The following is a 72,089-nucleotide window of genomic DNA, read 5'->3' as shown; positions in this document are numbered from 1 at the left end:
GCTGAGGCAGGATAATCCCTTGAACCCAGGAGGCAGAGGTTGCAGTGAGCCGAGATCGCGCCATTGCACTCCAACCTGGGTGACAACAGTGAAACTCTGTCTCAAAAAAAAAAAAAAAAAAAAAAAAAAGGAACGAAGGAGGTTTATCTTAGTGTGTGTGTTTCTAGGGTCCAATCATCCATCTGTTCATCCATCCATCTCTCCATCTATCCATCCATGTCTCCATCCATTCATCTATCCACACATGCACTCCACCAAACCATTTGTTCATCTGCTCATCCATCTGTCCATCCACACATCTGTCTGTGCATCCAATCTGCCAAACATGCATGTAAGCATCCATCCATCCATGCATCCATCCATCCACCCATCCGTGTCTCCATTGTTTCATTACTTTATTCATTCATTTTATCATGTACACAACTTATTCTGAAATCCAGCATCCTTACTGTGCCCTATGGGGCCCCACATAGCTGCCCTCTACCTATCCCTCATTATTCTTCCACCTCACTCCACTCCAATCACCCTGACTTTGCTGCTGCTCAGACTTACCTCAGGCCCTTTGCACCTGCTGTCTCCTCTACCAGAAATGCTCTTTCTCCTGCACCCACATGGCTTCCTCCCTTCTTTTGCTAGGTCTCTGCTCAAATTTCACCACTTCCCCAAGGCCTTCTCTAATTACTTTTGATGTAAATTGGCAACTCCCCTATCACTCTTTATCCTTTTCCCCCCTTTTAACTTTTTCAGAGAGCTCCCTGCACTCTGACATTGTATCACACATTTATTTGTCTTGTAGTCCATTGTCTTCTGCTAGAATCAAGTTCCATGATGATAAGAGCTGTGCCAGTTTCATTTGCTGCCACATCCCCAGGCCCTAGGACAGTGCCTGGCATGGAATTGGCACTCGGTGAGGTTGATTTATTGAATGGATTATTTAATTAGCTAATAACATGCTCTGTCATGTCTGTCACCTAGTACAAGGCACAGTCTTTCCCAACACAGGATGCCAGGTCCCTGGAAACACAGGTTAGTTGGGGGCTGTGGGGACTAAGAGTTGAACCAAATAGCCACACAGGTGATTGTAAAATTTCATTTGGGCTAAGAGCCTCGAAGAAGGCTCCATGGGTCTGGAAACATATTTAAGTTGTTTGAGTTGTGTTTTTGTGACTCACATCCAAGGTATCCTATCTGGCCCCATCAACTGCATAGATGCCAGCTGAAGCTAGACTGGGTTTCTCAATTCTTTGCTGCCTCTCTCAAGGCTTCTAGCCCCCCTTCTACTGCCTATCTATGCCCCATGCCTTCCCTTGGCATGGAGAGAGGAGACACAGGGGGCAGGCAATCTTTGCCTCTCTGAGCTGGGCTTGGGCCTGGTTCATAGCATAAATATCTCTGAGTTGATTCTCCTACATTTTCCCATTCTTCCATTTGGAACCCTGACCTATGATCCTTCCTTGCCTAGAGGAAAAGGTGCAGACATAAGCCAGGGGCCCTTCCTGTGTTTTGTTAAATGTCTTCCTGCCTGAAAATATGGCCCTAGATGCTCACAAGAGGAGAAAGGAAACAGCACACTTTTGGGACAAGAGGAATGCAGATGGAGCACCTGGGAACCAAAATGAGGTTGATGGATGGAAGATGGGGAAGGTACCTGAGTATATTGGGGAGGTGATCAGATCTTGGAAGGAACAATTGTGGGTGAACCTAGGGAGGTGTAATCCTGGCTACAGGGGTTCCCTGAGACCCTCTTCCCCAAATTCCCAATGCTCGCTGCTTGAATATAGCCAATCATGGCTGCTGCAGATGAAATTTCCCTAAACAGTCACAGCAATATTTCCAATCCTACCTTATTCGAATGCTGTACCATATTCCATCAAGAGGTAAAATCTTTTCCCCCTCCTCTTGAACGTGGGAGGGTTTGTAGACTGCTCTGACAAATTTATATTAATAGTGATACTATGTGACTTCTGAGGCTAGGTTGTAAAGATGGATCTTCCACCTGGCCTTCTTTGTCTTGGGATGCTCAGTCTTGAAACCAACTGCCATGTTGTGAGGAAGCCCAAGATCCATGGAGAAGCCACATGTAGGTGGATGTTCTGGGCTCTAGTCCCAGATAAAGTCTTAGCTTATAAACCACCACAAATATCAAATATGTGAGTGTACGAGATTTCAGAGATTCCAGCTTCCAAACTTCAAGAATTCCAGTTGAAATCCTAGAGAACATGAAGCAAGGACTTCATGTTCAGCTTCATGTGGCCTGCCTGAACTCCTAACCCACAGATTCCATGAGCATAATAAATAACTTGTGGTTGCTTTACACCACTGAATTTTGGAGTAATTTCTTTACACAGCCAGAGTAATTGGGACAACAGCTATATATATGAGTACCCAGTGCTAGGCACTGTCCTAAGCATCTTACAAATATTCATTGATTTGATATTCAAAACGTATGTTAGAAGGCCTATCAATATCTCAATTTAATAGTTGAGGAACTGAGACACAGGGAGGAGAAGTAACTTGCCCAAGTGGAATTTGTACCCAGGAAGTCTGGCTCCAGAGCCCACACTGTTAACCACTGGGAATGGTGGCAATTTGCATCCTGATGGTAGTGGTAGGACCATAAAGTTGGCCATTGGTGTCCCAGCTTGACATTTTCAGATACACGACTTTGAGGTCTTGCTGCTGCTTGTGATCAAAATTAGAGGTCTTTCCAATGCTATAGGATGAGATTTCACTGTCGAATTTAAGTTGATAAATTGATAGATAGATGGATGGATAGATAATAGATATAGATAGATAGATAGATGATAGATAGATAGATAGATAGATAGATAGATAGATAGATAGATAGATAGATTAGAATGGATGACCAGATAGGTAGATAGGGAGGGAGACAGATTTGGATGGACGGAAAATAAATAGATGGACAAGTGGGGTAGATAGATAGATTTGAATGGATGGATGGGTGGATGAATGGACTGATAGTAGGCAGATAGATAAGTAGATAGATAGATTGTTGTTGGTGTTTTTTTTTTTTTTTATGTCAGAGTTATGGCCAAATGGTAAACATCTGTGATGTATGCAGGATCTAAGAAAGACAAATTAGAAATTGAGTCCCAGCTCCATTTTTCACCGACTTTCTCAAAACCTCAGTTTTCTCATCTGTAAAATGGGCATGATCCTAACCACTGCAGGGAATGTGACAAAGATTCACTGAAAGATAACACTTGCAGAGCACTTAGCATGGTGCCAGCACCTTGTAAATGCCTGGCTCATTCTTACCTCATCCTCTTGTGCATGCCCTTAGCTTGTCCTTTCTCAGGCCCCCACTCCCTGCCCCCAGCTGGTCTGTGCTCCCAGGAGCTGTCTCACGCAGCAGGGATGCCCCATCACCCACTGCCTGAGAGCGGGAGGTCACAGAAGTGCATCTCCCTCTCCTGTGCGACGCCACTTTCACTGGCAGCCTCCCGGCGCCCAGCACAGCTGCCAGGCCGGCACGCCTCCTTCCTCACAGCTGCTGGGATGCGACCTTGTCTATCAGGAGGCCCCGGGAAGCCTGCTGAGTATGCTCCCAGCCTGGTAGGTGACATAAATATTTTCCAACATGCAGGCAACAATCTGATTGGTGCCTTCCCTAGAGTACCAAGCTCCAGGCTTGGGGCTGCAAAGGCAGAAAGAAAGAAAAAAAAAATTCCTTTTGCCAGTGAAGTCTGGCTCCTTCCTCCTGTGAAGAGTTTAACTCTTCCTGTCCCCGATCTTCTTGTGTAGTCCACGTTCCCATTCAAACTGCTGACATTCAGCAGGATATTGGCGAGTGTCTGTGGTGATGAGGAAGCCCTGGCCTCTGCCCCCCAGAGCACACAGAATATCCACAGCAGCATCTCAGACTTGACACATGTTAGAATGACCCAAGGGGATAATGACATAGTGGTTAGAATGTAAAATGTATTCTTAAACAGTCCATATCTCTTAGAGATGCATACAGCAATATCCAAGGATGAAATGACACAATGTCTAGATTTGCTCCAAAATAAGACAAGAGGCAGTAAATTGAGGGAGGAGTGGTGTAGCTAGAACAAGATGGGCTAGGAGTAGATAGCTGTGGGAGTCTTGAGTGGGCAGCAAAACCTCCTCCAGGGCTCTTTGAATGCAGATTTCTGGAACCTACTCCAGATACTCACATCCAATAGGTCTGGGATTGGGGGCAGATGCTGCAGGTCTAACAATGCCAGGGGGTTCTGCTGTTGCTGCTACTAGACTACACATTGCTTTAGACTATCCTTTCTACTTTTGTGTATGTTTGAGAATGTCCATCGTAAAAAATTGTTTTAAAAATGTAAAGAATCCATTTTCAAGAGATGCTGAGGCAGGAGGCCTGGTGTGGGGTTTGGGAATCTGCATTTTAATGGGCTCGCTGGTGCTTTTGATACAGATGTTCCATGGCGCACACTTTGAGAAATGCAGGGCTAGGGCAACCAGACAATTCTCTTACCATGTAATATGCACCATCCTGATGGCAGCCCCAGAAGGCTTCTGGTGAGTCCTAAACTGAAGCTCCATGGAAGAGCTGAAGTTAGTTAGGTGATCATGAGGAAGGGGAGGATGCAGAGGGAATCACACCTGCTAAGGCTCAGAGGCAAGAGTCAGCAGAATATCTTTTGGAAATGGAAAGAATGATGCAGCTCAAGGAAGTGGGGGTAAGAAGGGGAAGGTTTCCAGAGATGAGGCTGGAGAGGTCAGCAGGAGTCAGGTCATGCAGGACCTTGTGGACCATGCCAAGGAGTTTTGACTTCATCCCAGGGACAATGGGAGCCATGGAGGGTGTTAGGGACCTAATATGATCATATGTGTGATTTGAAATTATGTTTCTGGCTGTGATGTTGATCATAGATGGGAAGGAGTAGAAGCTGGGAGACCCAATGAGGGGGCCTCAGTAGCATCTTGGCTTGAGATGAGTGAGAGAGAGATGTACAGATCCAAGTGCTCTCTAGAAGGGAGAATGAACAGTACTTGGAGGCTAGATTCTCAAAGGATTTAAAGGCGTTTGTGTAAATTGCCCAATCACAGACTGTGATAACAGAGAGAAGGAAGGCAGGATAATCTGGGGAAAATGACTGCAGGGTCTGAGGCGCATATCCTACATTTGTCATTTAAAACCCTCCCACCCTAACCTTGGCATCTACACAAGGTCTAAGGTAGCTCTAGAATAAGACATTGGCTCTAAAAGTTCACCAACTGAGCACAGTCTTCATCATTTTTATCTGTGTGACCAAGGAAGAGTCTTGTAACCTCCCGGGACTTCAGACTTCCTGGTTATAAAATGGGAAGACACTACTCAAGGTTGAATAAGGCTCAGAACTATGGGAGCTCATGTATGTGCTGAGAACATGTGTCTCCACCCAGCAAACTCCTACCTGGATTCAGAATCCACCTTAGGCATCACCCGTTCCTGCTAGCTCAGATGGGACCAATACCGCCCTTACAATCCTTTCAAATGTTAGGCATGTCTCTTTTGTGACACTGACAACCCTAAAATGTTTTGTTTTGCTTTGTTTTGTTTTGTTTTGTGTCTGTCTTTCCTGCTATATCCTGAGCTCCGAGTATCTGTGGCGATTAGCCTAGAACTTGACTCATGATAATGCTCTACAAATTCATTTATTTAAGAATTATTCAGTTGAGCACCTACTATGTACCAAGTGTTGGGAAATACAGAGGTGAAAAATAATAAATGAATGAATAAATGAATGGAAATTTTGAAGCTTTGTGAAATGGAATAGGGGGTCTTTCTATCTGGCAGCCAATGGGATAAGCATTTTTTAAATGGACTATCTTATTTAATCCTTGAAACTTTCAGAAGGAGAGTGTCTAGTTTCTAATTTTCAGATGAGAAAAACTGAGGCTTGAAGAGGCTAGGCAGGACAAGATGCCTCAGCCAGGGAGCACTGCTAGTGGAGGTAAGCCCAGGGACTCTACATTCAGAGCCCATACTCTTAACCTCTTCACCCACTGCCTCCTTAGGTAACACTTTCCTGGAAGCCAACACAGAAAATAGAGCCTGGAGAGTTATATAATTCTCCCTAGCTCATAAACAGAAGCAAACCAAACCCTTGAGTGAGACAAGAATGTTCTTGCTTTGAAAGTGGAAAATAGTTGCATAATTTTTGTAGTTCTATTTCTTGAGCAGATACCCACTGTGATGTTGGCGTTTTCTTTTCTTTTTTTGTTTTTTTTTTTTTTAATTTTATGTTTTTTTTTTTTTTTTCTTTGAGACAGGGTCTTGCTCTGTTGCCCAGGCTAGAGTGCAGTGGTGCAATCATAGCTTACTGCAGCCTCGAACTTTTGGGCTCAAGCAATCTCTCTGCCTCAGCTCCCCAAGTAACTGGGACCACAGGTGAGCACCACCACACCTGGCCAGGTTTTCTATCTTTTATAGAGATGGGGGTCTTACTATGTTGCCCAGGCTGGTCTCAAACTCCTGGGCTCAAGCATTCTGCCCGCCTTGGTCTCCCAAAGAGCTGGGATTAGAGGTATGAGCCACCTTGTCCAGCCCCATTGTGTTTTCATCATGGTAGAAAGCAATCCGCATGTGTTAACTTCCTATGGGTAGACAGGGCAGTTCCCATTTAACGTACAAAATATGCAGCACTTAGTGAGGTAGAGAGAGAGCCTTGCTTAATGTCCTGCAGCAGAGATTTTAGGGGTCAGTGGAGTCTGCCTGCCACCCAGGTCCAGTCTGTTCCCCCTCCATCCACCAGGCTGCTCCGACACCCCTCACCCTGGGGACACAGGACACTATAATAAAGAACGTGGTCAGGGCAGTTTTTACAGCAAACACAGGAGGCATCTGACCATGGTGGCTTCTGCTTCCAATTTGAATTAACTTCAAGGGCAAAACATAAAGTAAATAGATTCAGGCAGGTTGCAGCAGACCTACATGACAGGCAATGCTAGGCATATGGAGGGCCTAACTGCTGTAAGGTAGTCTCAGAATCCCCTGCAGAAGGGAGGCCAGCATATCCCTCATCTTCTGGGCTCCAGTGGTGCTGGGCCCACCCCAGCCTCTGAGATGACCAAGGAGTGGTCTGGGATGCAGCTCCCACAGCGGAGCTCTGGCTATGCTGAGATAGCTGGAGAGTCCAGCCCTGCTACTTCTCCCAGGCTGGCGCAGGGGAGGTGGGTGTACTAGACGTCACGTTGCAAATCCTCCCCTGGGAATACTGGGCTTTGTGGGGGAAAGTGAGGAAGGAAATCAACATAGATTCTCACTTCATTCAACAAAATAAATTCCAGATGGATTTTGTAAACTCAGAGTCAAATGTAGATTTAATAAAAAAATTGCAGACAAAAATGGGGAGTTAATGATACCAGGGAGAGGAAGGCATTTCTTCAAAAGAAAAACAAAGAAATGAATCACAAAGAAGGGGAAAATTGGATAGATTTTTGTACCTGAAATTAAACTGGAAAAAAAAATTGCTGTGACTAAAGCCATCATAAATGAAATGAAAATCCAGCTGGTGAACTGATGAAAAATATTTGCAACGCTTGTGATAAACAAATGCTTAGTGCCCTCAATATTTTTTTTTACAAAGCTCTTGCATATCTAATAGAAAACATTAAAACCCTTGGAGGAAAAGAGTCAACAGAAATGGACAGCTCCCAGAAGAAGAAATGCAAATGACTGAATGAACAGATGAAAAAAATGCACATAGCCAATTTCACTAGGAGCAAATGGTGGGTCAGGAACACATTTTTAATGAGTTTATTTCATGTTGGCAAGAGGAAGTCAAGATAGATCCCTTGACCATGGCAGGAGGAAGAGTCACTTTTCTGGAAGGCATCTGGCTGCCCATCATGTACCTTAGAAATTCGTGGTTTCTGACCCAGTGATCCCATGTCCAGGAACTCATCTTCAGAGACGATCGTAGCTACAGAGATTGGAATCGTCTTACATATTCATAGGATGTTACGGATGGTACATAAGATGGAATTCTGTATGGCCATTTAGAAAAGTTGTGAAAGACTAATGATTAAGATGTAATATGGTGAAAATGTACAGAAAACCATATTTTTAAAATGACTTTGAGATGTGTGTGAGCATGTGTCTGGATGGGGCTACATCAATTCAGAAATATTAGTAGAAGGATGTTCACCATAAAATTAACAGTGAGTTGGGGAATTGGTGACCATGTTTCATTTTCTTCCTTCTATTTTTGTGTATTTTTTACATTTTTTAATTATAAACACATTTTTATAATAAGGGAAAATTTCCAGTCAATTCAGTAAAATTAGAAAAGCCTCCCTCAATTTGGGGCCATCTGTGTTGGCAGGTGCCTCAGAAGGTGGGTATTGGTAAGGCAGCATTTCCCAGCCTTTGCAATCTCAGTGACTGGACACTCTGGGGCAAATAATTCTCTGCTCTGGGGGTTGTAGGATGTTTCATAGCACCCTGGGCAGTAGGGTCACCAGATGCCAGTAGCATACCCCCCACCAAATATCAAACAACCAAAAATATCTCAAGAAGTTGCCAAAATGTCTCCTCACGGGGTAGGGAGAGCAAAAATCACCCAGTTGAGCACCACTGAGCCAGGGATAAGGAAGAAGGTGCTTTTCATCTGCTGTCTCTGGGGGTGCCATTCATCTATCCATATTTTGTTCACTTATTCATCCAGTAGACATTTTCAGATCCTTGTTCTGGGAGGTGGGAGACCTGAATTCTAGTTCCATGTCAGAATTTCACTGTGTGGCCTCAAAAAGTCATCTAAGGCTCACTTATTTATTTGCCAAACACTCCCTGAGCCCTTCTTTGGTCCATGGCCCCGTGAAGGTGTTGTACATCGAGGAGCAGTGTTGCATAACCTCATGCTTTGCCCTCAAGGAGGTCACTGCCCAGTAGAGGCAGCCTCTGTACAAACTGGTATTTTTAGATTTAGTGGGATGAGTGCTCACAGAGGGATGTTAGAGGGAGATGGATGGATGAATGAAAGAGAGAGACATTCATTGACGAGAGCAACACAGATGGCAACGATTTTTAGTATAGTCTTTTGCCTCTGTACCACAGTTTACAAAGTGGAACATTAGACAAGAGATGGTATATTCGGTGGGATAACCGAGGAGAGTTTAAGAATAGGATACTAATGACAGCGTCGGAGGAAGACAGAAAGAGCTATAGGGACGATGAAGCACCTTTGCAGGCAGCAGTAGCAGGGAGCCCTTCCAGCCCCAGGCTGAAGTGTGCTGGAGGAGGTGAGTGATACTGAATCCTGGAGACAGCTGTGGCTGCCTCTCTGAGAGACACTGGGTAGAGCGACCTAACCACAGCTGACCCAGAGCCAGGCAGGAAGGGAGCAGAGGGGAGAAATATCCCAACCTCACTCCTCCCACCCGCCAATTTCCTGACATCACCTCCCATTGGCTGAGCCATACTGGAAGCCAGAGAGCAAGGGATCCCGCTGAAATGGCCCACAGTCAGCTGTCTGAGTCGAATAGCAGTGGGGTGGGGAGAAGAAAGAGGATTGAGAGGGGCACACAGAAGATGTCCAACACAGAAAGCACCACGCCTCGCCTACTCATTTCATCCCCATAACAGTCTAGTAAGGTAGATTTTATTATCCACCTTTTTAAAGAGAGGAAGGAAGCTGAGGTTCAGAGAGGTATGGTGATTTTCCCAAAGTCACACAGAAAAGATGGAGATAGAAGAGATGCAGCTGGGATTAAAACCACAGTTTGCTTGAGCCTCTAAGCACCAGGCTCTGTAGTTACGAGGACCTGGGTTCAAATCCCAGCCCTCACACTTAGTGGCTTTCAGCCTTGGACAATACCAGTGTGTCTCTGAATGTGCTTGTCCATAAAATGGAGTTAGCGATTCCTTCTCCAATGGGACTGTTGAGGGCTGGATCTGGAGTGTAAAATGCGGGAGCCTTCCTGGATGGTGAGAGAGCTGACTCAGGCAGGCCACCCCCTGTCTGTTCCCCACCAGGCAGTTATTAACCAGAACATCAGATTCTGCATTATGCATGGGGCAATTTGTCCGCCTCCTCCTCCACCTGCAGAATCGATCTTCACGCTCAGCTGCCTCATTGAGATTCAGGTCTGCAGCTCTGGGACTCCATCCCGGAGTCTGGTCAATAGCTTATATTTTTAATTTGTCAATAATCAGTCCGGACCTTGGCCGGAGCCCTGTGGAGGGCTCAGCAAGATTGCTCTGCCAGAGAGGGGGAGGCAGCACTGCGCATGGAGGGGAAAGGACTCTGAGTCAGGCTGGCAAGCCCAGGTGGGGATGGGGGACGTGTGGGTACCCACCGCAACCTGCCTCTCAGACCATGTCTCAGGTGTCAGGAGGCCTAAGGAGTCATGGAATCTGAGTTTCAATCTCAGCTCTGCCACTTTAAGGGTGAGTGCACTTGGCTAGGCATGGTGGCTCACTTTTGTAATCCCAGCATTTTGAGAGGCTGAGGCTGGAGGATCTCTTGAACACAGGAGCTTGAGACCAGCGTAAGCAACATAGCAAGGTCTCTATCTCTATAACAAATTAAAAAGAGGCCAGGCCTGGTGGAGAACACCTGTAATCCCAGCTACTTGAAAGCTGAGGTGGGAAGATTGCTTCAACCCAGGAGTTTGAGGCTGCAGTGAGCTATGATTGCACCATTGCACTCCCAGCCTGGCAGGCAGAGCAAGACCCTGTCTCTCAAAATAATAATAATAATAATAATAATAATAATAATAGGTGGACTCGACCAACAGACTAAACCACTCAGAGCCCCCATTTCCCCATTTGTCCAGTAGTTGCTATAGTAATAGCACACAACTCACAGGTCTGTAGAACAATCAAGTGAGTTAATTAATACACGTGACATGCCCAGAACAGTGTCTGGCATGCAGTGAGCACATTACTGTATACATTAGCTATTATTGTGATTGCTTTCAGGAAGCCACCCAAGAGAGAAATTGGTAAGTAGACAGTGATTATCAGCATACTTACAAATTCCCAATGCAGATGGGAAACCTGATACTCACAGAGGGGAAGTGATTGTCCCCATTTTACAGATGAAGAAGCTGAGGCTCAGAGAAGTGAACTCACTTGCCCAAGGTCACACAGCTGGGGTGCAGTGGAGCTGGCACTGCAAGCCCACAGAGTCTAACTCCAGGCTGTATGCTTCTAATCACCATGTGAATAAAGATTCTACATTATAAATGTCAAAAACAAACCTTGCTGTCTTCATTCTTGGCATTTTTGGGGAATAAGTGCATTTCCTTCTTTTCTCCCTGACAAGCAGGCACCAAGTGCCCACAGGATGGCAGGGGAGGTGAGGAGAAGAGCAAGAAACTGTTTCTCCTTGTGGGTTCTTACCCATCCTGTCACTAAAGAAAACCTGAGCTCTTACCTGTTCTGTGCTCCTCCCTAAAGAAAAAGCCCAGGGGAGGGCATGGGAGCTGAAAAAGATGAGCTTCAAGAAGGTAGTGTTGGTCAAGGAGGAAGCAGAGTTCTGTCCATGGTGAGCAGACAACCTACAAAAGGGGAGAAAATGTTTGCAAACTATGCATCTGACAAAGTCTAATATCCAGCATCTATAAGGAACATAAACACATTTACAAGAAAAAAAACCATTAAAAAATTTGGTGAAAGACATATGCAGATATGTTCTTTTGTTCTTTTCAAAAGAAGACATACATGCAGCCAAGAAGCATATGATAAAGAAGCTCAACGTCACTGATGATTAAAGAAATACAAAGCAAAACCACAGTGAGATACCATCTCACACCAGTCAGAGTGGCTATTCCTAAAAAGTCAAAAAAATAAGATGCTGGTGAGGATGTGGAGAAAAAGGAATGCTTATACACAGTTGGTGGGAGTGTAAATTAGTTCCACCATTGTGGAAAGCAGTGTGGTAATTCCTCAAAGAACGAAAACATAAATACCATTCAACCAAGCAATCTTATTACTGGGTAGATACCCAAAGAAATATAAATCATTCTATCATAAAGACACACGCATGCATATTTTCACTGCAGCACTATTCATAATAGCAAAGGCATGGAATCATCCTAAATGTCCATCGATGGTAGAGTGGATAAAGAAAACGTGGTACATAGACATCATGGAATACTATGCAGGTGTGAAGAAGAACAAGATCATGTCGTTTGCAGGAACATGGATGGAGCTGGAGGCCACTATCCTTAGCAAACTAACGCAGGAATAGAAAACCAAACGTCACATTCTCACTTATAAATGGGAGTTAAATGATGAAAACACATGGACACAGAGGGGAACCACACACGCTGGGGCCTACCAAAGGGTGGAAGTTTGGAGGAGGGAGAGGATCAGGAAAAATAACTAATGGGTACTAGGCTTATTACTTGGGTCATGGAAAAATCATGTACGACAGACACCCATGACACAAGTTTACCTATATACCAAACCTGAACTTAAAATAAAAGTTAAAAAAATATAGTTAGTGTTTGAGCCAGGACTTGAACACAGGACATCGAAGGCTAGTCCAGGTCTTTTTGGTCTGTTCGTGGCTTCTTGCCTCGACCTTTGCCTCTAACATCACATCTGCTTGATTCTTGATCTGCTGTCACTGCCTGTGCCTACCTGTCTCTTCTTGTGGACTTCACTGTCGGCTCCACGGGACAGGGTCAGCCCCTGACATTCTTCTACAGCCCTGCCCAGAGAACCCAGTCCAAGGCTGGGCTCCCACCCATGAGAAACAGACATGGCCGAGCAGTGAGCACTGGACTGTAAGTCAAAACACCTGATGTCATCACCTCCTAGACATGGAGTCCAAGGTGAGTCCACCCAGCTTTAGTTCACTCACGTGCTACCTGAGAGCCATGACACCTGCGTGGTTTGGTGGATTGGAGGATTCTCTTGAGACAACACACATAAATGCCCCTGACACTATGTTGGTTAAAAAGCAGGCTCACAAGAAACATGCACTTCTACGGCTTTTCCTCCTGCAGCCTTTGGGACCCAGGAAGCCTTGGAGATTTTCTCCTATCTTCATCCTGCCATGCTCTGCTGTCTCCAGAGAAACTACCTCCTGAGTCTATGTCTATTGAAATACACTTTTCCACCAGAGAACTCCCCAGACATCAGTGGAATCCCCCATACATAGAATTCGGAAGCTGTTAAATGGCCCCAGAGAATCACAGAACCTCCTGGGGCTGATTGTGAAGTGTGGATCACAGCAGGATGTCAGAGAGCCCCAGAAATAAGTGCTTCTGGAGCCTCAGCAGCCACCTAGTCTGACCCCTTTCCCAATGATCAGAAGGGAAACCGAGGCTTGGGGAGGGGGAGTGGCTTGTTCAAAGACCCAGAGCCACCGGCTGGTGCAGAGCTGGAATTCTGTTCTCTATGCATTGCACTATTCACCTTCTCACAAAGACCCTGGGGGCAGTGGGTGGCCAGGAGGAAACCCATCCATGGGGCTTTAGACAACTCCAAGAGAAACAGGATCTCTCCCAAGTCTCCTAATGCAATCATCTTCACAGACTTTATTGAATGTTCAGTGAGGAAAGATGAGTTCTGGTCTATGCTTTGCTCTCAGCTTTCTGGATGAACCCAGACAAGTCATGTATCATCTGTACATCCTAGTTACTCCATCTACCATGGGTCATAACTATTCACTGAAGTAATAAACAGAATAGTTCCATCATCACCAACATCATTATCATCTCCTCCTCCTCCTCCAACTCCTCTTCTTCCTCCTTTTCTTCTTCCTTTTCCTTCTTTCTTTTTTTCTTCTTCCTTTCCTCCTCCATCTTCTTCTCCCTCCTCTCCTCAGTTCACGTTTATTAAGTATTTTTACCATACCCAAGACACACTTCAAAAACGTTTATAGGAAACCTAGGTGGAAGGTACTATTACCCTATTTTCCAGATGATAAAACATAAGACTGGAAATATTATTTGTTTGCATTGGGTCACCATAAGATCCCCAGAGAAGCAACCAGCATTTGGACCAGGCGGCCAGTCAGAGAGCAGAGCCGGCACCCTTCCTTTGCCCTGATCCTCCTCCCATGTGGAAGGGATTTGCCACTGACAAAACTCTGCAAAGCTTGGCAATGATTCTTTTCATTGATGCTCTTTCTGGTATTACAGTCCAGAGAAGTCACGTTTGAACCTAAGCATGACACATTGTACCTAAGCTGGAGGGCCAGCTTTAATTCTTCCTGCCTCTCCCTCGGCAGGGGCTGAACACAGCAGGTGGGTTTGCTGAGTGGCACTCAGACGGGAAATGGGTCAAAGAACAAATGAGGAAGGAGAATTTAACATGTTTGGGTTCCTTTGTGGCTGGAGTGTAGCCGTGCAAGAAGTGAATTGAGCCTACAGATTTCCCATGGGGCTGGGGGTGACAGAGAAGCCCTCGAGCAGGGAGGCGGGGGAGCTGCTGCTCAACTTTTGTACTAGCCCAGGGTCCCTCCAGGTTTTCTAGACATTGAAGGTGTGGTCCCACCTGCTGTGTGGCCCAGGCAGGTCTCCTCCCTCTCTGGGTTCCAATTACTCTATCAGTGAAGCAAGTACATTGGAGATGAGAAAGAACAGTGCTAACTTCCTTGAGTTTCCTGTGGACGAAGCCTTTATGCTGACTAGCACCTCTTGGTACTATGTCAGGGTGTTTCTTAAAAATACCAGTACCAGGCTCTGTCCCAAAACAACTGCATAAAAACATCTGGAGATTTGAGCCCAGGCATCAAAATTATTTAAAATTCCACAGATGAATCCAGCTGGTAGTTACTCCAGATTATCCTTCGAGCAAGGTTTCTGGGTGGCACATGTAAATAGGCCCATTTAACTGCTAAGAAACTGAGGCTCAGACAGGAAATGACCTATCCAAGGTCACAAGGTTGACTTATCCAAGGTCACAAGGGTGGCAGGGTCAATGTGAAGACGTAGCAGAGGCTCTGTCCAATGTGCTGAAATGGGAGGGTGGCAGCTCAGCAGATGTCTCTGAACTCTGACTGGAGGCTGGTGCACACATGTCCTGACTCCCACCCTCTCACCCACACACTCAGATTATTTCCCCACAAAAGATGTTTTTCTCATTTCCTTTCTACCTTTCCCTCTCTCCATCATTCTATTCCTCTTCCATATCTCTCTCTTTTTGTAGATTCCTTCCTTCCTTCCTTCCTCACTCCCTCCTTCTCTCCCTCTTCCTTTCTCTCTTGATTTATTGTTCTCCTCCTCTCTCTTCCTACCCCCTGTCTCTCTCTGTCTCTGCCTCTCTCCATTTATCTCAGTCTCCATCTATCTCTCACCTCTTTCTATCTCTTCCTCTACCTCTCTCTTTGTCCCAATCTCTGTCTTCCCAGCTGCTCCCTCATAACTCTTGACTGAAGTCTCTTCCCCACCCAGCACCTCTCCCTCTGGCTTTCTTGCTGAGGCCAAACACCAACCTCCAGTCCAAGTTCTCCTTCCCTTTCCTCTCCTAGCCCTTAGGAGAAGTCCAGTTTCTCCCTATGACTCCAGACAGAGATTTAGAACCAGGGATGTACCTTCCTTTCAATCACTCATTGTAGAGATACCCTAAATCTTCAGAGAGAAATGACTGGGGAAGGTGGCTTACATAATTCAGTGTGGCAATGGCTCTGCAGCCACACTCGCTACCCTAAACAGGGACACACTTCTTTAATCAAAAAACTTGATGCTGAGCACCTACTGTGTGCTAGATTCTGGGATCACAACAGTAATGAAGGTAGCCCTATCTCTTCCTTCCTCTTCCTGGTGGATGAAACAGAAAACAAGACAAGAATATAGGAACTCAATTAGATTCTGTGTTATGAAGATTATAAAGAAGGTGTTGGGATACAGGGTGACTCAAAGTGTGGTAAGGCTGGTTTAGACTGAAAGATCACGGAAGGTCTCTCTAAGAAGCTTACATTTAAACTAAGACTTGAAGATGAGAAGGAATCTGCCATGCAAATGGCCAGTAGAAGAGAATTTCAAGCCTAAGGCACAGCAAGTGCAAAGGCCCTGTGGCTGGGAAAAGTTTGATAGTGTCAAATAACAGAACGAAGGCTGGGTAGCTGGAATGGGGAGGGCAAGGGAGAGTGAAGCAGGAGATGAGGGTGGAGATAGCAGGGCCAGACCCTGAACACCCTTGAGGGCTGCAGAACAGAGCTTGTCTTGGATCTTTATTGTGGTGGGTTTGGGGCTAAGGCATGCCTGTCATCTGGTTTGCATGGTCATTGGTTCCTTGGAATAGTGAGGTGGGGAGAAGTGGACACAAGGGCAGAGATCTTTTCAGAGATGTGGCTAGGATTTAGAGGTTCATTAAAAGGTGGGATCCTCCCCCTTCTTATGCTTGCACCACCTCGCTAGAGCTTCAGCAATTCTAACTCAACTAACCCCCGTCACAGAACCCAGAATCTAAGGCTCTGCTAGGGGAATCATGGTATAGCTGTCATCATTATCATCACCACCACCACCACCATCATCATCATCATATCCTCACCGTCATCATTACTGTCGTTATTTTGGAATGGCTGTAATTGACATAGGAATAAAAGCAAGGGATGGACCAAAGTATCCCTAATGGTCTAGTTCAAGATTTTTGTCAGAGAAGGCAGAACAAATGAATTAATTCCATAAGCACATACAGAATGCCTACTGTATGAAGTACAGGGAAACAGACCCTCAGAGGGGCTGATATGTATAGTCATATCAAGAACCACTAATGTTTATTGGGCCTTTGCTAATTACTAAGGGCTTTACAGGGATTGTCTTCTTAAATCCTTACAATAATCCTATGAGGCACATACTACGAGCTTTTCTACTTTTCAAATGAGAAAATTGAGGCACAGGGAGTTAAAGCAATCAATTTAGCAAATTAAAATCTTTCTACCCCATCCCCAGCCTTGAGACAATTGTTAGCTGCTCGTCTCCTTCCTCCCAGTCCCCTAAAACCCTGTGTTAATAGGTTCATATGTTACAAAAAAAACTCAGAGACCAAAGTTTGTCCAAGTGGGTTCTAATCCTAGCACCTATAGTCTATTAAATGGTTGGTTTCTCCGCATTTGCTTCTTTGTGTAAAAAAAAAAAAAAAAAAAAAAAAAAAAGAAAGAAAGAAAAAGATAACTGGTCAACAAATGGTGACTAGTGTGGTTGTAATAGTAGTTTTAGAATTCATATTCATGTTAGCAGGGCCTTTTATGGGTAACTTCTTAAACCCAAGGAATGACCTAATGGTGGAATTTCTGGCATGTTGTCAAAAATAGGAGATGGTACATTTTTAAGTGAAAGACTGGGAGTGGAGGCTGACCCAGGGATAGAAGGTTTCAATAGGGATAACCTGTTCCTCTGACCCAAGATAAGAGTCTGCCCTTCTCAGTAGGGAGAACCAAAGAGAAACCCTCATCTCACCCCTAGAACTGCCCAGCCCTCCCTCAGTGCTACAAGCTATTTCACTTCTCCAGCGCATGACTAATAAACGCTTCATCGAAGGCAGTATTCAATCGTGCTGCAGAATTAAAGGAGTGGACTAGCGCACCGTATATCACCCCAGCTGCTCATACAAGCAGGAGATCAATAGTCCAGCAATAGACATTTCATAATTAAAAGAAGAAGAAGAAGAAAGGCAAAGACCCTGGCAGATGGTCTTGCATTTTCCTGTGCTTTTCAGTTCCCAAAGCTTTGGGGGATTTGCCAGAACAATAAGCCCTGGTTGGAGCTATCCCAAAAGGCTGGCTGGGAAGGGACTTCAGTAAAGTCACGTGGTCTGTCCCCCTGCCTGGAGGCTGGCTGGGGACAAATGCTGCCATTTTTAGACTCGCCGAAGTTCCTTTTAAGACCTCTCTGATGCCTTTCTGTGTAATCCAAAGCTGGCTGGAGTGGACTTCCGTTCCTATTCTCTTCCCAGCAGCCAAGTCTCCATTTTTAAGTTAAGCACCCAGAGTTCCCTCTGGGAAAATCTCCACCTCAGGGTCGTTTGGTTCAGCGTGGAATGAATGTGACCTCCACAATCCGGAGGTGGCCACGTGGATCGGATCTGGTCAATAAGAGCATCCCATTCGTTCTCACTAATTGGCTTATGGATGCACACGTGACCCAAGTCAGGCCAATTGGGGCTGATTCTGGGACTTTGGCTGGGGCTGCTCCTCTCTTAGCAGTGGTTACCAGGCTTGGAGGATGGAACCTGAAGCTACTGGGGGGCGTCTTGTCATCATGAGGATAAGAATGAAGCCGGCACACTGGGAAAAAAAACTGAGATAGAAGTGGAAAGATGGACTGACCAAGTCCTAAGGAAATTGTTAGATTCATTCAGCCACTCGCGAATCCAAGTTAAAGTTTATTTATGAGAACCCATAAATTCTCCTTTTGACTAAACTGTCAAATGGAGTTACCGTTAGGGTTTTTTGGTCCATCTATCTAACAAATGAGTTAATATAGAGAAAAATGCATAAACATTGAAGTTAGATCCAAAGTCTAACCCCTCACTGAACTATCCACTAGCTGCATGATCTTGGGAAAATTGCCTAAGCTTTTTGAAACTCAGTTTCCTCACCTGTAAAATAGATATGGTGCCGCCCTCAAAGAGTTGCTGTGAGGATGAAATAAGACTGTCTAGTTCTTAAGAAGCATGAAATACAGTCAGTCCTTCCTCTTACCTTGCAGTCTCACTCTGCTATGGGAAAGAATAAAACTATCACTCAAAGATTCTACCACCACTATCACCATCATTTGCAGCAACAAACTGGATGTGCTAGAATGCACCATCGTGTAGAAAAGATGTGTGGCAGCACCACCTGGACCGAAGCTGAAAAACAAGAGTAAAATTTTTTTTTTTTTTTTTTTTTTGAGACGGAGTCTCGCTCTGTCGCCCAGGCTGGAGTGCAGTGGCGCAATCTCGGCTCACTGCAAGCTCCGCCTCCCGGGTTCACGCCATTCTCCTGCCTCAGCCTCTCCGAGTAGCTGGGACTACAGGCGCCTGCCACCATGCCCCGCTAATTTTCTGTATCTTTTAGTAGAGACGGGGTTTCTCCGTGGTCTCGATCTCCTGACCTCGTGATCCGCCCACCTCGGCCTCCCAAAGTGCTGGAATTACAAGCGTGAGCCACCGCGCCCGGCCACAGGAGTAAATCTTAATCGAGGTAACAGGTTTTGTTCAAGTACAGAATTAGCAAATGGCACCCCCCCACATTTTTTGTATTATTTTAATGAGAAAACAGAGGCTCAGAGAGGTGCAGTAACTGGACTAAAGTCACACAGCCGGCAAATCTGTCCAGAGCCTGTGCCTTTAACCACGGAGTCGTGCCAATTCCCACTAATAATTCCGGGTCTTGGATTCTGACCGTGTATCAGGCACTCAGGCAGGCCCTGTCTGCGCATGTCTTCGCATCAAATCCTCTTATCACCCGTTGAGAACGGTTGGTTCCCATTGTACAAATGAGAAGCAGCCATGCTAGGCACCAAGTATGCTTAAAGGGGGAAACTAGGATCTTACTTCTCATTCTACTACAAACTGCACATTTATGTTACATACATATAATATGTAACCACAATTTTTAAAATGATGAAAAATAAACACTTTCGGGGTTTTTTTGTTTGTTTAGTTGGTTGGTTGGTTGGTTGTTTTGTTTGTTTTTGAGTTGGAGTCTCTCTCTGTCACCTAGGTTGGAGTGCAGCGGTGCAATCTTGGCTCACTGCAACTTCTGCCTTCTGGGTTCAAGCGATTCTCCTGCCTCAGCCCCCTGAGTAGCTGGGATTACAGGCACCTGCCACCACGCCCAGCTAATTTTCGTATTTTTAGCAGAGACGGCATTTCACCATGTTGTCCAGGCTGGTCTCAAACTCGTGACCTCAAGTGATCCACCCCCGTCGGCCTCAAAGTTCAGAGATCGTAGGAGTGAGCCATCATGCCCGGCCAAAAGAAAATATTTTCAAAGAGCATGTTTATTATAAAAAGTTATCCAAATATATTAGTAACCGAAACAAGAAGCCAAACAACAACAAATTAAAACAAAACAAAAAAATCTCCGAAGGAAAACCTCTCCATGGTCCATCCCTTCAACCCTTTCAGTCTGAACCCTGCTCCTCTCCCTCATGCTCCCAGCCCTGGGAGCCTTAATCTTGCCCCGGCTCCCTGATCTTCTCTGCTGGCAATGCTTTCCTTTTCCACCTTCGTTGGTGAGATCCTACTTGGTTTTCAAGCCCATCCTGCACAGCAAAGTGTCTCTCATCGGGCCATGATGAGTTTCCCAAGGACAGGAAACTGTTTGTCCAGCACCCAGCCCCAGCCTGGCCTAGAGGAGGAGGGCAGTGGATAGGGTGAATGTCCAAGGGTGTGACCAGTGGGGAACAGATGACTCGGGGTCTGTGACCAGGGTCAGTCCCTGACCTTGAGTCTTTACCTCGGTCGTCTCCGCTGGCCCTTGTGAATTCATGTAGGGTGTGAGTTGAGAGGATAGAAGTGACATTTCTCACACACCTCCTTGGTTCCAGGTTCTGTGATGGGTATGTACATAGATAAGTTTCATTTGAGTCTTTAGTTTTGTATTTTTATTCTTCGATTTTACGTGTAAGAAAACCGAGGTCATGGGACAGGGAAACTGACTCAGTCAAGGCTACTGGCTGCTTATTGAGGGGCGTAAGGTAGAAGCCTAGGTTGAAGGTGCAGAGGAGTGAAGCAGCTGCCTCGCCCTGCGCCACATCACACCCTGCAGCATTTAGACCTAGTGCTGTGGCGGATTTCCTGCATCTGATCTATAACGTGTCATTTAGGCTACACCAATAAACAAGAGCTGGCCACTGGCAAATTGACCCATGTATGACTCTTTGTTCACCGTGGAAAGGGATGCTGATCTGTGAGCTTAGGAAGATGCTGGGCTGTCCCGAGAGCTGTCACCCTGCGACAATATTGACAGAGCCTGTGCCCCCACCTCTTAAAACCCCAGTGTACACATGTGGGGGAAGAAAGCCCATCCTCTCTCACTGAGAGAATAAGTGTAAGGAATTAAGGAGACTCTGATTAAACAAACAGATGTTTTTCGTCGGCAATAGAAGTGTCAACATGATCCTAATTAATGAATGTGTTAATGGCTGTTCTCTGTTTGAAGACAATAGTCACCACCTTCTAGATGCCTCTGCAATGACTTTAGGGCACCTATCTAATGTGTGCATACAAGGAGCATGCATGAAGGGTGAGGGGTGCAAGCCCATATGCCCTTAGGTATCAAAGGGTCATGCTCTGGATTCATAAAAGGGACACAGGATGGCATGAGTCACACACAGGGAGCGAGCTCTGAGCCTTCAGGGAATAGGTGGAATACTCAGGGCATACAGAGTGCTGGAACACACATGGTTACAATTCCTAACACACACATACAACACACACACCACCCCACAACCCTCTATAATACAATACAACTGACAATAATTACATCACCCACATCACCCCCACAAAAACACACAATGCACACAGAGCACCCATATCACCCATGCGACATCACATCCAAACGAAACACATGTGCAAGGCTCACACAATACCCTTACATCACCCATACAAAATTCATGCAACAAACACAATATACCCAACACAATACAACACGATGCACACACAACACACATATATACAACATACACTCAATACACAACACACATACTCAACATACATGTATCATATACATAGTACATCATAACACACATACACACTACATGTAAATCCAGTGTAGAGTTCATGGTTTCCAGGGCACTAGCCTGACACACTTAGCACACACTCACACACATATTTAATAACGGCAGTAATAATATTCGCTATGTGTTTCCACCATGTAACAAGCTCTATACTGAACTATAAAAATACAGGAAAGAAGATGGTGGAGTCTCTTCCTTCAAGAGTATCTCAGGCCTACGGAGATCCCAAGTACCTGCCAGTGAGGTACATTAAAAGAGTTCCTCGACATCATTAATATACTTATATGTACACATATTTTCATGTATTTAAAGAAGACAAGGCATGGAAAAAACTTTGCTATGCAGAGAAAGTCCCCAGCAATACTAAAGAGTTGTGCTGTTACCACTCAATGAGCTTTTTCATGAAAATGTCAGGTAGAAAAAAATCTCACTTTTCGTATGTCAGATAGAAAAAAATCTCATATTTCATTGTATTTATTCTGTAACTGTGTTTTCATTTATCTCAAAGACTCCGAGAAGTGTATAATTAAACAGGTCTCCCTTTTTCCCCTGGCTACCAGGAAGCTCAGAGCTATATTTTTGGTCCACACATAGCAGGGGTGTTGATTTGAATCAAATACATTTCTGAGTGTTATTTCTGGTCCTATTTTATGTTCCTACAAGTATTTTTCTAATTTTCTTTCACTACATTTAAAATATATGTTTGTAAATGACTTCAACTTTTTTTCTGGAACATTAGAGGGACAGAAAGAAAGACAGATTTTAGATAGATAGATGTATTAGGGCAGTTTTACTGCCATAACAATCTCCAGTTCTCAATGTTTCAACACAACAAAGGTTTATTTCTTGCTCATGGCACAGTCCAATGTGGGTTGGTGGGAGGTAAGGCATTGCTGCATACAGCCACTCAGGGGTCAGAGTTCCTTCAGTCTCTGGTTTCAGTGACTCTTAGGGCCTCAGGTTCCTCTGAAGGGATCCTCAAAGAGAGGGTATGTAGCGTTGCTCAAGAGGTACGAAAGTGGCTGACATCACTTTCACCTTTATTTCATTGGCCAGAACTCAGTCATATGGCCACATCACAATGCAAAGGAGGCCGAAAAATGTAGTCTTCCTGTGTGCCCGAGAGGAAAACAAAAGAGGCCAGGTGAACCCACGGCATTATCTCAACCACAGCAGCTGAACCCAAGTGCGGTAGGTTTACAGTGAAATAATCTGTAATTCAACCACCATTTATAGAGAGCCTACTAAATTTAAGGCTTTGTGCTGGGCACTTTGGAATAGGGCTATCAAGATAAAAGGGACACTGTTCCTGGACTCCTTCACTTTGTGCCTGGAAAATCTACTGATTAAACCAAAATGTGAACAGAAGACATCCTTGAGATATGGAGTTGTGCATAATTTTCATTTTCCTGTGTTTTCTTAGAGTTCTAAGTATTCCTCAATGAATACATACTGCGTTTTTAATTGAAATGTGACACATATCCATGAGTGGACACAGAGCATAAATGTACAGTTCATAGACAAATCTCAGTCAAGTCTACGAATAGAATGTTGCCAGTACCCAAGACCCTTCCTTGTGCCTCTCTCAATCTCTGCTTCCCCAGTCCTTGCTAGAGGTAAAAACTGCCCTGACTTCCAAGACTAGAGCTTGGCTTCATCAGTTTTGTTTTCTGTCATGTCTTGTCCTGTGTGGGTTGGCAGGAGGTGGGGTCTTGTTTCATACAGTCATTCAGAGACCGAGGGTTTCTTCCATCTAGTGGCATTTAAAGGGCAAGGAAAAGAAGAAAAAAAAAAAAAGGTGGGATCATGTCCTCAAGGTGTAGCTAAATCTTTATCCTGGCACACAGTAGGACATCAGGACTAAAAGACACTGGAACTCAGGGCCATGTCCAGAGGAGGTGGAGGTAATTTCCTATGGACAAATAATGGGGGGACACCAAGTAGGAACCAGTCTCTGAGCTGGGCATGGAGGACAAGCTGACTCGGGGTCTGCAGAGAGAGTGCAAGGCCGATGGGCAGAGGGACCCATTTGGACTAATCAACAGAGGTTAGAAATGGTGGGCACTTTGGGGAGACCAGTGAGAGGCTCCTTCTGGCCAAAGGCTGGGATGCAAGATAGCCCTGGTGAGCATTATTGATGGAAAGAAAGGCGGGGCTCCACCTGAAAGAACCTTGAGCATCAGACACACACACAAAAAGTCATCTATTTATTTTACAATAGTTTCATTATCCCACATTTATTGGGCACTGAGAATGGTACAGGGTGCTTCCTTTGCAATGATTTTATCAGTTTCCATAGCAACACTGTGGGTCTAGGTACAACTGTGATCCACATTTCTCAAGAGTGGACACAGGCTCAGAGAGCTTAAATGACATGCCCAAGTTCACCTAGACAGAAATGACACCATCAGAGGTTGAAATGGTGCACTTTCTTAACTGCTACATCCTGGGGCCTCTGAAACAAGGGCTGTCCACTGTGTCATGGCCAGCGGCTGGGATAGATGGGATTATCGAGGGGGCAGCCTATGACATGAGCTACCGGCACAAGTCTCAAAGTCAACCACAGTTCCACACCTCAACCCCGAGCCCTGCATAATGCACTTAAACTTGAAGCCTCATTTTTCTCACCTGTAAAATGGAGCTAATAATGCTTCTGTTCCAGGATTGTTGAAAGCGCAACAGAAGATGCCACCCCGTTGTTTAACCTCATATTGAGCATAGAGTAGAGGCTGCATAAACAGCAGCCATGATGACTGTTGTTGTTTCTGTTGTTGTTGTTTTTAAAGGGATGAAAGAGTCAGGGAACAGGCTGCTATACCAGTCAGGAGACAAGTAATTTGGGAACACTGTAGCAGAGGCCGGGGAAAGGGACAGCTGTGAGGGAGATTAAGGAAATTCACGCGGAATATATGTACGTCTGCTACGTATGGCACATTTGGCAAAGACAGAATCGGGATGGATACGCGCCTCCCCAGAAAGATGTGAACGGCATTTGGCATCCCTTGTTGTTCAAGCCAGGAGCAGTCCTGTGTCTGCGTGTGTCTGTGTGTTAAATGCAAATGTGGGTGCGTGTCGATGTAAATTGCACAAAGCTTGGGAGACTCGGTGGCAGATAGAGAACAAAGAGAGAGGCAGGCTTCCCTGATGAAGAAGCCAGGTCGTCGGGGTCAAGAGGGGCTGGAGGATGGATCTGAGTCCTCTATTCTACTTTGGGCCAACAACTGACACTTGGCCTCAATGGCCTTGTCTATAAAATGAGGCTGAAGTCCCCTTATCTCTCTTGACTCTGGGGCTAGACCAGGTCAATTTTTGAGGTCCCTGTGACTCCAAAATCTATTGTCTTAGGCCAATGAGAGGAGATAGAATGTTTAGATAGGAGAGGAAGAACAGCCTTGAAGTTCTCAGAAGGAATCTTTGCTGCTTAAAGTCCAAGGGAGGTGAGAGAGAAGGGTAGGCATTGGCAGGAGATATTCAATTTCTCAAAGAGCCCAAGAAAGAGAAAGAATGAACTCCAAAAAATGCAGAACTGGGATACATCCTTGAATGGACCCTTCCTCCTAAACCATGAACAGCAGTCACTGTCAGCATGCCCCCCTCCCTGAGGTCTCCTGCCCAAGTCCCCTTTCTCTCCAGGGACCTCACCTACTTTAATAACTACCTGTAGTCTTGACAATCAGCTAAGGACAACTGGAGAGGAGAGGCCTCCCCAAGACCCTCTCCTCAAGAGAACAAGCCCTGTTTTAAGCCCCTTAAGGGTTTCAAAATAAAAGACAGCATCAAAACTCAAGAAACTGAACGTGGAGCAAAATGATAAGCCAAAAAATCCTGGACTTCAACATCAGCCTGGGTTGCGTGGCTAGTCATGGTTTCAGCTTGTGCAGGTCACATGTACTTGACAGGAAACTTTATCTCCTGGAGCCTCAGTTTCTCCACCTGTGAAATAGAACAGACCGCAGAATCTACCTCTCAGGGTGGGTGGGAGGATGCATAGGAACCGCTGGGTTAAGTGCCTGCCTCTGCGTCTGGCATGGAGTAAGAGTCCTTTAACTGTCATTTGCTGCTCCCCAGTTTTTGGAAGTGGGTAACACGCTCTCCTTCAACCTACCTTGGCCACATCCTTGTGTTTACAGAGGGTCTTTTCTTTAGCCAAACACACCCAAACGTCTTTTTCCCCAAAACATTTGTCTCCCTCCACCTTTCCACTTAACGTATTGATTTAGGAGAAGATCAAAATAAAACGTGGGAAGCTGGAAGCTGTGACACTATTTTTTTTCCTGGTATACACTGATTATGTGTAAACAGCAAATTGCGAATTATTTCCTCTTTATCTGTCAACTCCTCAAACCACCTCAGGGTCCCTCAGAATGAATAATTGGCTCTGGGACATTGCCTGACAATTGGCTTTGCATAGATGTTTATCGCCAGGGGAGTCTTCTTCCAGCTCTAATGTTTTCCAAGACAGAGGGTGTGGGGCAGGAGAGATGGGGAAGGGAAGGTCAGATCTACACAACCTTGCTCCCTCCAGGGGCTCTCTTTTAAGGAGGAAGGAGGCAGGGAAGAGGGTAATCAAGTGATCCAAAAACAGACTAATTGAAAAGGCCCAGCTGGATTGATTCTCTCGGGTGCTGTTTCCTGTCTCGAAATCTCTCTTGATTCCCCTTACTCAGGGCAGAGAATACCTCCTTCCAGGAGCCCCCAAACTTTGCATCTCCAGATTTCATCCTTAGAACCTTGTGAAACTCAATAGGCTTTTGGGAAACAGGAGGGTGGGTGGATATAGCTACAAATTCCCAGCTCATCTAGCCTTGGAGGTTTGCAACCTTGAGTTCACATTGCAGTTCTGTCCCTGAAAGAGCTGCAGGATGCTGGTCAAGAAATCTAATTCCTCTGTGCCTCTTTTTCCTCATCTTTAAAATGGGATAGTTACAAAGCTGCCCCAGAGGCTGTGGGTGCATGAGATCACATAGGCAAACAGGACAGCAGCTTGCACAGAATCCCTTTGTGAGAGTTAGGAAAAGCCAGCTCCTGCTGGCAGAGCAATTAGAGAACGGCTTCCTCATACTCCAGGTAGGCACTGCCTTATGCCACGGTCTGCTTAGCAGCCCAAAGACTGGGTTCAGTTCTCAGTTGCCTCTTTGGTTGGGAGCTCTTCTGCAGTCCACATCCTGTACAACTATACCTGGCGGCTCTGCTTGTAAAGCACTCAGCCTGTGCCAGGCTCAAACACTCAGATCTGGCAGCAGCTGTGATCACTGCCATTATGTATTATCATCGGAATGATCTGGGCTCTTAAAGTCCATGAGGATCTTTAGCATAAGGTGAACCCATGTATGAATCTCATTTTCACCACGTCCTGGCCCTGTGTCTTTGAATTGGCTCATCCATCCCAACCTCAACTTCCCCCTCTGTAAATATAGGAGACAGTAATGCCCACCTACTGTTGTGGTTTTGATTAGGTAATAGGCATCCAATGCCCCTGCAGTTCAGTGCCAGTTGCATGCTAGGTGTTCAGTATTTGTTTCTTTCACAGGAAAGGAAAAGAGACCTCCCCGCCATTGCCTTTTTCCTTTAGTAGAAGAATCCATGGTCAGTGTGTTAGGGAAATGAAAAAAACATATATCAAGCCATTTCAGGGAAGACGCTTGGCATTCTGAGATAGAACCTGTTTGCAGACAAAAGCATCAAGTTTGGAATTGGAAAGCTGGGGCCTAGTCCCTGAGTCCACTCCACCCACTAACTCACTTTGTGACCTTGGGTAAGTCACAGACTGTCTGAGACTGGACTGCCCTTTCTGTGAAACCAAGGGTACAGGAGATGAGAATTGTTGCGTATTTTGTGCAGCAGCAAAGCCTTTAATTCCAAACAAGCTTCCTGCATATACAAAGCAGGTAAGAATAGAGATGCTCTGATTGAAGCAAGGTTCAGGGAGGGGTTGCCAGCCTCCTCCTTCTTCCTTCTTCTCACCCTGCAGCACTCTCTGATGCTATTTTGAGGGACCCTGTGGCTCTGGGAACACAATGTGACAGCCATTGGACTCAGATCCTTTCCTCCTTAAATATTCCAAGACTCTGTGCTTTTACATCTACTGCCTTGCCACTCAATTTCTCCTGACCTGGTGTGTGTGTGTGTGTGTGTTTGTGTGTGTCTGTGTACCACAAACAAATGCTCAGAAAGGAAGCAAAAAGAAGTTCCATCAGCCATTAAGGAGAAATTACAAATGCATTTTTCTCTGCCTCTGGCATATTAATAAAATAGATTACAAAACTGGAAGTTAGTTGAAGCAGGGCAGCGTCACAAAAATTGGGGAGGGGTGAGGAGCTTCTTCCTGTACAGTCATCTGATTTCATGGCTGTTCCCATGCTGAGAGAATCTGTCTGCAGCGGCTGCTGGGAGGATGTGGAGCTCATGCATTAAACATCAGGGGGACCCTCGCAACATACACCGTGGGGCGGGAGAAGGATGGGGAAGAGGAAGTTCTGTGCATCAGTACAGGCTGAGGGGACACTTCTGACATGCCCCAGTGCACCAATACCATGGGCTGAGATCTGGAGATCGTTTAATAAGGGCCTGGGAAAATCCCTGAAAACTTCAGGGTGGGGTTGAAGGAGAGCGTAATATGCAGAAAGTACAAAGATATTCTAGAGTTTTGAACATGGAAGGGCCACCTAGGGCAGGGTGGGGGGTGGTCCACACAGGGTCACTTTGTCTAGGTGGTCACAGAGAATAGTTACCACGTGCTATAAGCTCTCTGCGCTGGATGCTGGGATTGGTCATTGGAGTGAATTGAATTATTGACCCCAATTCTTCCCTCTCCCTTTATCCAGCCTTTCGCCATGTGACTTTGCAGCCTCTCCTCCTACAGGATGGATCCTGCACGTTGGGCGCGATCACATGGTTTGTTTTGGCCAATGGAACACAAGTGGAAGGGCCAGTGTGCTAGTTCTGGGATGAGACCTTAAGAAACCTTGCAGGTTTCCACATTTTCTCTTGCACCCCTGTCCCTGCCATAAGAGAAGCACGTTCTGGCTAACCCGCTCATACACAGAGGCTGACAGACATGCAGAGTCAAGCCAAGCACCATCTGCAGCTCAGAGCTGCCCCAGCTACTTGCAGAATAAAGCTAGATGAGAAATAATGCTTATTGTTGTAGGCAATGGAGATTTAGTGGCTGTTTGTTATACAGCAATAGCTGACTGATACGGTTACATGTGAAGTCATTCATTTTATTCAAATATTTGTTCATTCAGCAAATATTTCTTGAGCACCTCCATGCCAGACGTTTTGCTAGGCAGTAGGGATATAATGGTTAGTAAGAAATCTGGGAAAATGGGCAGGGATTTCAGATTTATTAATTCAAGGATTGAACATGCACTATGTGCCAGGCATGGTGATAAGTACTGCAATGACAGTGGCAAACAAAATACATAAGGCCCCTGCACTCATGGGACTTACAGACAGCAGATCAGACAAGCAACAAGCCAGGAAATTTCCCAAAAGCTTGATGAATAAACGTGTCTCTTCCTTGGAACTAGTCACTGTCCATTTGACAAGACAGAAAAGTCAGTAGACTATTGCGATGTAAACTATTAAGCACTAGAATGAGATGCCTATAGGCGGCTCAGATAAAATACCTTATCCAACCTGGGGTTGGAGACAGGAAGAAGATAAGAGAGGGAAGCCTTTTCAGGGCACAGAATATCTGAGCTGAGCACTGAAGGTCAAATAGTTTGCAGAGGGAGAGAAGAAAAGCAGGGATGGACTGTGAGGCAGAAGGTATAATAACCAGACTAGGGAGGCAGTATGAAATAGTATGATGTCACACTGAGAGTAAAATGTGCTTCTAGATGTTATTGGAAAATAGAGTGGAAGAAGGAGAGGCAGATGAAGGGCTTAGAGGAACCAGGTCATGAAGGAGTTCAACTGCCAAGCTCAGATGGTCGGACTTGACTGAAAGCAGATAAATAGTGAGCTATGGAAAGTTTCAGCGGGAGAGCACAGAATCAGGTTGCCATTTGGGAATTTTAGAATGGTGGATTGGCTGGGTTGAGACCAGAGGCAAGGAGCCCAGGAGGAGACTGGGTAACAGCCCAGGAGAGGAGGGATAGTACCCACACTGGGGCAATGTGGGGAGGGGGAGAAATTATCCCAATCTTGGAGTTATGGAATCAGAGAATTTTACAGCTGAAAGTAACCTGGGACCTTTAAGTTGCCTCCACCCCTTTCAACAAAAGCTGGACCTTAGAGAAGGTGGGTGACACCACCCTGTCCAGTCTTACAGCAGGTGAGTTTAGGACTAGGGACTGCAATCAAGATCTTTATATTCTTAATCCTTAATCTCACTTCATAACCTCACTCTGTTTCCTAATCCCCACAACTTGACTAATAATTATTATTATTACTATAATATCTAATAACTGAGTCATTTCCATGTGCTGGGCTCTGTGCTGAGGACATTAAGTGTGAAATCTCATTGAACCCTCCCAACATTCTGAAGGATGAGAACTCCTCATTTTACAAATAAGAAACCTGAAGCTCAAGAGGTGAAGCAATTTGAATTTGAACCTCAGGATCCTCGTGGGGATCATAGCAGCAGCTCTTGTGTAGAACTGCAGTAAAGGCTAAATGACTAAGGCATACATGTGCCTAGCACGTAGAAAGGTCTTAGCAAATGACAGTGACAATGGTGATGATGATGACAGTGACCAAGGACGAAAAGAGTGGAAAGAGGTAGATCCGTACTTGGGCCTTGACTCCACTGTGTGACTTTTGGCAAACTACCTAATTCTCTGGGGCTCAATTTCCCCCGTCTGTCAAATGAAAACAGTACTCTAGGGCCATGGTTCTCAACGTGTGTAGCCTGGGCCGGCAGCATTAGCCGTCACCAGGGAGCTTGCTGGAGATGCAAATTCTTGAGCCCTCCCTGAATGGACTAATTCTGAGACTCTGGGAGTGAGATCCAGTAATCTGTGTTTCACAAGCCCTCCTGGTAAGTCTGACGCATGTTCAAGTTTGAGAACCTCTGGTCTAGATTGCTAATTTTGCATTTTTTGAAATGACATCAATACTTCCTTCTGTCAAATTCATGAAAAGGCAGGAACAGGAAGCAGATCAGAGCCGCAGCATTAGGGGTGAGGCAGCCACCAGGACCCATGGTTCTGTTCACTCTCCCCATCCTTGTCCCCCTGCTTGGAGGCTCAACAGGGCCAGGTGTGAAGGCCAGGGTGACGCTGTAGCCTCTCTGCTCTGCATTAATGCCTCCTGCTAGCCAGAGCCCATGCTCCACACCAGCCTCCCTCCCTCCCACTCAGCCTCCCTTCCTGTTTACACGTTCTGTAAAGTATGAATTTGTGGTGGCCTCGTGAAACCTGGTCTATTTCTTTCCTTCTTTATTTTTTTTTTAAAGAGGCTTGAGACTGTAATTTGGTTAATTATTTCCCAGAGCCCCGGTTTGGTGGCTACAGCACAGCACGAGGCAGAGGAACGGAGACAGGTCCTCGGAAGCCTCTTTCCAGAAAATCTAATTTCATCATTGAGAAATCTTCTGTCTTAAACAGCCTCCGCCACCGCCATAAATTTACATATTCTATATGCCGCCGGAACGGAGTGGGCCCTATTTGCATAATGCTGCTGGAGGGGCTCATGCTCCTCTTGAACCTGAATGTAGCAGGAGCGAGGAAGCAATTATTAAGCTGTAGACGTTGGCAGGGAGAGAGGCCTCAGATGGATTTCGACTCCAAACCTCATTCGCCAGGGCTACTCATTACCGAAGGCCTGGATCCCAGGCTGAAGGTGGATCCCAGGGCTGGGAAAAATCAGTGTGAATTGCTTTCTCCAGGTTATGTCTGCAGCCAGGCCGAGGTCAGATGTGGGTGAGTACCTTTGGTTTTCCAACGTTGATCATTGGAGCAATCGTCTCTCTGCTCCCAAGGTGGCAATTTGTTTCCTGGACAGTGTTGTCACTTTGCCTGTGCCACATATTCCTGCCCCTTTCCCTCACACACCTCCAAGTACCTACAAGACAGGTCAGCCAGGGTTTGCTCACTTCTTTTTCAGCAATCTAGTGTGAGCCTCTCAGAAATGCTTAATTAACAGAAAGTGGTGTTTAACAATGTCCCAGCTGGAAAATGGCAAGTGGAAACAGGAATTATCTCGTGCCTCAGTGGTCCTGCTTAAAATCTACCCTTCACCATCCATACTCATGCTGGCTAGGAAGTTGGGCGTCTTTCCCACTATGGGATCTCTGATGGGACAATCGAGTATTTTGGGGCTCAGGGGCTCAGCCCTGGGGTCATTTGGTGTTCCAGGATGCATAGGTCACTCTCTACAGTTTCTGGCCCTTCCAGGGCTGTGGGCTTAGCCTCCAAGTTACTTTATGTCCTGCCACTCCCATCCTCCGTAGCCCATGGGTGCAAATGGCCACCTTTGGTTCCGTAGTGACCAGCTTGGATTTTACTCTGTAAGGCGCCATCTTGGTTTTTGCTCTGTAGGGTGCCATCTTGGTTTTTACTCCGTCTTGGATGTAAATGGCCTCCTATACGCCTGATGGTGTTCAAAGAACAGGTCCTGAGTCTAGGGCAGTTTTTTGGTGGAACTTTAAGCCCAGCCCTTCCTGCTAGTTTTTAAACCAGGTGAATTCATGAACCACTCAGCTAGAAATCTACCTGTCCACTTCCACAGGTAAACACCATGGGCATATTTGCTAAGTGATACCAATAAATGTGCTAGGCTTATACACTTATTGACTGAATGAAACATTGTCAGGCAAACCATGATCAGCTGATGGAGGAAGGATCACCAGCACTTTGCCTCTTATACTTAATAATGGATCATGTAATTTTAATTTTTCCAAAAAAACAGCTTTTATTTCTGAGGAAGTGGAAATACATTTGAAAACACCAGTTTCACCTCTGCTGACTTGATGCTCAAAACTGGTTGATTTACCAGCCCAGAGATGACCCATGGTACTAAAAGCCCACTCCTTTCCAGCATTTAAACAGTGAGCCATTTGTTGGAAATTTAAAACAGCAGGTCCTTTGCTGAAAAAAAAATTTTTTGCATATCTCCACTGACTTAAGAGGTGCCATCTCCTCAAAAGACCTCAACATTTTGTCCTCGGCGAGAACTGTCTCATTACAAGAATTTGGAGGGAAGTCACTTTTTCCATAAGACTGCATCCAACATTGAACTATTTCTCCAAGAAAAGGAGATTGTTCTTGATTAGCCAAACTCAGGACTCTAAAAACACAAAATGGCGACTTTTCCAAAGGAAACTATTTGGCTGCATAACTGGAACCAGTGCTTAAGAGCCACAGATAGTCTCTAAAGTGAGATTTCAGGATGCAGCTGTGGGTGTGTACTCAAGCAAGACCTTGACATCTCTAAGCCTCAGTTTCCTGATCTTTAAAGTGAGGTTAATGATAGTACCTCCTTCAATATTGTCACTGGAGGGATTAGATGGAATGATGCACAGCAGTTGAATCACAGAAAGGTTCAATAACGTGCCTGAAGCCAGAGGAAGTTATGATACAGGCATACTTGGAACTCAGGTGTGTGCTTGTTCAGCCATCATGTTGCATGGTGCTACCTACCATGGTGCAGGTATGATGATGACTGGTGCTTACAAAAATCCAGAGTCATATCAGTTGGCTTTTTGGGCCGAATGGCTCAAAGGTCTTCAAAGAGAAGATACTCAAAGAAACACATGCTTCACTAAACTGGTAAGCTTGTTTAGGAACAGAAGTGAATGGCTATTTCCAAGCAGAACTGGTAAAGACCCAGTCTTTCATTTTATCTGGAAGGCCTCCTTTGCTTGCCATGCAAGGTGGGTTGTTGTGGTAAAGGCAATAAAAGGTGAAGTGACAGGATGTGTTAATACACCAGAGAGAAGAGTTTACTTATAAATAACCTGTCATCACAGTTGACTCCTTTGAGTTATCGGGTTGCCTATGCCTTGATTCCAGATTTCATTAAGGATCAGCCATGTTTCAAGAGCTGGTGGCTGCCTTCCCAGCATGCCTCTGATGAAGCTGCAACCTCTGAGGGCAGTTCCTGGTGACAGTAACAAGCAGTGCAAGGTACCAACCAGCAGGACAGCACAAAGTAAAGGAAACAGTTGCACCATATGAAAACACAAAAGCTCACCTAATTAAGAACCAGCAGTGTTGTAATTCTTTGTTTGACAGTAACTCCTAAACCTGAACAGGTGCCAACACCATAACCCAGAGATCCCACATTAGGTACACACCCGACAAAAGTGACAAAAATGACTGCATATGTGCACTAAAAGACATGTGTGAGAATGTTCTGGGTGCATTCCTCTAATCCCTGAAACTGAGAACTACCCAAATGTCCATCAGCAGTTAAATGGATACATTGTGCCATATTCCCAGAAAGGTGTACCATATGACAGGCTTGGCAAATCCAGCGGGTGGCCAAATCCAGCCACCTCCTGTTTTGTAAATAAAGTTTTATCAGACACAGCCGGGTTCATTCATTTATATATTGTTGATGGCAGCTTTTGTACTACAACAGCAGAATTGGCCCTTTCCAGGACAAACTTATCAACTCCTGCTGTGTAAGAATGAAAATGAGCAGTCTATGACTTCCCTGTGAAACGTGGGTGATTTTCACAAACATAATATTGAGTGAAAGGAGAAAACACACACAAGTACCTGTTGTACGATTGCATTTACATAAAGTGCAAAGGCAGGCAGAACTAGTCTATGTTGCTAGAGGACAGAATAATGGCTGTCCATGAAGGATAGTAACTGAACTGGGCGCTGGGAACATTCTGATTCTTAATCTGGGTGTCGATTACGTGGGAGTTCATTTCGTGAAAATTCATCAAGACGCACACATTGATGTCTACACTTTCCCACACGCACGTTGTTCGTCGATAAAGATTTAAAAATAAATAAAAAAAAGAAACGGTGGGTGTAGATAGTGATGCCAAGTATTTTCTCAATGTATTTCCTGGACAGAAAGCTCAAATAACAGATTGTCAAGTTAGAAAACAGATAACTTTAACTTTTACACATGAGCACACATTTATTCATTCACTCTACAAATGTTTATTGATTACTCACCACGCGCCAGGTGCTGGGGAATCGGCAGTGAATGAAATGGAACACAGCTCCTGCCTGCTTGGTACTTACATTCACGCTCACATACGCCCAGGAAGCCTCACATGGGCGTGCACCCACACTTACCAGCATGGACCTGGAAACACATGGGCCCAGGACCTGCATTTGCAGGTGGAGCCCTTCTCAAGTAAGCACTTTTCAGAATTTTGCTTTTCCTCCTCTCTACTGTAATCACTGCCTCCCTCATCCCACGGACATAGGAACTGAGGAAGGAGATCAGCTTACTCTCTATTACCCAGAAGAACCTGTATCTTCAGAGTGCTATGGGCCTGTACAGGCCAGGAATCCAGTTTAGACCCCAAAGGGTGATGGGTCAAACCAGCTTTCCTGGGTCACACTGGCATCTGAGATACATGGAGGTCAAACAGAAGGACACCCAGGGCTGAGTGAGGAGGTGACCTTGAACTCAAGGATGCCCTTGGATGCTCCTTGCATTTTCTGCCAGGCTTCCTGCACTCAGTGTGGTTACCTGCCACTCATGCATGTGGTCAATAGAGCCTTGCGACCCAGTGGCCAGGGTTTTCTCACATGTGAATGAATGGCATGCTGAGATTGCGTATTTGTATCTCATCTTCTTGAAAAAAAAAATGCCGGAACGATAGAGCTGGGGATTCATGAGCCTAAGTCCTGCATGTTGTGAATAAGGATATGGAGGCCTCACTGTGGGGAGGACCTTGCCCAGGTTTTCATGCTCAGCCCAGGCCATGCCTGCAGGACTCCAACCAGGAGCCTGTCCCTTACTCTAGGTGAATGCTTCACTGCTGAGGTGCTCACACTGAAAAGGGACAGCTGGTCCTTTTCTAATGGCCTCATCACTTAGATCAAATCCACCTCCTTATCCTGGAAGATGTGACTGCATGAGCTGGTCCCTGCTCACCTCTCTGACTTCATCTCCTGCCACTCTACTCTCCTCCAGCCTCCTTTATGTTCCTCCAACATCCCATGCTCATTCCCACCTCAGGGTCTTTGCACACACTGTTCCCTCTCCCTGGAGCACCCTTCACTCTGGATCATGAGGTTGGCTCCTTTGATTCATTGGTGTCTTAGCACAGATATCATCATCTCTCAGAGAGGCCTTCCCCAGTCACCTCATCTGAGCAAGACATCATCTCTTCATTCTCTTTCCCCCTACCCTTATGTGACTTTCTTCGCAGCATTCATCACCATCTGAAATCATTCCCTTTATTTATTTGTCTATTTTGTGAGCACTATCAGGGCAAGGATTGCCTTCCTGTTCATTGCTCTACCCCAGTGCCTCCAAGAAGCTTGGCATGTAGTAAGCATTTAGGATACGTTAAATAAACAAATGGATGAAGGAATGAAAAAAGCATCTATACTAGACTAGCTCACAATGCAGCTACATCTCTGAGGGATGCAAGCTCTCCTGACCACGCTGATTAAGACATCTCCAGTATCAAGAACAGCTTCTGGATTGTTTGTATGTGAAGCATATTGACCCAGGGCTGAAGGGACACTTGACAGCAATTTGTGTTTACATCTTTGATCAATAGACATCTCAATGCTCACCCCAACGCAATCTATTGCTGATGGTTATTAATTATGGTGCCTTCCTTTTCTTGCATCTCCTTGACACCCATAAGGTCTGTCCTTGTTCATCTTCTACTATGGGGAGTTCCCAGGCCTGTAGTGGATGCTGAGAAGGAGTCTCTGAGTGTTGTTTATTTTCCCTGCCCAATGTTTGAACCACAGTTCTAGATGCTGCCCCTGTCCCTCCCATGTGCACCTGTTGAAGAGGCTGAGTTGGGGACATTGTGGTTAGAGGGCACCTTAGTTCCAACCTCAACTCTGTCCTCCACTCACTGTGTGTACTTGGCCCCATCACTTCCCCCTCCCTAGGCCTTGATTCTACTCACCTTCAAAACGAGAAGGCTCTTAGAGACCCCTTCAAGTTCTGAAACTTTGGAATTTTTATGAACAGTCTTCATACTTTTAATACCGAGTCCTGCCATCTTCTTCGTTGGACACATGGTCCATTCCTATAATCTCTGAATTGCATCCATTCACTCATTCACTCAACAGTAACTCATGCATTCAGATACCCACCTAACAGATACTTTTTGAGAATCTTCAAATGTCCCTATGAAGCAACTGGGATACACTTAGCCACAGTTACTGTTAAATAAAAGGCACCCAATCTCCCTTCTCTGGTTATTTAATGTAAGCCTCCCAAGAACTTTGGGAATAAAACTGTAACCTACCTATTACACAGATGAGGAAACTAAAGCCCAGCATGGTCAGGGACTTGCCCAAGGCCACACAGCTATTGAGTGGCTAAGCCAGGATTTGAACCCAGAGACATCTGGCCTAAACTTTGTAATCTGACCCTTCCAACTTGGGATCCCAGCCCTAAAATACCATCCACTCTGCCCCTCTTTAGGAAAGCTCTCTGGAGTTTCGTTTAGCCATATGCCAGTGTTTCTTATCAAAGAGAGAACCATTTTAAAGAAGGACAGTGATTGTTGTAACATTGAGCCAAAGCATCCATGGCTTATAGCCTGGGAGAGTTCACAAACTGGGTCTAATTAGTTGCCACCAATTAACATCAAATCACCCTTCAACTGGGCACCACAATCATCTCAAAATCAAAAAGACAGACGACCCAGATCGTACTTAAAGAAAGAGGCTACGCATCAAATGCCATTTACTATGCTAAGCAGATTCCTTTTTCCTACAATGTGCTGATTTTGAGACACGGAAATATATTCAAATTAACCCCTGAGCTATTCCTCTTCTAAATTCTCCATTTAGGGTTGACTCCATGGCGCGTGATATTACTAATTCAGAGCTCCGGGAAGGCATGCTGATTGCCTTAGACGTGGATAAGAACTCTGCTAACACATAGTTTCATGCCGGGTGGAAATCAGAGCTCAGGGCACATGCTTCAGCTCCCAGAGCAACACGGAAGATCTCCCTTACCCCCACCCTAGGACCTGGCTCCAATCAAATCCATTCTTGAACTCATTAAACAAATATTTATGGCCAGGCATGGTAGCTTGCACCTGTAACCCCAGCACTTTGGGAGGCTGAGGTGAGAGAATAACTTGAGGCAAGGAGTTTGAGACCAGCCTAGGCAACATAGTGAGATCCCATCTGTACAAAAAGTTTAAAAATTAACTGGGCATGATGGTGCATGCCTGTAGTCCCAGCTACTCAGGAAGCTGAGGCAGGAGAATTGCTTGAGCGCAGGAGTTCGAGGCTGCAGTGAGACAGAGAGCCTGTCTCTTACTGTCTCTCTCTCTCTCTCTCTCTCTATATATATATATACATATATATATAGAGAGAGAGAGAGAGCACCTACTATGTGCTGGACACTGTCCTTGGTGCTGGAGATGTGAGATAGGGCAGAGAATAAAAGACAAAAGGTTCTGCCTTTAAGATACTTACATTGTAGTGGGAGAGACAGATAATAGTAATAATAAATTATATACCACATTTGATAGAAAAAAGTTCTGTGAAGCCAAATGAATCAGGGTCAAGCAGCAGATGGTAGTGTATGGCAGAGATTGTGACTTAAAGTAGGGTTATCAGGGAGGATCTTGCTGAGAAGAAGATGAATGAAGCAAAATTTTATTCCAAGGCTACTGAAAGAATCCAAGGAAAGGTGATTGGGCCTCCATCCATGACAGAAACAGTGGCAGTACAAGGGCAACTTAAAGTCGCAGAATATTTTGAAAGTAGAGTCCACAGTGGTTGTGATGGAGTGGAAGGTGGGCAGTGGAATAAAGGGAAGAGATAAAGGTGACTCCAAGGTTCTCCAAGCACCTGGGAGGGTGGATTTGTCATTGCCTGCAATGGATACACCTGCTAATAGAATGGGGAGGATTGGTTCCATTTGGGGCACACTCTGTTTGAGATGCCTGCACGACAGTCACATGGAGTCGTCTAGCAGCCCAGATACGTTCCCTATAGAGCTTGTTTCAAGCAAAGTCCATTATGTCCTTTCATGGCCCCTGCTGTATGTTTTGTTCATACCAAGCCTCTACCTGAAGGGCCCTCCCTCATGTCAACAGGGGCAATCCCTGTGTTTGCCATCCCAACTAGTCCATGAACCTGGAATCCTGCTCCTCTTCAGAAATCTCCTAGTCCCTTTCTCTGTACCTTTTGCAGGCATTTCTTCTTTCCTGCCCAGCTCCTAACAGGCAGATGAAAGACGAAATATTTAAGGGTTGGGAAGGGCATGAGGGGAGGCCCTGCCCTCATATCTCACAAGTGACCAACTCTCTCCTTGGGAGTATGCTGACCTGCCTTCTCCCTGTCTCCTGAGAACTCCAGTCTCTTCTTAAGAGCCACAGGCCTTTTCACAATATGCCTTTATCAATATGATTCCAATAAACGTTTCAGTTCCGCATATAAATTCCAGCATCTGGCTGCCCAGCGGAGGAGACCTGCTCAATGTGTAGACCATAAAGATGTAATAATGCAATTAAAAGGTATGGCCTGTCACCCTCGTAAAGCTGGAGATCAATGCGGGGGTGAGTGGGGGAGCTGAAGGCAGCAGGGAGAGGAATCTGGTTTCCTTGCAGTGTCTGAAGGGGAAAAAGTACCTGGCCAGGCCTTGGGGAGAGGTTTTGACTCTGGCTTGGGGTCCTATCCTAGGCCTCTAACCTCCCCATAGAGGGTTGGATGTTAAGAGACATGGGTTCTGTCTCCAGGCCAGACTCGGGAGGTTTGAGCCTTTAAACATATCCCTTCTACTCTATAAGCTTCAGTCTCCTTACCAGTAAAATGGGTGTATGATAATACTATCTTCTTCACAGAACTGTTGAGATAGAACAGATCCAAATAATTTTAGTGCCAGAGAGGTTCTGAGTTCAGGGACTGCAGACTCAAATACCTACAGGGGCTGGACAGAGGTACACATGAGGGAGGGAGGTGGGCCAGGTGAAGAGAAATAGGGAATGATGGAGACTGGGGCACAATGGGCAATGCAAGTCTCATTGAAAGAAGGCAGCACTGCCCTTTCCCTCCTGCCAAGGCAGGAAGTCTGATGTCATGTAGGAATGTCAGCCTGGTGTCACCAGATCTAATTTTTAAAGAGAAGTACAATTTGGATATGAGACTTCAGAATTTTCACAACTCTACATTAACAAGATGTAATCACATCTGCTGGCCATATACAGCCAGGGGCCCTCCATTTTCCACCGTTCCTCTGGGCCAACTCACTTGTGCATGACGTCACATTCAGGCTGTTTGTTTCCATGCATATGTGCATGTAGAATTATCACAGTACATAAACTGTGGCACAAAACTGCCCAAGCTCACCTCCCAGCTCTGCCTTTGGCTGACTGTGTGATCTCTGGCAAGTTATTTAGCCTCTCTGTGCCACAGCTTCCTCAGGTGAAAAGTGAAGTTAGGAGCAATTCCTACTCAGAGCGTTGCTATGAGGATTAGATGACCCGTCCCTGCAAAGCACTTAGGACAATGCCTTGGTGATCAAGGGCTTCCTCCTGAAGGTTGCTTTTCATGGACGCACAAAAGTGCTCATGATAGGCGTGGAGGTCATGGCCTGCTGCTTTCAGTTCCAGAGCTTGCAATGACAACCTGTCATCCCTCCCCAAGTGCATTTCTCTTCCCAAGAAGGGAACCACCCTCAAACCAGAAACTTGGACAACCTCCTTCTTCTGCCTCACCTGCTTCCTGTAACAAGCCAGCCCCATGGAATCACCCCCTGCTGGTAACATTCCCTGGGTCTGGTTGGTTCTCTAAGCCTCACTGCCACCATCCGCCTCTGTCTCAGTCTCTCTCCTAACTGCTTTTTCTCTCTCTCCTGGCCCCTGCCTGCCATCTCCACTATGGCTGCCTGAAGGAGCTCTCAAAGTCACACATCCTCCCACCTTTTCGCTGATGCCTTTCAGCTCCCAGAACACAACGTGCTCTTTACCACCTGCATGGTTGTGCTTTGATTGTTTGCTCCACCTGGAATTCTGTTTCCCATTTTTCCACCTCAGGCTTGCTTGGCTAATTTCTACTTTCCTTCAAGGTGCAGCTCAAGTCATTCCTCCTCCAGGCAGTCCTCCCTAATCCCTTAACAGTGATCAATGCCTTCTCTGTGCTTTTATGCCTCTGGGTTCTATGAAAATCCTGGAATTGATCACACTGAACTTTCACTATCTGTTTCCATAACTATGTCCCTCTGCAGCCTGCAACCTGGGAGGACTGGGACCCTGTCCTATTTATCCCTATATATCTCCTGTGATCAGCACAGAGGAGAATATGCTTGTTGAATAAGTGAATGAAATGATTCGATGTTTTCTCAATGTGAAACGTTATCATCATCATCATTAAGGGGGATATTGAAAGACAAGTTATGAAGCTCATGTCACAAATAGGTCCTGGAGATTCTGGGTCCTCTGAGATCAAATCCTGAAGTGCAATTGGCATTTCCAGGAGTGGAATCCAAGACTCACACCCAGGACAAGCAAAGACACAGTGGCGGTGAGATCACTACATTATGAGACAGCCAGCTCCACCTGGAAGCAGCTCTACTAGTTAGAAAGGTCTACATTGCCTCCTAGGTACTTCCAAAGCTTCTCCTTGTTCTGGTCACTAAAGATGAGAGAGATTAGCTGTGTTTTCTCCCACCCATTCATACTGGCAAACAGAAAGAGCTTAAAGGGGCAGAAGGGAGTGGGTGATACCTCTAACTGAAGTTTAACTTGGGGCCTGTGAATAGATTTCAGGGGGTCTTTGAGCATCCTGGACAATTCATTGCTTTGCTCAGCCATTTATTCAACAATCACAGGACACTGGACACAGAGTTGAACAAAACAAATGAACTTCCTGCCCTCACAAGGATTACGCTCTAGAGCAGGAAGACAAACCTTCATCAAACAACATGTAAATACAGTCATGCGTCATTTAACAACACGGATATGTTTTGAGAAATGTGTCATTAGGCGATTTCATCATTGTGCAATCATCATGGGGTACTTACACAAACCTAGATGGTATTACTATTTTTGCATATTTTAATTTACATGTTAGGTTGGTGCAAAAGTAACTGTGGTTTTGCCTTTAAAGTAATGGCAAAAATCATGATTACTTTTACACCAACCTAATATTTTTTTCATATGGAAAACCAAATGTTTCAGCACCGTTACTGAATATCAATCATTTTCCCTACTTGATCTGCAATGTCAATATCAAATGACAATCACCAGGTTTCTATATATGTTCCATTATAATCTTATGGGACCACAGTCATATATGTGGTCCCTTGTTGACTGCTATTTTGTTATGCGGTGGATAACTATATATATCATATCCCCACTAAGAAGAGAGGTTAAGATGGAGTCACAGTAGTTGGCCTGGTCTGATAGATTGGGAACAGCATCTCTGAGGACTAGGACTGAGAAGAGTTTAGAACTAAAGGAAGAGGGGGAAGGAAGGGCCTCCCTGGCAGACAGAGCAGTGAGTACAAAGGCCATGTGGTGAAAGGAAGTATTGGAAGTGATTGGGAGTAAAATAATGGACGTGAGAAACTCTCAATAGGTACACGAAGGATTGCATAAAACCCTAAAATGTTTAGAACCCTGGTGTCTGAGCCAATAACTCTGGAACTGTGGCCTAAAGAACACTTATTCAGAAATGCAGGCCCCAGATCTCTTGAATCAGACTCCAGTGGCAGGACTCTGGGATGTATATTTTACTGAAAGATTAGATACACCTTAAAGCTTTAAAACTTGTCTGTTTGCATGACTATGTCCCTCTGCAGCCTGCAACCTGGAAGGACTGGGACCCTGTCTTATATATCCGTATGTATCTCGTATGCTTGACACAGAAGAGAATATACTTGTTGAATGAGTGAATGAAATGATTCAATGTTTGCTCAATGTGGAACGTTGTCATCATCATTAAGGAGAATATTGCAAGACAAGTTATAAAGCTCATGTCACAAACAGATCCTGGAGATTCTGGGTCCTCTGAGATCAAATCTTGAAGTGCAATTGGCATTTCCAGGAGTGGAATCCAGGACTCACACCCAGAACAAGCAAAGACACAGTGGCAGTGAGATCATTACATACACTCTCCTGAAGCACTCCCCTACCGTCTCCCTACAACACAGTATTTTGGCAAGTATTGCTAGAAAACTGGGAACTATGATGTATTGAGTACCTACCATGTGTTACCTCCTATATGAGCTTTATCTCATTTAATCTTGGCAGTGGTCTTATTTTACACACAAAGAAACTGAGGCTCAGAGAGGTGAAGTCACTAAGTCAGGTAATGGCAGATCTGGCATACAAACCTAAGTCTATGTATCACCTGAGCCCAAGCTCATTGCTTCTTCCTGACCATGCTTCTTCCCTTTCAGCAGTTCCACTCCCAAGGCTCCCCACTCCATCCCCATGATAAGCCAAAGTTGAGTAAACTGGACACCAGAATAATAAGTGGGAAAGAGAGGGACAAGTCTGATGAGTTACCATGAAATGAGCACTGGACTGTGGGTCAAGAGGCCAACCCCAGCTTTGCTGCTGACATTCTGTGTTGTCTTGAACAAGTCACACCCTCTCTTAGGGTCTCCATTTCTTCATCCATAAGTGAAATAAATCTATAAAAATATCCACCTGTCTTGTATCATGGACTTTAATGAGATAATGTCCAGAAAAAAGAGTTCTATGGCACAAATAAAATAAGTGTAGTAACTAACATTTGTTAAGCCTCTACTATGTGCTATTTAATCAACAGTAACCTTGCGAGCAGATGAAAAAACAGAAGCTCAGAGAATATGGGAACAGAGATACTGTGCTGTTTCCAAGCTGGTATCTCAAAGGGCCTCTTGCAATTCTTCTCTCTCTTGGACTCTAGAGAGAGAGTCCATGCACCATGGACCATGCACCATGCACCATGAGAACAAACCCAGGCTGGCCTGATGGAGGAAAAGACATGTGATTTACCCAAGGTCACATAGCCAGCAGATTGCCTGAAGAAGCTTGCCTGGACTAACGCCTATCTCATTCCAGAACTGAAGTCCATGACACTATGTTGACTCCCAGTGATAAAGCTTTATATACATATATTATCAATACAGATTTTCTGGAACCCAGATATTTCCCTAAAGTAGAGACTAGGATGGGGGTAATTTCACGACAGGTACAGGCATGAGCTAGACCACTAGGGCTAGGGAACCACTTACTACTCATAGAATCACGAAGAATTTGCCTGGAAGGAATCTCAAGTAGAATCTTCTCTATCTTACATATTGTACAGATGGCAACACTGAGGCTCAGGGAGGATGAGGGATTGTCTGAGACCCAAAAGGGTATAGAAACAAATGGAGATAGAAACAGAGCTCAAATGAGCCAACTCCTCCCTTCCTGCTCAAAACGTCGTCTAATTCAGATGTCCAGGGAAAGGAGTCTGAGAGTGGGAGTGAGAATCACTGGGAGAAAGAAGAGATGAGTTAAGACTTATATGCAGACAAGAGAGAGTCAGGGTGAGAAGGAAAAGAAGGGCCAAGTTATCTCTAGGATGATGGGCCATCATGGCTGGCCTTGGAACATTTGAACTTAGAGCCAGAGGACTCTAAGTTCAAGTCTTATGTGACTTATTTGCTTGCAAAACTGGCCCAAGTTTTCCCTACCTTTCTGTGTCCTTGCCATTTGCAATGTGTCTTTTCAGTTCCCTCCATTAGATGGCTGTGTCTGTCTCCAACTCTTCAATTTGGATTGGCTGTGTCACTTACTTTACCCATAGAATGTGTGCAGTGATCCTGTGCCTTTTCCAAGCCTGGGCCCAAAAAGGCCTTGTGAGTTTCTGCTATTTCTCTTGGAACTTGCTCATCTACCATGATCTGTTAGTGGATTAGAGACACACGGCCCTACACCCCCATCATCCTGGTCCAATAGTCAGCCAACCACCAGACATGCAAATCCATCTTTTTGCATGAATAAGCCCAGTCATGATTAGCTGAGTCCAGCCCAGACTACTAAAAGTGCCCAGCTGACCCGTAGACTTGTAGACAATAACAAATGCTTGTTGTTCAAAGCCACTGAACTTTGGGGTTGTTTGTTACTCAGCAACAGCTAACTGATACATCTTGGTCCCCTTACTTCTTAACTTTGTGATCTTGAAAATAATCACTTCACCTGGTCTCCAAGCCATCATTTCCCCATTCGCAAAATGGTGGTGATCATGATGATGTAATAAGGCTAACCTCACAGAGTCTTTATATAGATTAAACAAAATAATACATTCAGTAGATGACAGATATTCAAGATTAACAGCACAGTGCCTAGCATACAGTGAGCGCTCAATACCTGTTGATTTCTTTCTTCCAGGGGTCCATGCCATAGCCTGGCTCCACCCAGAGATTAGAGAATGTATGGTTTGCATCACAGGGACCTTTTCAGAAAGACCTGTAATTAAATAGAGGCTAATAGGTCCTGGAATTCCAAACCACCATCCATCCTCTTGAACTCCTGGCCTATGGGCCAGTCAGGGCAGGGGCAGTGCCAGGGCAGGCAGCCCTGATGCAGGCTAAGTTCAGCAGTGCAGTTTGCTCTGCTTGCCAGAGCTTGCATGTTTACATACATCCCATAATTACCATCTGCACAGCCAGCGGCATTTGTTGCAAATGGGCCGTTTCCATCTGTTGAAGCAATTTCCTCAGAGGAATTTGCATTGATCACTTTTTTATGCAAAGGTTTTGTATAGATCATTTCCCCCCCCCCCCCATGGTTTTTAATAGGTCTAAATATTTGAGGGGCAGGGAGGGGCCTCAGAAGGAAGGAGGTTGCAGACTGGGCAAAGTCGTGGTGCAAGGGAGAAGCTGGGGGAGGCTGCTCTTCCACAAAACTCCACCTGTATTCCTCATCTAGAGACCCAACTCAACCAGTGTTAAAGGCCCCAGACTAGGTAATGCCATTTCAAATATTTATTGTTTGCCTTTATATTTGAGCTGGTAGCTCGTGGTTAATGGAGAGGCCGCAGAATGAGGGAAAATGGGGCGTGGTAATTAAGCAGGCAACTGGTGACTCCAGCTCAGAGCTTTGTACCTGAGAGGACCAGATGGACGATTTTGCATATTTTTGACAGCTGTAATGAACAGGGCAGCTCCGTATTGATTAAATGTCTGAGAAATTAGTGCAACCCTCTGGAGCTTCATTATTTACTATTTCTGCTCAAATTCTCAGCAAAGTTTACACAGGCAGAAGTCTGCAGTAAGAGAAGGTGGAAAAGAGGAGACAGTTGAACGAGATGGTAAATGCTTTATAGAGTGTCAGCCCAACAGACGCAGAACAGAGAGGTGAATGTGGTTTTGACATTGAGCTCCTGGAGGCTAAAGATCTTGGTGGATTCATTTCTGCATCCCCAGTGTCCAGCAAAGTATCTGCCACGTAGTAGGCTCTCAGGAAATGACTCACCCTGGACAGAGCATTTAACCAGAAATCAAAACCTGGGTTCTGGATCTGTGCAGAGATTTGGTCCTCAGTAAGAAAATGACAGACCCCAGTCTGTCCCACATTTATAGTAGACGAAGTCATGCCCTTGAAAATAAAACCTGAAACTTTTGCAAACAAAAAGTTCATGTGTAAGTAACTGCTACCCTGGCTCTCCCCCAGCCCAGTGTTCATTCTTCTGTGAGCACTGTCACATTCCTAAGGACAATGAGCAACCAAAGGATGCTGGAAAAATAAAAGAAGTCCCCCCAAACAGGTCTCAGCAAGGTTCAGGTGGAGTTTATCAGAGTGTGGTCTGCAAAACACCTGCATCAGGATCACCTGGGGATCTTACTCACTGAGAATCAATGGGCTAGAAAAGCTCCCAAGGAATTTTGACGTGCTAAATTTTGGGGATAACTATGGGCGCTAAATCCTGAGTTCCAATCCTAATCCTGCCTCTTATCAGTCATGTGACCTTGCATAACATGGCATGATGTTCTTTGAATCTGAGTCTCTTTCCTCATCCAGAGCTGGATAACGTGATTCACCTCTTGAAAGCTCACTGTAGGATTCAATGAGATAACATATGGAAATAACAATGTTCGGTATACAGTAGGTGTTCAGTAAATGCCATTTAGGATTATTGGTATTGGAGAGAGTATCTTAGGAGTTGCTTTACAAGGTCAGTTTTGCCCAGATTAAAGGCCTTGAGGCTGTCCCTGGAGCTGACCTAGGCCTCGGCCCCTAACTCATGACCTCTCCATTCAGTAAGCCATGTTCTGTTCTTTCCCCTGGTATCTGATCTCCCATGCATGACTTCGCACTAGGAAAAAAGTCCTGAAATGCTTGAATGTGCCTAGATCCTCCTCTTTAAGATTTTTAGTGATGCCTCCTACTCCTGATACCACCGATCTGACCACCCTTCACCTGACATCTATTGGTTCCAGCCCTTGGCAAGCAAGCACATTTGTTGCAACAGAATTTCAATGTGTTCATCAGGAGAAGAGAGAGAAAAGGCCCTGGGTAAGAGGCTAGGTATTAGCCAGATACACAGTTTGGTGGAAAGGAGATTTTCAGCAACACTGTTTTCTTTTATCATATCCACAGAAGCCAATCAGGTCTTAACTAGCATAGTCAGGCTTCAGTAAATGTTGAAAGAATGGAAGATGAATGGACACATTCAATAAATGACAGATATATTGATGTTGATGATGAGGAGGAGAAGGATAGTGATGGTTCCCTTTTGCCACAGGATTCACCAAGATTTTCTCATTTATATTACTGTTTCCTGGAGACATTTGTATTTGAGGCGTTGATTTCTTAGCTGGATGAATAAATGGATGGTTGGATGGATGGATACATGAGTGGGTGGATAGATGGGTGAGTGGATGGACGGTTGGATGGATGGATGGATGAATGGATGGATGGGTGGATGGATGGATGGGTGGATGGATGGATGGGTGGATGAGGGTGAATGAATAGAAAGAAGGACAAAAGGGAAGAAGGGAAGAAGAAAGAAAAGAAAATGAGATGTAAAGGGAAGAAAAAGAAAGAATGAAGAACAGGGAAAGAAAAGAAAAATAGGGAAAGGAGAGAGACCATAAATTCTATTGTGCTGTAAACACTCATCAAGCAAGACTAAGAGAAAATGAAGTAAATTCATCCAATGCATCATGGAATATTACTGTACTTCATTTACTTTGCCTCCAATTACGTAAAAAGCCTATTCTATTAACAGCTACCCTTGCAGATCCAGACAAAATTAACTCCTGGTGCCTCATCCCGGCAGCAGGGCAATTGATTCTTCCCCATAATCCGTTTATTTCATTAGCAATACATTTATTTGGTACATGCATTTTGCCACGCTGCAGCAATGAAATGGCCCTGCAAGGTGTGGGGCATGGGGGAGCGCGTGGAATATTAACCAAATCGCTATTACCTCCATGGCAGTGCTTAAAGATCATATGTAAATCAAATGTCAGGGGAGAAAATTGTAGCAAGGGCTGTCAGGAAACAATTTACCAGTGGTTAAAGGCACAGCTCATGGCTGAGTGAATTGTGAACTTTGCAAATGGAAAACCAAGCTGGCTTTCACTGTGGGAGCTGATGAGACCTGAAGGAAGAAGGGTGGGGAGGCTGGGAACATATTGGATATTTTGTAGCCTACAAAAATAAAAACAAACAAACAAAAATCGCATTCACTTTTAAATATTTGCAGCCAGTTGCTATGGTGAGTTCCCACTGAAAGTGAATCTTGCTTTTTGAAGAATTTCACCACCATTTTTGTCCTGTTTATCTAGAAGGAGGATTTCATTATGTGTAAAAAGCTGTTGTTGGTAAAAAGTAGTGTGGTCTCTTTTTTTCCCAGCTTCTAGAAATTGTTTCAGAAATGGTTTCCATGTTGAAAAAAAAAGCATACTGTTACTGTTATCATTGTAATATCTTATGTCCCCAACATGTGTGACCTGTAATTCTATTCTTGGGAATTTACCTTTGTGAGTTGAGTGTGTGTGTGTGTGTGTGTGTGTGTGTGCTGTGCATGTGTGTAATGCTTACCAGAGTACTTTGCAAGCAGGGTTCTGTCATTGTTCTCGGTATTTCAAGCAGGAGGGGATTTAATACATAGAGTTAGAAGCTTCCTTATTTGTTGGAAAGACAGGGAGAGCAAAGCTCAGAAAAGCTTCCAGGAAATCCAGAAGCTCAGGAAACACAGGGAATATTCATGGGTAATGTTGGCTGCAGGTATCCAGGAAGTAGATGATTCCCAGGCGTCAATAGAAGTCACCTGCACAACCCTTGCCTTCCCTCTGCACCTGCTGCAGCTACCTCTGTGCTTTCAGATTGCATGGGAGGGCTACTTCTTCCAGACAACTCCTCTGTCCATAATTCATTTCACGAGAAGAAGATTGCTTTAGAATGTAAATCGTGACTCCAGCACCAGAAATGAGACCTTGGCCAAGTCAACTCACCTCTGTGTGCCTCAGTTTTCCCAGTTCTGAAATGAGCTTAATAGTGCCTTGTCACAACAGAGACAGGGCCGGGATGAAGTAACGTGATGTATGTAAAATGTCTAAGTACTTGGCACGTAGTAGGGACCCGGTTAATGTCAATTGCTTTTTGTTCTCTTTCTTTTACCCTTTGCGTAACCCTCGGAGGTTCATTTAAAGCCAATTCTCTCCATATAGATATTGCCAGGGTACATGGAGCGATTTCCCAGGGTTCCTGGTTCCCCTGGGAAAAGTCCTCCCTTAAAGAAAGCCATCAAGGATTTAATTTCTTATCATCTTCCATTCCAACTAGCCAGAGTGTTATGAATAATATCCTATTAGCTGGAGACATTCAAACAATCACCCTTTAACATGTTCTTACGGCGAAATGATGAAGCGTCCTCCAAAATCACGGTGCTTATCTGCGGCCCACTCAGCAGGCACTCCATCACTCCCACCAACGACACTTCTTGTATTGCTGTCTTGGATTCCAACTAATCACTGAGGGGCGGGCAGCAGGGTGAGAGGAGAGCCAGGAGCCTCCGGGACTGCAAGCTCCTCCTGCAGCCTGGCCTGCCCCATCGTGCATGGCAACATGCCTATCCCAGAAGGGATTGAAGCCACTTTTTGAGAAATACCGTGAAACAAATCACAAACACAGAGTGATTTTGTAACACGAAAACAAGGTCAATAAAACCACGATTGTGAACCACATCAAGACAAGCACAGACAAAAATGAAGAAGAGTTATGTAGAGGAGTTACTGAAAAAAAAGGCAAATGAAACAGCTAAAATAGAGGCATCAACATTTACAAGTTAGAGGAGCTCTTAGAGATTGGCTATGCAGTTTTTAATTCCCTGCCCCACCCCCTAGTAGTGTGCCCTAGAGGCTTAGTCCAGAGAGATGCCCCATACAGAGCATTCACCGCCACATAGGTTGGGGGAAAAAAAAAAAGAAAACATCAAATATCTAAGTTCTTCTTGTTGCTTTGCAATGCACATCTCATGCTAAGGGTCCAATCTACCTTATGGGAAAGACACCCGTTTATTTATTTATTTATTTATTTTTTTGAGACAGAGTCTCGCTCTGTCGCCCAGGCTGGAGTGCAGTGTGGTGCCATCTCTGCTCACTGTAAGCTCCGCCTCCCGGGTTCACACCATTCTCCTGCCTCAGCCTCCCAAGTAGCTGGGACTACAGGCGCCTGCCACCACACCCAGCTAAATTTTGTTTGTATTTTTAGTAGAGTCGGGGTTTCACCGTGTTAGCCAGGATGGACACCCATTTACTTTTATCAGTGCAAGGCTTACCTAACCTGTTGAACCACAGAATGTCTTTTTGTCTCCACACACAACAAAAAATATTCCTTGATAGTGATGGATCTTTCTACTAGCCAGTGAGTGTAGTTTTCTTCTTTATTTAGTCTCTCTTGATGAATATATATATGTGTGTGTGAATATATACATATATATATTTTTTAAATTTTTATACTGGTCAGAGAGCAAATGGAAGTGTGATGCATATTGCACAAAATGTAGCTCTACCCCAAGGAAAGAGGAAAACAAGCTAATAGATTTGGTGTTCCTACTATGTGCTAAGCATTTCGGATGCATTGTCCTGCTTACCTCTCACAATAACCCTATGAAGCACCCTCCATTCTTCCCCCTTGCTAAACCCATTGTTTCTCAGGGATAAAAATGAGGTCAGAACAACTAGCTAAAGAGTCTGACCCCAGGCCAGTGAGAGCCCACATCTGGATTCTGAGTCCTGGCCCAGAGCACCTTTCCCTGTGATACCATGCTCCTTTGTTCTTTGGGATGCCAGCGACCTGTTTCTGGCCTCTCTCTAAGGACATGATGAGTTTGTGTGCATGACTGCAGAGCACTGATTCATGGACCTGCTAAGATCCAGGATTACCTATGATTCCACACTGCTGAGACCTTGAGCAGAAAATACCGCACAGGAGTAAGTGGGTGAAGATGGCATCTACCTACTACTGCCTTCATACTGTGAAAAGACAAAACCTATCAAGACAGGTGAGATGCAGTCTCCCTGCTCTCAGCATGCAACAGCTCAAAATGATTCATTTATCCTCACATCCACCAGTAAGTCCTTACAGTTACTATACCCACTTTTAAGATGAGCAAACTGAGGCTTGCAAGCCTCAGTTTGCTTGCCAAGAAGTAAAGTCACCTAGAGTTTAGGACAGAAAAAAGAATGTCTTGGGAATAAAGAAAAAAAGCAACAAGAAGGACAAAGGATCATTTTTGAGCCCTTTCTATGTGGCATTCCAGGCTGGGATTCTTCATTTAGTTTTAGTGAAATTAGAACTAAGCAGGTGGCCTGGCTCCCATTTTACAGATGATGCTTCTGAGATCTGAAGTTTTAAGTGACTCTTCCTAGATCATGGCTAAGACTGGGATACTCTTTGTTTATTTGTTTGTTTGTTTTTGAGATGGAGTCTCACTCTGTCGCCCAAGCTGGAGTTCAGTGGTGCAATGTCAGCACACTGCAACATCCACCTCCCGGGTTCAAGCGATTCTCCTGCCTCAGCCTCTCTAGCAACTGGGATTACAAACATGCACCACCATGCCCCATTAATTTCTGTATTTTTAGCAGAGATGTGGTTTTGCTATGCTGGCCAGGCTGGTCTCAAACTCTCGGCCTCTTGTGACCCACCCATCTCAGACCCCCAAAGTGCTGGGATTATAAGCATGAACCACCGAACCCTAAAATTGGGACACTCTCATGTTCCCAGTCCTGGCTCATCCTCTTTCCTCTCTCCTTCCCTTACCTCCCTAAGGAATCTCAGTGACTGTTCTTTTTCTTGGGGTTGGTGATAAGGACGGGACTGATGAGACATTGGCAGATGGAGGAGAGGGACAGCTCCAGGAAGGATGCTCCTATTTGGGGGCACTTCCATGCTTAAGTGCTTCCCTTCCGTTCTCTCTGACCTTGGGTGGCTGCAGTCGCCTTAAGTGCACAGTAATATACTCTCAGTCACTGTTCAATGCCCAAGGGAATGGTTTAAGGCCCTCCACTGGAATGAATATTTTTATGCAGGCTATAATTTCTTTTAAGACCTTCACAGCGTTCCTGCAGCCTCCACCATGCCCTCTCCTCCAGAGAGCACACAGCTGAAAGAACAGCCACTTTCTAATGAGGGGAGCCACGAACTTCAGGCAGAGAAGATGGACCGAGCCACCCCTGGGGCTGAGGGCAGGAGCTGATCTCTCACTGTCTTCTATTTTGTCCTCAAATCTATCATCTGTAATAATAATCATGACAACATTTATAGAATGCTAACCCTAGGCCAGCCTTATTCTAGGAGACCAACGCATATCTCATTTAATCTTCTCAACAACTTTAAGAGGCTGGTAACCCATTTTACAGATGAGTGAACTGAAAAGCAAGTGCTTCACAGAGAAAGCAACTGCTCTGTAACTTGCCCACGGTCACACCACAAGCAAGGGGGAAGCTGGACTAGAAACCTAGGGTGTCTGGGATCTATCCACAATGCCAGGCTAACTTCTACCCAGCAGCCAGGGGCATCACTCCAAAGAGCAAATCTGATCATGTCACTTCTCAGCTCGAAACCCTCCCATGGCTCCCTATTGTCCTTGGACCAGAGATCAAATCCTTCCCCACTGTGTCTGCAGGCCCACTTCTCCATCCCTGTCTTGCCCTCTACTCTTCCTGGCACTCAGCATGCCAGCTGTACTGGCTTCTTTTGTGTTTCTAGAACTCTCCATGATCTTGATCCTGCCACATGACCCTTGCAACTGCTGTTTCCTCTGCCTAGATCATTCTTAGCCACATATCTTCAATCCACCCCCAGCTGGTTAATTCCATCTCACCCAAACACCACCTCCTCAGGGAAGCCTTCCCTGACTGCCTTTCTTGGTCAATGCCCCCATAACTGCCTCTTTGTTCTACTTCCACATTTCTGCTTTTACATTGGTTTATGTGATTATTTGAATCATATCTGTCTCCCCAACTAGACTGTGAGTTTCAGGAGAGCAGATACAATGACTATCTTGTTTACTGACTGATATGGTTTGGCCGTGTCTCCACCGAAATCTCACCTTGAATTGTAATAATCTCCACATGTCAAGGGCAGGGCCAGGTGGAGATAATTGAATTCTGGGGCTGGTTTTCCCCATACTGTTCTTGTGGTAGTGACTAAGTCTCACGAGATCTGATGGTTTTATAAATGGGAGTTCCCCTGCACAAGCTCTCTTGCCTGCTGCCATGTAAGACATGACTTTGCTCCTCCTTTGCCTTCCACCGTGATTGTGAGGTCTCCCCAGACATGTGGAACTGTGAGTCAATTAAATCTCTTTCCTTTAAAAATTACCCAGTCTTGGGTATGTCTTTATTAACAGTGTGAGAACAGACTAATACAATGACATTTTCCCAGTTCCTGAAATCATTGACTTCCCAGAATACTTGCTGACTGACCAAATAAGTAAGTGAATGAATGAATGAGAGAACAGGGAAGGAACAAAGCATCCTGGTTGGCAGACCTGTAGGGCCCAGACCAGGGTAAGATGGGTGGCATGAAACTTAAGGGGCACCAGAAACCTCAATAGCTGAAATAAATATTTTAATGTGGTATTTTTAAAAATCAAATTTAATGGAAAAATCCACATTGAACAAAGTCTAAAAATTCTAAAAAAAGCTTTATGAAAACCATTTTGGAGGCTGAAGCAAAAGGAGAAATCAGTAATACTCATCCTGTAATGGTTTAAAATGTTGATCTTCTGCTCATCAGGAATTTATTTGCATTAACTTTCATTTTTTAAATAATGCTTTATTAGTGTGATTTATCTTGACTGCTGAACTTTTTGGTGCCCCTTAAGTTTTGTGCCCAACAATTGTCTCACTCTAGTCCTGTCTGGTTCCAGTCCTTGCTTTGTCATCGGAGAGCTCCGCAACCTCGAGCCAGTTACTTGACCACTCTGGTCCTCTTGATCGTCATGAGTAGAGGTGGAGTGATCAATGCAAGGTGGCCCACAGTTGGTGCCTTCCTCTCTGAGATGGCAGTCATAGAGCATCAAGCGTGATGCCACAGGGCCTTTGCACTTGCAATTGCCTCTGCCTAGAACACCACCAAGAACTCATAAATAGTAACTGCCCATGAGACAGATATGCATCAAATAATCATTTCTACTTCATGGATGAGGAAAGTGACGCTCCAGGATATCAAGTGTGTTGCATCACGTCGTGAATTTTGTGAGACATGAGGCTGAGTTTTGAAGGCTAAACCTGGTGTTCTCTCCACTGGCTCCCCAAGTCCACTCCACAACCCCTGCCCCAGTGAGCAGAGTTGGAAAACAGAGTAGGGAAAGGACAGACAGTAAGCAAGAGGCAGAGATAGGATTGCAACCCAGGTCTCCTGGGCCCCAGCTGAAGCACTTTTCTCAGCCCCATAGTATTTGAAACTTGCTAAGATTTTTTAAGAGACTTTGCGCTGCCAAACCAAGAGACCAGTCAACTATGTCGCCGTATAATGGAGGCATCGGAGGCATCTTTCAATCGTCAGTGCTGGAGGGGTCCTCCCTCTGTGATGGCTTATACTTTATGCAGCTCAGAGTTCTTTCTTCTCTGACCTCATGGAGTTACCAATTCCCTTCTAGGGGCATGAAACAGTGAGGGACAGGTGTTCTCCCGAAAAGATGCTTTTAACGGCAAACTCTTTAAAAACAATCCTCTCCCAATTCACCCACCCCCACGCAAAGTTCACTCTGTTATCATAGGAAGAAAAGTATTGTGAATACAGCACAAGCTGTGTTGTTGGACAGAGGTGAACTTGAACCCAGCTCCACAGCCATAGAAAGTCCGTTCACCTCTGCTGCGCCAGTCATTTGTTAAAAGTGTACTGGGGTGTTGCAAGAGTTATCAAAAGCCATACATTCACCTGTGCACCCACATATATGCGTTCAGTTTTTATATAAATGGGATCATATCATGCTCCCTCTTCTGCAAATGGATTTTTTTTTCACTTACTGCTTCTTGGTTATCTTAGTATGGGTCTTAAGAATGCAGGCTTTAAGGCCAGGTGCAGTGGCTCATGCCTGTAATCCCAGCACTTTGGGAGGCCAAAGTGGACAGACCAAGAGGTCAGGAGTTCGAGACCATCCTGGCTAACGTGGTGAAACCCTGTCTCTACTAACAACACAAAAATTAGCTGGGCATGGTGGCGGGTGCCTGTAATCCCAGCTACTCAGGAGGCTGAGGCAGGAGAATTGCTTGAACCCAGGAGGCAGAGGTTGCAGTGAGCCGAGATCACGCCACTGCACTCCAGCCTGGATGACAGAGCGAGACTCCGTCTCAAAAAGAAGAAGAAGGAGAAGGAGAAGGAGAAGGAGAAGGAGAAGGAGAAGGAGAAGGAGAAGGAGAAGGAGAAGGAGAAGGAGAAGGAGAAGGAGAAGAAGAAGGAGAAGGAGAAGGAGAAGGAGAAGAAGAAGAAGAAGAAGAAGAAGAAGAAGAAGAAGAAGAAGAAGAAGAAGAAGAAGAAGAAGAATAATAATAATGCAGGCTTTAGAGACAGATCGTGTGGTTTAAATCTCAGGTCTGCATCATGCTGGTTGGACAAATGTCCTAACGTCCTTCACAAATTTGCATGTCATCCTTGCACAGGGACCATGCTAATCATCTCTGTATCATTCCAATTATAGTGTATGAGCACGACAAATGTCCTAACATCCTAATCCCACCTTTCCTCGGTGTTCACATCTGTTAAATGGGAATATTAATCGTGTGCAGATGTACCTGAAAGGATTAAATGATGGAATGCAGGGAGCGTGCCAACTCCTATTTAGGGCTTGGTAGATGCTGACTAATATTACTCCAAAAATTTGCTTTGGTTATTTTCAGCTATTGTACGGTATTTCAGACTGTGCTTAACCTTCATCCTGTCTGTGGACATTCAGGGCTTTTCTGTATGTACTATAGAACTGCATGTCAAATTGGGGGATGCAGGTTCCACTTGAAATTGACAGCCATTATTGCTCAGAAATTGAGTGGTTACGAAGGCAGGAAATATACAGGAGGAAGGTTTGTTTTGTCAGTATAATGTTGATGTTTTACAGTGAGAAAGTGCTCATGGAACTGCTTGTGAAAGAGGGAAAAAGAAAAAGGTAGAGAAAGGAAAAAGAAGGAAGGGGGGGAAAGAAAAAGATATAGAGGGTGGTAAGTGGAGTGTCAAATGCCAGGCACAAGATCTTGAACATATGAGGCCCCCCTCAGAATGGTGGCAGTTACAGTATCATCATCCCCTCCTAATAGTCATGATCCCAGGCCAGGAGCAGTGGCTCGCGCCTGTAATCCTAACACTTTGGGAGGCCAAGGTGGGAGGATCACCAGAGGTCAGGAGTTCAAGACCAGTCTGGCCAACATGGTGAAACCCCGTCTCTACTAAAAATACAAAAAATTAGTCAGGCGTGGTGGTGTGCACCTACAATCCCAGCTACTCAGGAGGCTGAGGCAGGAGAATTGCTTGAACCCGGGAGGCCGAAGTTGCAGTGAGCCGAGACCGCGCCATTGCACTCCAGCCTGGGAAACAAGAGTGAAACTCTGTCTCAAAAAAAAAAAAAAAAAAGTCACGATCCCAAAATTATGTGGAGTTTCACCAATCCAAGACAGTGAAAAAAATCTTTCAGGTTCACTGTTCTGAGGCAATAATAAAGGACGGCATCATGTGTGCATGTCTGTGTGTTTATGTGCATGCACATGTGCACGTGTGCATCTTTGCGTGTAATTGTGTGTAGATGTGTGTGAGCCTGTGTATTTCTATGCATTCCTGTGTGTGTATTTGTATATGCATGAATGTGCACGTGTGGGCATCATGCACTTACATGTACTTTTCTGCAAAGTGATTTTTTTTCATTGATTGCTTCTTGGGTATTTTAGGATGGGACTTACCCTGTGTGTCAGTATCTGCGTGTACATGTTTATGGATGTGTATCCTCATGTATGTGTACACATCTGTGTGTGTGTGCATACACATAAGTGCGTGTGTTTCCTCTTTGGTAGACAAGAATCCCAATAAATGAGATGATGTATAATGGGTGCGAAATAGTTTTGAAAACTGCCCATTCTATACATATGTAGCTAGGGAGAGTTAACATTCATGTCCAGAATGCAAAGCAATCCTGATTGATCCCCCTCTCCACCTTCCACCTTCCCTTTGCTTCCCTTAAATTCTCTAATTGTCATCTCCATCCACACAAAGAGCAGTGGATCCTGCAGCATATAACCTTTCCTGACTTAGTCATTTGAGAAAGCCAAGGTTTCTGGTTGATGGAAGATCGCCTGTAATTACCATCTTAAAAATTATGTTTGGGATGCAAATCTCTGTAAAATGCACTATGCTCTTTGATAGTTTGGACAGCGGCCCTTGAACTAAATCTCAGATCTATCATTAAGAGCATCATTTATTTTCCAGTGAGAAATGAAAGGCTCTGTACAATGCAAAGGGGTCTCCCCCTTTGCCCCTTCACAAAATGGCCCTAGGCCGCTCAGTTTTTGCCATTAGCAAGGCTACTTTCAAATAATCCTACCTATTTCTGATGCCCATGAAGACACCACCAGCCACCTTTATCGGCCTTTATTACCTGCAGCTTTTCCTTCTCCCTTTTTATTTGTTGAATTCAGTTTGTAGACAGGAAGATCAGCTAACCACCTTTGTTAGTACTGTGTGCAAACCAAGAATAGCTAGGCTGCAAGTGAGATCCAAGGGCTGCAGATTAGCATAAAGGATTTAAAACATTAGGATCCTTGCTCTTATTGGTTGTTGGGTGGACAGTAAAGGTTCTGATTCATCAAATTAAAGGAGCTGCACCAGCTGAACCAGGGCTGTGTCTATATTCCAGGTATTGTGCTAAGCATAGGGGCTCAGGGATGTCAGAGACTTTCTGGATATGACATCTGAGGATTCGAGAGGGGCGACTTCGTGGGGGTGGGGGTTGATGTTTGTGAATAAAACATGGTCTCGGCACTTGAGATTTGGATCTATTTGGCAGTACCAAACATTTATGCTCACATAGTAGATACACAAGAATACATGTCAACACTCAGAAAGAAACACCCACACTCAAATATCAGACAGTGCATTCTGAGGGCCAACCAGGGAGTGTGGCACCTGAGGCATTTAGGTGCGTTGGGGCAGGACAGGAAGGCCCCTGCCTACTTTTCTACCACCTCTTCTATTTCAGGGGAGCATTTCATGGCAGCAGAGTAGGGAGAGTGACAGAAGACCTGGAATCAAGCTTCTGTACCCCAAATGACTCTTACGTAATTGTGACTTTGAGTGTGGCCCTTCTCCTCTCTGGGCCTTAATTCCTCCACTTTAAAATGATGAAATTGGACCAGATGATATCTGACGCACACTTGAGTTTAAAACACTCCTTGAATCTGATTCTAATAATGTGATTGATAATAATAAGCATCAGGTATTGAGTGTTTACCACATTCTGTTTCTTCCTCATTTAGCCCAATAAAGTGGGTGCTACTTTCCCAGTTTACATGTGAGAAAACTGAGGCTACAAGCAATTAAGAGTCCTGCCCTAAGTCATGCAGCTAATTAGTGTCAGAGTTGCAATCTGGACCCAGGCAATCTGGCCCCAGAGTCCGTGCATGTAATCACCAATGGGCTGTGCTCCCGATGGCCTATAAATTCACCGTTCTGGAGTCCTGCAAAAAGGGTTACTTCCTGTCCCCGCTCTGTGATTTCCCCATGCCTTCGTTTGGGTCTTTGTTAGTAATATCTCAGGGCTCACGAGGGTTGAGAGAGAGGGAAGAGGAGAACCAGGGTCTCCGATGCCTTGGAACTCGAGGCAGGCTGGCACCCTGAGGTCCCCGGGCACAGTTTCCCTGCACGTTCATCTGGCGCCGGCGGGCAGATGGGTATGCTGGCCAGTCCTGCCAGCCTGCCAGCTGGCCCAGAGCACGCGGTGGCTGGCACCTCGGCCACTCGGATGGGCTGCCGGCCCGCCTCCCACAGGCATGCAACTGGCAGTGAGGAGCAGATGGGCCGGCCGGCCGGGCCATTGGCTCTCCGTTACGCTGCCAGCTGGCTCCACTGCACTTGGTGTCTTGGCACCTCTGGGCTGGCGTCGGTGGACAGGAGAGCTGACATGTTGGCTTCCTATAGACGGGCAGCTGGCACAGGCAGCAGAGAGGAGGGTTCCTCACCCTCTCCTGGCTGCTCCCTTAAATGCCCAGGGGTCATGGTCAATGGGAACTGAAGCCAGAATCCACCCCACTGTGGCCCTGAGGAGTTTGCTGTGAGAGCGAGCTTCCTCTCCCACACCTCCTAGGATCTGCATTGATTTGCACAAGCTCTGGCCTCCCCAGGACCTGACACCTTCCTGCCCCTGACTCCCAGCGCTCTAGCCTCCTTCACCTGCCAGGGAAGGATTGTCCCCTGACAGGGACCCCCAGCTCCTGCCAGCTTTTCTCTGCCTCCCTTGAAGTTGGCCCGCCAGTCCTTTTTCAGCTTGTCTAATTCAAAGGCTCATCTTCTGTGAGTGCCAGAGAACTGGGCTCAGCAAAGGCTGGAATCCTGATGAGATGCTCCATGAAAGCCCAGGAGTCCTGGTTCCAGTCCTTGCATGTTCTCATGGGTACTGTGAGAACACGAGCTTCCCTCTTCAGGCCTTGGTTTCTCTATCACTTCTTTCTTGTTACTCATGAATTCTTATTACTAATGAATAGTTCAGAATAAAATAGAATCCTGCCTTGAGGTTTCTAGATAAACTGTAATATGTTCATGACCCCTGACATTCTAGGTGCAAGCTTATGCATTTGGATGGTGTTACCTCTTGAATTGTGTCCCCAAAATGATGTTGAAATCCTAACCTCCCAAACTTGGGAATGGGACCTTATTTGGAAATAGGATCTTTGCTGATGAACAAACTAAGATAAGGTCATGGGGTAGGACGTAATTTAATATGACTATATCCTTATCAAAAGGGGGAATTTGGACACAGACATACATAGAACAAAGATGATGGAAAGATACGGGGAGAAAACAGCCATCTACAAGCCAAGGACCACTGGGACCACAGGCACATAAAAGAGAGGCTTGGAACATATGTTGTCTTACAGCCTTCAGAAGGAGCCCGCCCTGCCCATACCTTGATCTCTAACTTCTGGCCTCCAAGCCTGTAAACAAATAAGTTTCCCTTTTTCTTAGCCCCCTGGTCTACAGCACTTTGTCATGGCAGCCCTAGAAGACCAACACAGGTGAGCATGCCACTTTCTGGAGGATGGTTCATACGTTTCATCAGGTCATCATGGGGGCTCATGACCCACCCCACCTCAAATTAAACCATTAATGTCGGTCCCAATCCTACATGGGCTTCCCACGAGGTAACATAATAGCTGTCCTGGCCGGGTGCAGTGGCTCATGCCTATAATGCCAGCACTTTGGGAGGCCAAGGCGGGTGGGTCACTTGAGGTGAGGAGTTCAAGACCAGCCTGGCTGACATGGTGAAACTCCATCTCTACTAAAAATACAAACTATTAGCCAGGTGTGGTGGTGCACATCTGCAATCCCAGCTACTCAGGAGGCTGAGACAGGAGAATCACTTGAACCCAGAAGGTGAAGGTTGCAGTGAGCCAAGATCATGTCATTGCACTGCAGTCTGGGTGACAGAGTGAGATTTCATCTAAAAAACAACAGCAACAACAAAAAAAGCTGTCCTGAACCCTTCAGGCAACTGAGTTAAGGTGCCTTTTACCTGCTGCTGAGAGCATCCAGAACCACCAACCCTATTCAGGGACAGTTATTTCAGGGACTGACTCTCCTCATGGACACAAAATGGCTGCAGAAGCCCCACCATCACCCCCAGATCCAATCACACTTAAAGATACATTCTGAAACCCTACATAATAATGTATAAAGCACAGAAATGCATATAGCAGCATGGTTTGGCTATCCAGCAGATGCTTTATTCAGACAAACTGAACCCATTACCTATGATTTCAGATTTAAAGGAAGTAAAGATCAGCTCACTTTCCATATCTAGCTTTGGATGTGATATCAGAAGACCTGGGGTCTAGCCCCCACCCCCTTATTTTCTAACTTTAGAGGCTAATTCTGTAGAGCCTTCAACTGGAAAGCAAATAAAAATATGAATCAAGCGACTTCAGGTGTGGTGGCTCACGCCTGTAATCCCAGGACTTTGGGAGGCCGAGGTGGGTAGATCACAAGGTCAGGAGATCAAGACCATCCTGGCTAACACAGTGAAACCCCATTTCTACTAAAAATACAAAAAAATTAGCTGGGTGTGGCAGCGGGCACCTGTAGTCTCAGCTACTCGGGAGGCTGAGGCAGGAGAATGGCGTGAACCTGGGAGGTGGAGCTTGCAGTGAGCCAAGATTGCACCACTGCACTCCAGCCTGGGTGACAGAGAAAGACTCTGTCTCAAAAAAAAAAAAAAAAAAAAATTAATATCATGTCATCTCTTAATTCCACTTCTGGGAATCAATCTGAGGATGTGTATCAAACTATGGAAAAAGTTTTATTTAAGAAGGTGCTTATTGAAGCAGTTGGTTTGTAAATTTAAAAAACAAAAAAAGTGAAACAACTGCCCTGGATGGGGTTGGTGGTTTAGGACACTCTCAGCTGCAAGTAACAGGCATCTTAACTCAGCTGCCTGAAGGGGTCAGGACATCCACTATCTTACCTTATAAGAAGCCCAGAGTGAGGGTGCACTGAGAAGGTGCCTGCAGTTGTCCTTTTCTACATGTTAGCTTTATTGCCTGGGCTTGCTTTCCTCATGGACACAAAATGGCTGCAGAGATCCCAGCATCACACCCAGATCCAGCTACATTTAGAGAAAGAATGAGGACATTGCCTCATGAATGCCCCTTTGTAAAAGCCAAACAAAGTTTCCCAGGGGCCCCCAGCAAACTTTTCTTTATATCTCATGGCCTGTGATTGTGCCATACGTCCAGGTCTTAACCAACCTTGAGAAGATAAATAAAGTGGCTGTAATTGGATTGGTCAGTCAGGGACTGCTCTCTGAGACTGGAGGCAGGGCTGGCTCCAAGACACAGATGGTGGACTTGGACTCTATGAGGAGGAGGAAAATGGGTGTAAGAGCTCAATGTCTAGCAGGCAGTCAACAGGATGGTGTGGTAGTCACTGGTTGTAGGTCAGTTACAATTAAAAAGTTAAGATTATGTTAAAATTAAATGGCAAAAATAAATAGGTGATGAAGATTGAGATGTACGTGGCAAGGGTTATCATCAATGGAGAAATGCATTCTTGGAAATCGGTAAGACCAGCACTCCAGTATGATTGGCAAATATGAACATGTCAGTGGAATATAAATATCCACTAGCCTATGAGAAAAGTAAAACTGATATCACTAATAATCAATATATTTTGCTTACAAAACTGGCCAGGTTCATAGAATCTGATTTTTTGAGGAAACAGGCACTCAATTGCATTAATGATGGATACACAAATGGGAACAGAAAGTTGGCCTTGACGTCACGCCTGTTTATTTTTTTAATTGAGGTGAAATTCACATAACATAAAATTAACCATTTTAAGGTGAATAATTTCAACAGCATTCTGTACATTTATGATACCATACTACCATCACCTCTACCTAGTTCCAAACCATTCTCATCACCCTAAAAGAAAATCCTATACCCCTTAAGCAGTCACTCCTCATTACCCCTCACCACAGCCACTGGCAACCACTAACCCACTTTCTGTCTTTGTGGATTCACCTATTCTGGATATATCATATAAATGATGGATCATGTGATCTTTTATGTGTGGCTCCTTTCACTTAGCATGGTGTCTTCCAGGTACATCCATGTTGTAACATGCATCAGTTCTTCACCCCTTTTCTTGACTGAGTAATGTTCCATTGCACGTACCTGCTTTTTGACCCACCAGTTGCACATCTGGAAACTTATCTCAAGAAAATGATCATGAAATTGTGCAGACAACAGCTACCAGGATCTTTCTGAACCCATTATTTCAATGGCCACAAGATGAGACTTGGGAAAGTAATTATGATTTTTCTATATATGACAGGATATGAGGAAGGCAGCATCCATTATATTACAGCAGAATATTTCACAATACCAGAAACTACTTACAATTGCTTCTCAGCCTTTTGGCTAAGATCAAGTATTGAAACTACTTGTGGCATGGTGATACTTCTGGTAAAAGCGTATTATAAAACCTTGTGTTCCGTATGACCCCTTTGTCAGTCATTGCTTCCGTTATAAAGAGCATTTGTGAGGTATGGAACGTCTACTGTGCACCGGGCACTGTTCAAGGTGCTGAATAGAAAGCAGTATTTAAATAGACAGAATCGCTGATTTGGGGTAGCGAGCAACATTATCGTGTGTGTAACTTTGGTGGGGGCTGATGAATGGGCAATAGGGGGTACCCTGGGGGAAGGAAGGAGGTGATATCCATGTACTTTGAGAGTCTAAATGTATAAGTAGAAAGAAGTATGGGTGGTAGATTATAAGTAATCTTTATTCCTTTGTTTTTATGTGCTTGTAATGTCCACATATTTTTCAGTAAACATGTGTGTTATTTTTATAATCAGAAAAAAGAAAGCTGACTTGTAACTGGTAGCCTTATTAAGAACTAGCTATATTACAACACCAAAATGAATAGAATTGAAATGTAAATTAAATTGCAGAATTTAAATATTGTAGACTCTATGCTTATAATCATATATATGTGTGTGTACATGTATATATATATGTGTGTATGTGTATGTATATATGTATATATAGTACATACACACATATATATACACATATACATACACATACACATATATGTATAAAGCTGTGTAAAAACCCAGTTTCTCTGTATCATAATTGACACATAGTGCGTATTCAATAAATTCCTGTTGAATGAATGGATTATTTGTCCCTTTACTTCTTTTTTTTTTATTTTCCACATTTTCCTCAGGATCATGTGGTTCCTTTTTTTCTGAGACAAAACATCAACTATTATTGTTTTATTTTTAAATTTTAGTCATATAATACATTTGCAAGGTAAATAAACTTTAGTGTAAGGAGCTAAACAAGACCAGGTTTACACAGTGTCTTCTGCCTCATTGAAGGCCTTCTAGAAATGTTTGTCCCTTTCTTTCTCCCTGGAGTCCTCTAAAAAACATCCTGTTTACAGGAGAAAAAATGACTCCTCTGCAACTGTTTCTCTCCTGCACATCTGTGATATAAATCACAGCCTTCCTGAAGAGCATCTTCAGAGCTCATAGACTCTCAGAGTTGGGGGAATCTTTGAAGATCCCCAATCCTTTCTCACTCCACCCCAATATACAGATGAGGAAACTGAGGCCAATAGAAGGAAAGTGAGCTGCCCAAGGTCACACAGGAGACAGTGACAGAGCAGGAATGGGAACCTACTCCTTACTTCTTATAGTTTACTTCCTCCTATCATACTGGCAGCTGCCTCTGCCAATTTTAGCATAAAGTGTGCCCATGATGCTGGGAGGCTTCCTGCTTCTCGGGAGTGAGTGTGTTAGGCTTTTTGGAGGCCTTGGTTTCCCTACACAAACCCACCCTTCCACTGGAGGATGCCTTCATCCTTGCAAAGAAACTAGGTCTAGCTTCAAGAAGGAAAGCTCCAGAAGGCTCCCATTCTGCCTTTGCAGCTACTGCAAAACTCTGACCGTGAAGGCCAAAAGAGACATGTCGACAAATGCATTTGACGTTTCCTGAGGGCCTCCCCTGGGCCAGTTCCTGTGTTGGGCTTCAGAGATGCAGAGACAGGCACAAACCCTCCTCACAAACCCTCCTCTGCTAGTGGAGGAGAAAGACATATGAACAGATGACACATAAACATGATGGAGCAAAATCCCAAGTCCCAAGGAGACCAGTCTCAGGAGAGGGGCTGATGGTATTTTAGGGTAAACCTGGATAGAAGCTTCCATGAAGGCAATGACCTTAGCAGCAAGTTCTTGAAGCAGAAACTCCTAAATCAGAGTTCAGAGATGGGACTATTGAGGCCAGGGAAACCACTGGCGTTGTAAACAATATGGCGAGAATGTGCGTTGTTTTCTTTGGGAAAGGGTGTACAATTTCCTATCTGGTTGGTAAAATGAATTTTAGTCTCTGCTCCTCCACAGGGATTTTAAGAAGCACCGTCTTACTAGATACGGAGGCATTTCAAGTTACAGCAACAGTGTGTCCAACGATAAGGGATGCAGTGTTATGTGGCATGTTGGAAAAACAGAGTCCTTGAAGACGGGGCTCCTGGATGGTGGCAGCAAAACATGGGAATAGATGGGGCCTATATCAAGAACCCCACACTAAGAAGGGGTTTTACCAGGTAGACGCATGAGGAAGCTTTCTTGAGTCCTCTGTTGATTTCAGAGACAGTCTTTTGCATTTCATGCTCTGCTGTAAACCGCTGATTGCCTAAGATTTCCTAGAGCCCTGTGATCCCCACCCAGCCCTGGATCAGATTAAGTGCCCCCCTCTTCTGCAAAACTGGCAATGCTAGCATCCCATATTGCAGAGGAGGAAACCGAGGCTCAGAGCAGGGGATGTGGATTGCCCAAAGTCACACGGTTGGAGCAGATCCTGGGTGCATCTGTTGTCTGCCACCGTGGGTTACCTTCTACACAACCTTGAGAGCACCTGCCCACAGCTCCCAGCCAAGCCCTGCCAGAGAGACCCAAGAAGGGGGCCATCCACTCCTTCCCTCTCTTCTGCCCACCTCTGCATCCTTACAACTCCCCGGCCATGTATAAAACATTCCTAGAAACCACTTATTTCTCATGCATTTTCCATGAAATTGGGCCCAAGTTAAAACATATAAACATAAAAATATCAAGAAGCACTTTAAAAAAAAAAGGAAAGAAAGAAAAGGCCATGTTTCATAAAATACCAAGAGACCAATTTCTGCACTTGCCCTGCTCCCCTGGCTGGTCACCCAGGGTTGTTCATTCTCTCCTCCCTTCTCTTGCCTGCTTTTCTCTCCTCTATCACCCTTTCCTCTTTCCGTTTCAACCTCGCCTTTTCCATTTTTCTTTTCTCTCTTCTTTTTCTCTTTTCTGGGCCCCTTTCCCCATCCATTTACCTTGCTCTCAAAGCTTTCCTCTGTCCTCGTTTCCACCTGTATTTCTCTGGTTCTTCCTGGCTGTTTTCCTATTTCTCTCTCTGTGTGTGTCTCTGATTCTGTTTCTCTGTGTCTTGCTGCGTAAGCATCCTTTGTTTTCTCCTTCCTTGGTTTCTGCCAGGGTTCCTTCTAGCCCCTCCTACACCCATAACAATAGCTAAAGGTAAAAGAAATGACAATGATGCCAAGAGTTGGTGAAGATACAGAGCAACTGAAATCCCAGCCACCACTGGTGGAAGTGTAAACTGGTGCGACCACTTTGAAAACTGGCAGTTTCTACTAAAGCTACAGGTCTCTTTACCCTGTGACCAAATATCCCATTCCTGGGTATATTCCAAGGAGAAATGAGAGCTTCTATTACCCCAAAGGCATAGAGGAGAGTTTCATGCCCGCTTGACTCAAAATAGCCCAAACTGGAAAGAGCCCAAATAACCATCCACAGGAAAATGGATAATTGAATTCTAATGCGTTTATGCATTGGAATATTGCACAGCAATGATAACAATGAACTACCGCGACACGTAACAACATGCATCAGTCCCCAAAACTTTGTTTTTAAGAAAAAGCCTCAACACAAAATAGTATATGCCGTATAATTCCATCTGTTTAAAGTTCAAGACCCAGCAAAATGAATCTATGTGCCTGAAGTCAGAAGAGTGGCCGTCTCTGAGGAGGTATGCATCGACTTGGGTGGCACAAGAAATCCTTCTAGGGTGTTGGAAATGTTCTGTATATTGATCTGGGTAAAGTACAAACATGGGTAAAATATTCATCAAGCTGCACATAAGATTTGTGCAGCTTGCTCTAAGTTATAACCCCATTTAAAAATAAAGAAAAAATAATAGTACATAGAATTGCTTATTATAATCATTATGCTAATAATAATTTTTATTATCACAACTGGCAAATGATTTAGACTCAGGGCCCATAAACTCATACATGTTTCCGATCCCACTGATTAAGATGAAGGTGGGCACTTAGGACCCCATGGCTGAGAACTCATCTTCCTACTAGACTGAGTCAAATCCTCAGATGCCTCAAACTTATCACTGTTACTAGGAGAGCCACACACCCTGGGACTCTTTGGAAAGACCTGCCTTGGAGAGAGAAAGACTGCTCCCATTCCAGGTCTCAGGTCTCACATTTATGGCATCTGTCTGATGCTCCATTATTTTATTTCCTGCTTCATTGGTAGCGATCATGATTACGGTATAACTCAACACTTACTTTGATAAGTAAGTAGTTAATTAATAGCACAAAACCCAAACCCAAGTTAACAGGAAGGGGGTGGTCTAGCGGGAAACCTCAAGGAAATTGTTCTGTCTGTAGAGCCATCAGAAAACTATGACAGCCAACAGGGGAGGCTGAAAGAGAACCAAAACTCCAGCCCTGGGACTCTGAAAGGCCTTTGTTTATGTTTTTCTTCTTCATTTGAGTCCTCCCAGGAGGGGAGGAAAACACAGAACCCAGCTTTCCTGCTTCAACAGCGTGGGTGTGAGCCCAACACACACAACCCTTGAAGGCAAACTAAAACCCACTTATTTTCATTGAAAGGGAGGAACTAGGGCCAGAGGGACTCAGGCACTATTAGTTAAATAATGGTGCTTAAAAATGCATTGAATTTAGCTGCCTCCCCACCCCTAAAAATATCAGGAATTTTCCTATTGAGTATACTTTTTTCTCTTGCCCATGAATATTAATGCTTTTCTCAGAGAGCTCTACTTCAAAAAAAAAAAAAAAAAAAAACAAGAATAAATTAAATACCTACAGATTTTTCTAATTCCTCTTTTTGGTGACATGCCGTCATTACATCAAATTACTGAGATGGGCCCGCTCTTTTTTTTTTTTCTTTTTGGGTGAAAATTATGGAATATAAAGTATATGTAAATGGAGCAAAGGAGGAAAAAAAAACTGTGAAGGAAGAATAGGGGAAGGAAAGGCATTAGGTATTCCGCCGGCGTAGTAGTCAGCCAATTAATCAAGCAGTGGCGAGAAAAAGATGCAGAAAGGATGAGTTCGCCCTTCATGTTGATGGGGCCGGCGCAGGGCAAACGCTACGGCACCTGAGCTCACGGTTAGGCATGCAGAAAGGGATCATGGGAATATCTTCCCGTCTTTGTCTTTCTCGTGAAGGATGGAAAATGTCAAGCTGTTGTTTGGCTGGATTGAGGGGGATGGGGGTAGGGGAGAGTCGAGGAGGATTCGCAGTCTGGTGAGGCAAGGTTTTAACTCTTTGAGGACATCTCTGCCTCCCTCCCTCCCTAGCCCCAGCTCCACCTTCTTCTCCTTCTCCCAGCCCCCCGAGCACATCTGTAGGGAACTCTGCCTGCAAACGGCAAGTGGGAAGGCGCTGATTGATGGTGACATGCAGGCTGGGGCAGCCTGTGTGTGTGTGTGTGTGTGTGTGCATGCACGTGTATGTGTGTGCATGTGCACGCATGTGTGTGTGTATTTGTGCACACACATGTTGGGGGCGGTCAAGAGGCATTTTTTCTCTCCCTCATAAGTGTTCTTTGTTCATTCTGGAAATGAGCGGTGCATGACCCCTTCTCTCTCCAGCCCTGTCATGTCCCCTTGGAAGTTAGCAGTGCCTTGAAATCAGAGCGTGGCTGCAAAGACGATGGTTGTAGTAATGAGGCTTTGAGGATACAACCGGGGCTCCCTCTGCATGGCCCTCAGCATGCTAAGCCCACCCAGGAGGGTGGCCTGACAGGTTTCCCCTGGAACTGTCAGAATTCCAGGGTGACTGTAAGGACTGGCCATTCCTAGGGCTGGTGCTCAAAAGAGAATCACAGTGCAGGGCTTATCACTCACACTGATGATGATCATATGGTAATGTAATAATTAGCCAACTTCACCAGCAATGCCTTGTCCTGATACCTTTAAATATCCACATCATTTCATTATTTTTAAACTCTGGAAAAACCATGGTCCCAAGGAAAGATGTGTCATTAATTCACTCACTGAGAACATGGGTATTTGATTTTTCCCACTTGCCCTTAGAATGGACTTGGTGGGCATTGAGTGATCTATTTGGCAGATGAGGATGCAGAGATCAAAGGGCTTCCTTTAGGCCAGTGAGTGGGCTTACAAGGAGCTCAAACCACGTCTCCAGTTCTTATGCCAATGCTTGCTGTCCTTTGGCCAGAGAGGAATGAGCAAAATGAACTACATCCTGTTCCACCACCCTCTCCCAGGACCAGTCCATGACCATTGCCAGCACATCATGTGAGCCCACTGTGAGATCCAATCCATACACAAAGCTGCTGGTGCTGGATCCAATCCGTACAACAAAAGTGTGATCCAGGGACCAGGAGCATCCTCCCACATGAGAGCTTGCTAAGAATGCAGCGTCTCTGGCCTCAGCCCTGCTGAATCAAAGTCTGCCTTTTAACAACATTCCCAGGTGATTCGTGTGTACACTGAAGTTTGAGAAATACTGTTTTAAGGCAAACTTATGCCCTACATTTACTATGTGAATTCTGGATGAGTCTGATGATCAAAGGCAGCTTCTATTCCATGAAATATGTTACCGAGTAGCATCTGCTGGGACTAAGTGTGAGTGCTGCTTGACTGCTCTTTGCCCATCCTGACACACCCTATGAGATGGGCACTGTTGATGTGCCCATATTACAGATGAGGACGCAGAGACATGAAGAGGTGAGGGGACTTGCCAGAGGTGGGACAGCCAACAAGTAGCACAGCCAGAAATGGAACCCAAGCAACTGAGTCCCCTTTCGGGCCAGTGATCCTTAAGCTTGAGCATGCATCAGAATCGCCTGAAAGACTTGTGGGAGTGTAGATTTCTGAATACCAACCTAAAGATTCTGATTCAGAGGTGGACCTCAAAATGTGCCTTTCTAACAAGTTCTCAGGCAACAATGCCAAGGTTACAAATACGGGGCCCATGCTTTGAGAACAGCTGCTCACTGGCAGTTCATCATCTGTGTTAAGAAACTAGCTGGCTTCGGGATCAACTCCAACCAGATATGACTGAGATTTGAGTCAGTGCCCCTGCCCTAAAAAGAAAAAGAGAAAAGGTGTATGTGTGTGGGTGTGGGGGGTGGTGTATGCATAGGGAATCACCAATAACTAAAACACAAAGAGGGCATGGTGGTCCACAGAAGGGAAAATTGCCTTTTGATGATCCCCAGCTTGGTGGCATGAGCTGTCCCCATGCTCCTCATTGCCACGGCTAATTGAGAGTATATTGCAGCATCATTGCTGTAATAATCCTTTCCATTATTTAACCTGGACAATGCATGGTGTTATAATGAGTTTCCTGCCTCTGGTCATTAAAGCAATATTTACAAGGCGCAGCCTGTCCTGGCCGGGTTCGGTGTAGGACACTTGAGACACTGGCCTTCCTGTCTTTCAACAACTCCCAGGTGGCCAGCTACACCCCTCCATTTGGGGCAGGTGGGCGGAAGGGAAGATGTGCATAATTCTGGAAGAAAAAAGGGGGGTCCTGAAAAGCATTCATAGCTGAAGTGACCTGGTAATATTTGAATGTTACTTTCTTGTCGTTGTATGCTGTTTGGAAAAAGTATATCTGTAAGTGGACTAAAAATGCAAACAATTTTAAAATACAAAATTGAAAGTGTAACTTCCAAAGTTCTTCCCCCCAAGGATAATCACTTAACATTTGGGCGCCAGAGGGGGGGGGGCGCAAATATCATTTTAGATATCTCCTTCTATTTTCCTCTCCTTCCCTTCTTTCCTTTCCCCTCCCCTCCCCTGTCTTCCCTTACTCTCTCTCTCACCCTTCCCATCTCTTTCTGCTTGTCTCTCTTCCTCTCTTTCTTTATCCCTCTTATCCCCTCCCCTCTCCTCCTCTCCCCTCTTCTGACTTTCTCTTCGCCCGTTTGTCTTCCTCCCTTCCTTTCTCCCTCCAATTCTCTCTTGTCTGTCTCCCTCCCTCTCTCCCTCCCATTCTCTCTCCCCCCACCTCTCTTTCTGCTTCTCTCCATCACATACAGGTATATGACTAGATGCAGCTCTGCGTATTTGAGAGCAGTGGTGGAAAAAGACTAGAAGTCCATCAGGCAGTCAAGAGCCAGAAGGGTGTCGGGGCAAAGGGATACTTTATGGTAAGGAGCATAAAGCGACCTGTGGAATGACAGCCCTAAAGAACTGGCCCAAATGTCTGAGGAATGAGGGGATTCTCAGCAGGTGCGTCAGCAGGGCCTGGATCACGGTGTGCAGTTTGCACTTTACCCTAAAAGGAATGGGAAGCCAGGGAAGGTTCTAAGCAGGGGAAAGGCTTTGTCATTTTGCCTTTTAGGGAGACCTCTCTGGTAGCTACTGTTGGGTCAGACTGAAAGGAGAGAAGCCAGAACCCATTAGACCGGCTGCATCAGATTCATCACAGCTAAGACATTTTAAAAGAAAAATGACAGGATGCCAAGGAGGAGGTGTGTTTGGGTGCTGGGCATTTTTCCGATCAAGAGAAAATAGAGTCCTGAAAGATATTTTCCTTCTGCAAACTCCAAGGAGGGAGAGAGAAAGGAAAGAAAGAAAGAAAGAAAGAAAGAAAGAAAGAAAGAAAGAAAGAAAGAAAGAAAGAAAGAAAGAAAGAAAAGAAAGAAAGAAAAGAAGGAAGGAAGGAAGGGATTCCCAAACTCCCCCGTGTTTGTCTCTTTATCTCTATGAACCTCGATTTCCTTATCTGTAAAATATATTCAAAATTTCCATTTAGCGAAGTGTTCAAACAGCAAATGGGTGCCCCTGGATTTTGCAAATTATAAAGTTCTTAACCAACAAGCAACCGTGGCTGTTGCTGTTGTCCTGT

At 45.0% G+C, this 72,089-nt stretch overlaps 2 non-coding genes across 2 annotated transcripts; one reads left to right on the top strand and one right to left on the bottom strand.

The window, feature by feature from the left end:
- The first annotated feature begins 30,362 nt into the window (after positions 1-30,362).
- On the top strand, positions 30,363-43,439 carry LOC116459276 (uncharacterized). The gene is made up of 4 exons (XR_009211025.1): positions 30,363-30,613; positions 31,031-31,496; positions 41,471-41,627; positions 43,105-43,439. It is a non-coding gene; the product is annotated as an uncharacterized LOC116459276 (transcript).
- Positions 43,440-55,752: 12,313 nt separating this feature from the next.
- On the bottom strand, positions 55,753-55,860 carry LOC116459571 (U6 spliceosomal RNA). The gene has a single exon (XR_004245610.1). It is a non-coding gene; the product is annotated as a U6 spliceosomal RNA (small nuclear RNA).
- Positions 55,861-72,089: the final 16,229 nt, after the last annotated feature.

The sequence above is a fragment of the Hylobates moloch genome, unplaced genomic scaffold, assembly GCF_009828535.3.
Source record: "Hylobates moloch isolate HMO894 unplaced genomic scaffold, HMol_V3 SCAFFOLD_19, whole genome shotgun sequence".
Classification (NCBI taxonomy): Eukaryota; Metazoa; Chordata; class Mammalia; order Primates; family Hylobatidae; genus Hylobates; species Hylobates moloch.
This window is presented reverse-complemented; position numbering and strand designations above follow the sequence as displayed.